General features: G+C 36.1%; 7 protein-coding genes and 1 pseudogene across 12 annotated transcripts in view; 4 read left to right on the plus strand and 4 right to left on the minus strand.

Moving 5' to 3' along the window:
• Positions 1-2,168: 2,168 nt before the first annotated feature.
• On the minus strand, positions 2,169-4,268 carry LOC121268282 (annotated as a pseudogene).
• Positions 4,269-14,840: 10,572 nt separating this feature from the next.
• Positions 14,841-18,578, plus strand: LOC121268258. 2 transcript variants are annotated; one of them, XM_041172441.1, is made up of 6 exons: positions 14,841-15,425; positions 16,444-16,555; positions 16,680-16,851; positions 16,933-17,120; positions 17,432-17,576; positions 17,873-18,092. In XM_041172441.1, exons 1-5 carry the CDS (start codon positions 14,956-14,958, stop codon positions 17,555-17,557), a joined length of 1,068 nt encoding a protein of 355 aa, XP_041028375.1. In that variant the 5' UTR covers positions 14,841-14,955; the 3' UTR covers positions 17,558-17,576; positions 17,873-18,092. The 2 variants fall into 2 exon arrangements, with proteins under 2 accessions (XP_041028375.1, XP_041028374.1); XM_041172440.1 differs by lacking the exon at positions 17,873-18,092 and adding an exon at positions 18,234-18,578 and having other exon boundaries at positions 14,843-15,425.
• Positions 18,579-19,190: 612 nt separating this feature from the next.
• On the minus strand, positions 19,191-21,165 carry LOC121268274. Its single transcript, XM_041172464.1, has 5 exons — positions 20,666-21,165; positions 20,451-20,562; positions 20,264-20,345; positions 19,477-19,528; positions 19,191-19,370 (listed from the first exon to the last, which is right to left on the minus strand). Exons 1-5 carry the CDS (start codon positions 21,056-21,058, stop codon positions 19,218-19,220), a joined length of 792 nt encoding a protein of 263 aa, XP_041028398.1. The 5' UTR covers positions 21,059-21,165; the 3' UTR covers positions 19,191-19,217.
• Positions 21,166-21,653: 488 nt separating this feature from the next.
• LOC121268278 (ER membrane protein complex subunit 3-like) lies at positions 21,654-27,077 on the plus strand. Its single transcript, XM_041172470.1, has 8 exons — positions 21,654-21,948; positions 22,047-22,140; positions 23,575-23,694; positions 23,857-23,905; positions 24,249-24,348; positions 24,456-24,517; positions 24,656-24,714; positions 26,637-27,077. The coding sequence occupies exons 1-8, from the start codon at positions 21,797-21,799 to the stop codon at positions 26,739-26,741; spliced, it is 741 nt and encodes a 246-aa protein (XP_041028404.1). The 5' UTR covers positions 21,654-21,796; the 3' UTR covers positions 26,742-27,077.
• Positions 27,078-32,295: 5,218 nt separating this feature from the next.
• On the plus strand, positions 32,296-33,965 carry LOC121268287 (major latex allergen Hev b 5-like). 2 transcript variants are annotated; one of them, XM_041172481.1, is made up of 2 exons: positions 32,296-32,455; positions 33,290-33,965. In XM_041172481.1, the coding sequence occupies exons 1-2, from the start codon at positions 32,441-32,443 to the stop codon at positions 33,743-33,745; spliced, it is 471 nt and encodes a 156-aa protein (XP_041028415.1). In that variant the 5' UTR covers positions 32,296-32,440; the 3' UTR covers positions 33,746-33,965. The 2 variants fall into 2 exon arrangements, with proteins under 2 accessions (XP_041028415.1, XP_041028414.1); XM_041172480.1 differs by having other exon boundaries at positions 32,330-32,455; positions 33,272-33,965.
• Positions 33,966-40,247: 6,282 nt separating this feature from the next.
• On the minus strand, positions 40,248-54,018 carry LOC121268230 (E3 ubiquitin-protein ligase UPL5-like). Of its 3 annotated transcripts, XM_041172399.1 has the most exons (4): positions 53,943-54,018; positions 51,950-53,682; positions 46,226-46,815; positions 40,248-40,903 (listed from the first exon to the last, which is right to left on the minus strand). In XM_041172399.1, exons 2-4 carry the CDS (start codon positions 53,616-53,618, stop codon positions 40,640-40,642), a joined length of 2,523 nt encoding a protein of 840 aa, XP_041028333.1. In that variant the 5' UTR covers positions 53,619-53,682; positions 53,943-54,018; the 3' UTR covers positions 40,248-40,639. The 3 variants fall into 3 exon arrangements, with proteins under 3 accessions (XP_041028333.1, XP_041028332.1, XP_041028334.1); XM_041172398.1 differs by having other exon boundaries at positions 51,950-54,009; XM_041172400.1 differs by lacking the exon at positions 40,248-40,903 and adding an exon at positions 46,040-46,222 and having other exon boundaries at positions 46,273-46,815; positions 51,950-54,007.
• A 9,287-nt stretch (positions 54,019-63,305) lies between these two features.
• Positions 63,306-65,670, minus strand: LOC121268259 (F-box protein CPR1-like). 2 transcript variants are annotated; one of them, XR_005941135.1, is made up of 4 exons: positions 64,272-65,670; positions 64,074-64,153; positions 63,899-63,972; positions 63,306-63,637 (listed from the first exon to the last, which is right to left on the minus strand). XR_005941135.1 is itself a non-coding variant. In XM_041172443.1 (3 exons), the coding sequence occupies exons 1-2, from the start codon at positions 65,411-65,413 to the stop codon at positions 63,933-63,935; spliced, it is 1,182 nt and encodes a 393-aa protein (XP_041028377.1). In that variant the 5' UTR covers positions 65,414-65,670; the 3' UTR covers positions 63,306-63,637; positions 63,899-63,932. The 2 variants fall into 2 exon arrangements, 1 of the variants encoding a protein (XP_041028377.1); XM_041172443.1 differs by lacking the exon at positions 64,074-64,153.
• Positions 65,671-67,907: 2,237 nt separating this feature from the next.
• Positions 67,908-70,673, plus strand: part of LOC121268266 (putative MO25-like protein At5g47540) — a 9,015-nt gene continuing 6,249 nt past the window's right edge. Inside the window, exons 1-2 of the mRNA XM_041172452.1 lie at positions 67,908-68,443; positions 69,855-70,016. Coding sequence (XP_041028386.1) covers positions 68,312-68,443; positions 69,855-70,016 — 294 coding nt within the window. The 5' untranslated portion in view covers positions 67,908-68,311. The remainder of the gene's footprint in view (positions 68,444-69,854; positions 70,017-70,673) is intronic.

Raw genomic sequence — 70,673 nt, forward strand, 5'->3', positions numbered from 1 at the left:
TCTTAGGACATGTTTGAACACTTGGAGTATCTCAATATTTTATGAATTGTAAAGAAATTGTTTGCATGAGGATATTTTATTCGATTTTGGAAAAATAGATAAAACAATTGAACGAAAATATTATAAAATTAACAAATTGTTTAAATATTATTTTTGTTTTAAGTTTGTAAAAATTGTATTAGTTTTATGTTTCGTTTTGAAATTTATAAAAGTTATATTGATTTTTGTGTTTGAATAATGATTAGGTAATGATTATATGAAAAAATTAAAAATTAAAGGGTATTTTGTGTTTGAGTGATGTTTGTGAATGAAATTATAATAAGTTCTAAGAATTTTGAAAATTTTTGTAGTGTCCAAAGATGTCCATAATGTAACATGTAAATTTAAGTGAAAATATGTGATTGAATAGAATTATAAAATTGTAAGGGAGGTTTTTCCCTATCCCATAGAATGTCATAGGCCAGCTATTGAGGGGAGACTCACTAAAAAATAAAGTTTGAGAGAATGAGAGAAGGAGAGAGGAGAAAAAGGGACTAAGGCAGGTGGTGTCAGGAGGCATGAGAAAACAATGTCAGCATAGGAAAAAAGGAGAAGTAACGTAAAGTAAGTTGTAAGGTGTCAGGAGAGAAAAATGAAGGAAGTGACTTAAAGCAAGTGGGGGGCAGACGATAAAAGGCAAGGGAAACCTACGGACTTTTGATCTGACCTCTGGGACTCTTGGATTTTTGAGATCTCCCACTCTCTTTTTGGGGCGATTTCGACTTCTTCGGACTTGGGGACTTCTTCTTCGTCTAGAGAGAATTGATTCTCTAGTAAATAGCTATACAACTTCCATTGTACAGTGAGAAATGAAATGATATGATAGACTGTAAACTAGCTTATTATAGTGGAATCTCCTCTCCCCAAACTTTCGTGGACGTAGGTCTAGTGCCGAATCACATAAAATCTGTGTTCATCTCTTTATTTTTTACATTTAAATATTGTTCATTACCATTGACGTAAGAACCGACGCCGTACAGCCGTACCGGACCACTTCCAATGACTGACACACAGCACCAATCGAGGCCCAACTCTGAAGACCCGAGTTGCCGAGACCTGGCCCAATAGCATGCAAAATACAACATCAACAATAATATCACATTGATTAATTCGTTTATAGCATGGATAAATAGTCCATGTTGAGAGGAATTAAATATGAGAAAATAGGATGGAAATTAGTATGATAAAATATAGTAATATGATAAGGTTGTCAAAATGAACAAACAACATGTTTAATAAAAAAAATATTTATAATTCAAAAAAAAAAATAAATAAATATTTTTTTTCCTTTTGATATGATAATCAAAGTTTGGATCGCAATTTTTTTTAACAAAATATCAATTCGCCTTTGAGTTTGTATTGGAATTTTGCTAGATTCTTCATTCTTAGATATATACCCACCAACAGAATTCCTATCATTTAAAACAATTACCATTCCAAAATGAAAAGTCACATGTGAGATGATGAAGGATGAGAAAACCAAAATAAGAGAAAGAAAACATGCAAAGAAGCTAAGAACGGAACAAGGCAACCCCATAATGATAAGAACAGGACATAGAAGAAGTTAATATGCTTCGGTGAACTTAAGTCACGAGAAGTGTTTAAGTTCATAAATTTTTTTTATAAAAATAAACTTATAAATTAACGTAGATTTGTATGATCTGATAGATCTAATTTACAATAAAATTAACTTCACAAAATGACGTAACACATCAAACAACATTAATTTGTAAGTTTATTTTTCGTGAAATTGTTTTATACTAAAAGCATTTATTTTCTACATTTGAACTTGAAAAGCCCCCTAAAGGTAATTGTTATTTAACAAGATGAAAGCACGTAAACAAAACTTAACATAAACCCAACTAGTGACGACTCCCCCAAGAATGCTGATAATAATGACAATTGGAGAGAGAGAGAGAGGCCCTCAAAAGCTCAACTTTGTTTAACAATAACCTACAAAAATAACATCAATTTCTTTCACTTTTATCCCCACAAAATCCTCTCTTCATTGTTTAGGTGTTGGTCTTATACAGATTCAAAAATATATTCGATATTGGAAATGAAACATGTCAACACAGACAGCAGATTTCAGCTTAAAAAAAAACACCTCTGAAGGAAGATTTATTAGCTTAAGCTGACTGCCAATCTTTCCAAATATCGAATGTGTAATTGATCTCCAAATAGCACTTATCATCATCAACAAACTGAAAATAGAGAAAAACAAATGGAGGAGGAGGATACGTAAGACAAGTCCAAATTGGAGCCATAACATTCAATTTTCCAACACTTGATGGCCCACAATTTTGAATTTCACGTGTATGATTTATAATGCACAGGAAACCTGACAACAAATTCGATGGATGTACAGGGTTAAGTTCATTTATGAATATGTAGGAGAGGCATTAACTTAGCCTAGCTTTATGTACTTGTCTCTTGCAGTAGAATTTCCTTCAAATTATTTGGCATAATGGAAGTAATTAAACCAAAGGCTAAGGCGACAGAGAAAATTGATTGAACCAACCTTACTTCTAGCTGAGTAGGACCCTCTTGCAAATAGATCGGACAATGTACTCTCTTCATGCATCTCATGTGTGCAAGGCTCTGCCTGAGGACTGAAGGTTCCAATCATCTCTTTTGTGCTGTCCACTGCTTACAAGATTCATGAGACAAAACAAAAATAAAGATGAATCCAAGGTCTGTAAAAGTACTAATTCTTTAGCAGAGAGTTCAAGTATTTGTGTGGTTGAAAGAAAGAATTACCCTTTATTCCAGTTTTTCACACAGTGTTGGTGTATCTGAGACCTGAAAGAATGTTATTGTTGACCTGGAAAGTGAACTTGAGGCTGTAACGGCTTCCTTCTTTCAAAGTGAACCACAAGCCATTGGATTTCCCACTCTCGGGAATTGGAAGAATGATATCAGGTCTACCAGGGACTTTATTGCAAGGTTAAGGATCTTCACTTCCGGCTCTAGAGTTTCTACATCATTCAAAGGATAAAACTTGGCCCTGTTTGGATTCAGAGATGATTTTATCTCATCTTATCTTATCATTACAACTTTTCTAAATTTTCACACAAAATATAACAAACAATTCAATTTTTTCAAATCCCAAACCATTTCTAAAATTATTTTATTCAACTCATCTAAAACTATCTCATCTCATCTCACTATCCAAACCAGCTGTCAAACACTGACAAACACTAATTTAATGATGAGATGAAAGTTTTAGATAGTGAGATGAGAATTTTTGGTTTTAGATGAAAGTTTAAAATATTATTTTTTAATATTATTATTGTTTTAGGATTTCAAAAAGTTGAATTGTTTATTATATTTTGTGTGAGAATTTGAAAAAGTTGTAATGATGAAATGAGAATTTTGTGTCTCATCCGAATTGCCAAAAATTAGACACTGAAGATGAGAGGCAAAAGCTTAAATGCACCTCATTATAAGACTTCACAGATTGGCCATCAAACAGTTGAGATTTAAAGCAAAAGCTAGGAAAATTTGGAAGCAAAATTGTTTCAAAATATATAATTATATTGCCATACAATTAATTCTGGAAAAATTAATCTATCTTTTATTATTTTCCACGCTTCGTTGCTGATCTCTACTTTCCTAGAGCGTATGATTAAGTTATAACTGCAAATTTCAAGCAAAAAAGAAAAAGAAAAAAAAATTGAACCTCACAACAATGAAAGATTCCAAGCTTATATATTTCCCCCATCCATTTTCTCTGCAACCAAACAAAGTTCACAAGTGACAAACAAATTTCGATAAAAAAAAAATGATTACCTCCAACAGAATTGAAGTCTACACTTCCAAAAAGTTGTTCCTTCCATCTCTTCAAGCTCTCATCATCCTGTATAACCACAAAACAAGGCTTACACGAGTTATAATCAATGCTCAAAATGAAAGATTACAAGATTCATGAAAAGCATAAACGCATGCATAAACAAAACCTTATCCTTCTCAAATTGTTCCTTCAGAGTGTATTGAGGACCTAATTCTATCTTCCTTCCTTCCTCATTTTCCTCATCCTCAGTCGCACAAATGGAAACCTCACTCATTTCCCATACCAGCCTTCCTGGTTCAGTACTAGCATTTTCTTCATCCCTGGCGGCTTTTGCTCTTGTCTTTGTTTTTGAAGCTTCGCTGTGTTCCTCACCCTCGTTGCTTTTCTCATCAAAACCCATTGCTTCTGGAACTTGAAACCAACTCAACGGCGAAATACATCAACATCTAGCCCATAAACAATGATAAAAGGAAGAACTGAATGGCGCATGGATCGGACTCACCAAATATAAGAGCAACTAAAAGCAAGCAAAAAAAAAAAAAAAAAAAAAAAAAGCTAAGAGGATAACCTCGAAAGGTAATATAGCAAATATAATCATGAAAACCCACAAAAGGATAACCGAAGACTCAGAGAGAGAGAGAGAGAGAGGGAGGGGTTCAAGCAGAGAAGGAAATGGTCATGTGGTGATTTAAAATTCTGAACCTTCCTAGAGAAAAAGAAAAATAAAAAGAAATGATAGAGAGAGAGGTGGTGTGATTGTGAGGATCACTCCTGCACGAGCTTCCACGGAAACGAGGGGCATGCTTTTTGCTGTTTTGTATTTTATAATTTTCAGAAAGAACATATTGTGCTGTGATTTGCGTCCACGACAGTTGGTTTATTTCACGATTAATTTTATAAAAATAAATTTATAAATAATATGATTTTACATGATACGTTAAATTTATTTTGTAATAAAAATAATTTTATAATTTAACGTGTCATATCAAATCACGTTAAATTATATATTCATTTTATAGAATCTCTTTATTATTTAAATATTTCTCTATTTCAAAATCATTACATTTGAGTCGGGGACACATTTTTGTGCTTTATATTCCTATTAAGTGATACGTGTATTATTGCTAACAGAATGATTAGTACAAATGGTTTTCCTAAGCATAAATGTATGTTTGCTAGTTCTAACTCATGACCTAATATGTCTACCAGATTGAAGAAATTTATGGATCTAATTTATCTCATAAAATCGGTTCAATAAAAGAAGATTGCTCATTCCTTATAAACATGCTCAAGACCTTATCCACATGTAATATGAGATTATTCCTCAACACACCCCCTCACGTGCAGGCCAATATTTTTTTTTTTTGGTCCTTGTCACGGAGTAAGTAGTATGGGCCCCCATTCATTCTATGGCAGACTCTGATACTATGAAGAAATTTATGGGCCTAATTCATCTCATAAAACCGGTTCTACAAGAGATGATTACTTATTCCTTATAAACATGTCCAAAACCTTGTCCACAGGCAATGTGAGATTATTTCTCAACATAAATAAACTCAATTATTCATTTTTAGAATCTATAATTTATTTACCAGCAGAACATTGTGCATATAGTTTCTTTAAATTCCTTTGGTGGAGGAAGGCTTGGCCTAAATGATTAAGTCTCAAGGGATCTTTAAGTTTGAGAGCTTTTACGTTTTAGTTTAGTTTTATTATTTTTAGTTATAACAATTAATGTGATACATTTTAAATAATTTCATAACTCAATTGTAAAGTCGTTTAAGATGTGACATATCAATTAATATAATTTCATGAACCGTTAACACTTTTGAAGGTTCATTTTTTTTTACGTACAAAAGGAATGTATACACGTCCGTGCGCGCACACATCTCCTCTGAAGAAGTTGTTGGGTGGTCTTGGGTCTTTCTCAACTTTAAAAGTTAGCTTAAGAGGTGAGACTTTTCTTCACACTTATAAACTGACCATCAACCCATTCTACAATTGATGTGAGACAACCCCAACAATCCCCCTACACATCGGGCCCTAGGTCGGAACAGTATAACCTGTTTCTTCTACGGACCGTTGGGTTTGAGACTATTAATAAACCTGGGCTCTGATACCAGTACTAGGTAGTCTTAGACCACTCTCAACCTCAAAAGCTAACTCAAGAGGTGAGGTTTTCCCTTATACTTATAAATTGACCACCAGTCTTTTCTACAACCGATGTTGGACAACCCTAACAAAAGTAAAATACTAGAGAAGTATTGTATGAAAGCAACCTTGATATCACTATCTTCATGCAGGACCATTCCAGTTTCTATTTCAATCTTACTGATGTGGTTAATTCGTCTCCTCTGGTTGGCACAACTATGGTAAACTTTGTGTTTCTGTTACCAAATTTGAGCCAATCAACTTTTGTTGTCTACTTCCATTTCATATCATCATTCTCAAATAATAAGTTTATTTCACATTATAGTGCTCTCAACTCAGTCCGAGATTCCTGAGAAACCTCATTCTGCAATGCCTCTATTTTTGCCTCTAATTGCTGAAGTTCTTTCCTTTCATTTGCAAATTTACCTTTACTCCAATCCTTTAAAGCTAATCAACAACTTGAGATCTTCCAAACTATTAGAATGTGGTTCCCCATTGTTCCAACTATTCATAATGACTCCTTTACAATTATCATCCAGATTCCAACCTGCCTCATATCTCTATAATTTCCTTCTATAGTGACTTTCAACCCCATTGACTGAAATGCAACTCAAAATGGGAGTGTGATCTGAAATTAAATTTGGGATAATCTGTGCAGGAGTGCTTCCAAATGAAGTAAGCCACTCATTATTAGCAAAAGTTCAATCCAATCTCTCCAATGTAAATGTGTCATCCATTTGGTTAATGCACAAGGTAAATTTATCCTTGATAGCCCATATCACACAAACCACTATATCCATCAAAGTAGTTTGAAAGTCTTTCATTTGTTTAACTGATCTACTAGCACTACCCTTTTTCTTAGAGGAAGTTAAAATTTCATTAAAATCACCTATTACAATCCAAGGAGAAGAAATCCCCCAGCTTAAATATTTGCTTAAGTCTCAAGTCTCCAATCTTTTGTTTGTGATTGGATGCCGTAAAAACCAGTGAAAACCAACAAGAGGAACTGCTCTATGGTTGAACTTGAACATGAATATGTCTTAGAGATAAATTAATGAGACTTATATCAAGATCATTATGCCAAAATAAAATCAACCCACCACAAGAACCCGCACTATCAATAGTTATTAAATTATTATAACTCAACTTCAACTTGAAAGGCTGTAGTTTTGGCCTGGTTTAGTTTCACAAATCTTTCAAATCATGTTATCTCATCTCATCTCAACATCCAAATATTATTCAAACACAAACATTTTTCAATTTCAAATTTTTAACTTTTTCATCTAATCATTACCTAATTATTACAACTTTTCAAATTTTCAAATAAAAAAAAATTCAATTCAAATCCCAAAATAAAAATTATATTCTACCCTTCTTTTAACTTTATAATTTTTTTCAACTTTTTCTGTCTCATTTTTCAAAACCTCATAAAAGCCTTAACTCAAATTATTTCATTACTATTTATACATTTCTCATCTCACCTCATTTGTATAACCAAACGAGGTTGTCTCCATTAAGAAAACAACTTTGTCTTATATTTCTTTATCATATGGCAAATGCCTTAAACTGTTCGAGTGTTGGCAAGCCCACGACAGTTTCAGCTTAAGAGATTTGACGCAAGAGAAGATTCACGATCACCTGGTTTTAGCACACATGATTTTTTTGAAATACCTTTAGGAGACACTGTCTCAGATGAAGACAAATAACATGGTTCTTATTCTTCCTTTTATACAGGCAACAAATATTAGCTTTCCGAAATAGAGGCATGGTGTGGGAGGAATCGAGTCCTACGCTTCCATTTCTTATGACTACCATGCTGGGGAGACACTTCACAATTATTGAAAACTGAGAATCATTAACTTTCACAACAACGTTATCAACAGGGGGAGTTTTGGCAGAGACATCATCAAAATGTTTCAAAGAATGGACAAACACAGACTTCCCAGTAGACTTTGAAACATCCTTGTTTGTCGCAGAAAGCCCAATTGAATAACCCTCCAACTTACAAGTAACTGTTTTTTAAAAAATACTCTTTTCTACAGAAGGAAGAGCTGTTACTGCATAGACAAACCACTCCACCAAATTTGCAATGCTAGTCTCATCAGGATCTCAAAATATGACTAGTTTTTCTGCCATCGGTGATTGAACTTGACTTGTAGCCCTCAACCATGTCCCATAATGAGCCTTAGAACCATAACCATGTAAGTTGTTGGTATTTGGAATTTTACATCCTTTAGGAGCATGTGTAACAACTCCACATCGAAAACACAATTGTGGAAGTCTTTCATATTGAAATGGAATCCATGTTGACCTTCTTTGTATGATCACTATTCTTCCACAGGATAAAGGTTCGGCAACATCCAGAAAAGTCTTGGCCTTTAAATATTTGCCCCATCCAATGCCAAAAGCATCAACATCAACCTGTTGTACAAGACTAATCATCAAGCCAATTTGTTCACCAACAGTGTTATTCATGCAACCTAAAGGCAGATTGTAAAATTGCATCCAAAAGGAGACCAAATCAAAGTCAACATCTTATGGAGAACTTAAGCCATCAAAATCCTTAAGATTGAATAAGAATCAATCAAAAAGCCATGGACAACCTTGCAATACTTTATTACTGTCAGTTTCCTCAGCAAATTCTATAAGAAAGATATTGGCACCAACGACAGTGAAGGAAAATTCTCCAAAAAACTTCCAAACTTTACTCATCATTGTCTGGATGATATTCTTATTCATAATCTTATCATAAAATAACTTTACAATCAAACAATGCACCTTTCTATATGGTATCCTCAATAGCCAAATCAATAATGATAAGGCCACTTCTTTCCTCATTTGTTAAGGACAAATTGTCATACAAACGAGACAAATCTTCATCCATCTTAATAGAAACTGTCGTCTTCTCAGATGGAATCCAGAAGAAGAAACTTACCTAAAACAAACAATAAACTCCCACCCCTCTGTTAGAAGAGAGAAAACTCTTTCTTTCTATGCTACAGCTTAGTTTTAAAATTTGAATCTTACAAATCAAATCTTACCATTTAAGTAATATAAATGGTATGTTATACACACTGACTTAAGAACATAATAACTTCATAAAAAATAATCACAATATTTATTTATTATATTAATGTGTACGTATATTCTACTACTTCCTATAGATTTATAAAATTGATATTGAGAAATGTAAGTTTTTCTACTTATAAGTTAGTGTGAAAAATATACTGTAAATAACTTATGTGATAAGATTTAATTTATAAGACATTTAAATTTTTATTATAAATCAAATCATATGTCAAAGTATAAAAAATGTATCATTTATATGAATTTATAAATATAATTTTTCAAGAGGGAAAGTGAGAGAGAATAAATGAGCATTTGATTTGGTAGGTAGGATTTGCGGAGGCGAATGGATGCAACAATGCAATACTTAGGATTGAACAAAAATCTAAAAGTCTAACTCCGAATATGACTCTAGTTCGGCTCTGACAAAACAGAGTCAGAGTTGGAGTTTTATTTTTCATCTCACAGTCAGAGTCAGAGGTGTCACTACTGAACTGACTTCGCTCCGATCTGACTCACTGACTTCGACTCCGATTGTGCCCTCCAACTCCTGCTCTGATATTGTACATATGTTATAAAAATATATATTTATCTATATATTAATCATATATACTAGTATAATTATATATTTATATAACTAGAATTTATATAGTTAAATATAATAATATACTTATATGAACTAATTATTTTAAAGTAATATACTTATATTATAATATAAATAGGTTAATAATAATTTAGTATATGTAAACATTATAATATTACTATAATGTAATACTAATGTATAATAACACTAGTTTAATAACATACGTTTGGATTTAGAGATGAGTTGAGATGGTTTTAGATGAGTTGAATAAAATATTGTTAGAATATTATTTTTTAATATTATTATTGTTTTGAGATTTGAAAAATGTTGAATTGTTTATTATATTTTGTGTGAGAATTTGAGAAAATTGTAATGATGAGATGAGATGAATTGAGGTGAGTTTCCAATCCAATCTGGGGCGTCTAGTATATACTTAAGTTAGAAATAAGTTAGACACTAGTATAATAACATGTAATACTATATAGTGTAATAACATTAACATATAATTAAACGCTATAGTAAAAGTCTATAATAGAAATAAGTTAGACACTAGTATAGAATAGTATAATCAATAATGAGTTAATAATATGTACTATAGTATAATAACATGTAATTGTTAATAATCAATACGATAGTACAAATATAAATACTAGCAATTCTATTTAAACACTACAGTACAAGTCCATTTATAATAATGTATAATAACACTAGTATAATAACATGTGATATTAAGTCTAGTATATAAGTAACTTAGAAAGAAATTAGATATTAATATAGAATAGTTACTAATATAATGAGTTAATAACATGTAAATTATGTAATACTTACGATAACATGTAATTGCTAATAATCAATATATTTAAACACTATAGTACAAGTCTATTTATAAATGCTAACAATCATATTTAAAAACTATACTACTATAGTACAAGTCTATTTATAATAATGTATGATAATACTATAGTACAAGTAATACTAATCTATAATAACACTAGTATATTAAATTCTATTTAAACGCTACAGTACAAGTCTATTTAAATAGTAATTTTTAATAATCAATACTAACAATTAAATTGAGTGGTGAAAAAAATTATAAATATCATAGCTAAAACAAAGATTAAGATCAATTTAGGGTTTGGGAAAAAAAGAAAAGGTGTAGAAGTCTAAAACCCTAGCAACCCAGCCCAAAAATCAAGTAAAAATGATATATTGTTTTGCCCACTAAGAATCCAACCTACCATTAGCCCCAGTAATACAGTGTCATTTTTAGTGGGTAAAACGATGTCGTTTTATGTTCTTAGGAGAGTTTGGATACAAAAAGCCTCTCATCTCATCTAATCATTACAAATTTTTAAATTTTCATACAAAATACAATAAACAATTCAACTTTTTAAAATCTTAAAAAAAATAGTAATAATATTTTATTCAACTTTTAAATTTCATCTCATCTCATCTCAACTCACTATTCAAATCTCCCCTAGGGTTTTAACAACCCTTCACCGACCTCATCTCATTTGTATACCCTAATCTTTTTCAGAAATTCTGTTGCCTTTGAGTCTTCTTCCATCACCTTCACTGATCGTCCCTCGTTGTCGTCCACCACTAGTCCTCGCCACCGGCTCCTTCTTCACCACTACTCATCGTCGCCCTCACACACCGATCTAAGTCTAGTCTAGGGCTTCTAAATTTCAAAACTCTAAGTCTAACCTTAAGTTCCTCACCCTCGTCGGTTACCATTGCCCCTCGCCATTCACCACCAATTCACAGTAAGAGCTTTTTGGTTGATTTTTTATTTTGAATTTTTGGTCGATTTGTGGTTGTTGGTTGATTTTGCTTTTGTTTTTGCTTCTAGATTTGAGATATGCTTGCATGAATCACCACGATCCAGAGTAAGTCCCTGTCCCTCGAATCTAACTTGGTCTGAGAATTTAGAAAGTCCTTGATTTGCTTCTTGCTCCAAATTGTGAATTCAGAAACTCCTTGTATCTTGCTATTGTTTTTCGGTATGAACCATAGTCTGTCATCTGCATACTTGCATGCATCTTTAGTATGTATTTGCATTGGTTTGGGTTTTTCCTGGACTTCAATATTTCCACATGTTCCAAAATTTATTATTACTCCTTTTATCTAAGCTGAAGAAACATTTTAAATAAATGAATTCTTGTTTTCTCTTTGCCAGCTTCTTGAAGTACAAAGCTAAGCTATTCTTGTGGAAAAGATCCAATTAGAACTTATTCTTTAAATCCAATGAAAATCTAAAGTGAAATTAGGTTTATGAAAAAATAGAAAAACCACAGTTGGGGTTGTTTATATATGATGCAAAAGTTGAGGCTGCTTTTAATAATTAACCTGGAAATGTGGGCTATTTTACTGATTTATGATCACTAAAACAACCCCAATTTGAGTTGATATTTATATTAACTCAAATTCATAGCATAAGTGTTTTTATCTGAGCATAATCTCAAATTGCAAATTCAATGTGTTTTTGTTTGTTGGACGTGGTTGGGAAGTAATTTATTTGTCTAAGGATGGGCTTGGGAAAAACGATCTAGGAGCTCCCGGATTTGATGATTGGGAGACCATAGTAAACATTGCGAAGTTTCTTTATGTATTTTATAATGTCACATTGGACATTTTTAGTACACTATATGTCACATCAAATTTATATTTCCAATAGCTTATTAATATTCATGTAAAATTGAACAGTTTTTGTGACATAATAATCAACGCTTGAGTTCAATGGCTTTTAGAATGAAAAGAAAGTATGATAAATATTTGGGTGATCTTTAAAAGATAAACAAGTTGTTCTTTATTGTTGCCATTCTTGATTTAGGGTACAAATTGATTATTCAAGCATATTGGTTCAAGTAAACATTGGGCGATGAGAGGGATGAGGAATTTGTTGCACTCCTCAAGAGGGATATGGAGTTTTTGTATGAACAATATGTTACATTTGGTAGTGGGTGCACAAGTGGGTCTAAGTCTAGTACGTTTCACACTCGTAATGAGGGTAGTACATCAATGGGGAGTAGCTGTACAATTGATCCTTTAGCTTTTTTGAGAAACTTCCATAAAGAGCGAAAATCAGCAACCTTGATGAACTGTAAGTTAGAACTAGAATAGTATTTGTTGGAGGATGTTGAGGCTCCTACGTAGAGTTTCGACATTTTAATTTGGTGGAGGGTTAACTCCACCAAATATATGGTTCTCGCTCTAATGGCAAGAAATATTTTGGCCATTCCAATAATCATTGTAGCATCTGAGTCAGCATTTAGTACAAGAAGTCGTGTTCTAGATCTGTTTTGGAGTTCTTTAGCTCCTAGAACTTTAGAGGCTCTTGTGTGTGCACAAAATCGATTGAAGTCTACTCCTATATGCTTTAGAGGTGCTACTTGCATGGTGCCGGGTGGGGTGTACCCTTCCTAGCACCTCGCCCTCGCCCATGCAGGGGGAAGGATTTGAGCTCCGCACCTCGCCTTGGTGATGGGGGCGGACACCTCATCCGCCCTGCCCCTCACCTACTCTAATACTACCAATGACCCATTGTGCCTAAAAATTATATTTTTGGACCCAAATTATCACATAATTTAAATTGATCGTAACTACAAACAAAATTTAAAAACTAATAATATATTTTTTTAATTCATTAGAGTTGTATTCACTTCATTATATTGCATTGGCCTCCTAGGCGAAGGCAATACAATGAAGTGAATACAAGCCTCCTATATATACAATTTGTAGAAATATATAAATATATATATAATGCGAGGTTGGGCCCAGCCCGCGCCCGCTAGGGGGCTAGATACGGGGCGGGTGGCCCCGCCACCTACATCTACATGCGGAGGAAGGGTTGAGTAGAGGTAGGGCAATTGGGTGTGAGGCCCCGCTGCCCACCCCTAATATACTTGAGTCAAAATTATTCTGATACAATTGATGATGCAGACAACTATAAGTTAAACTCAGGTAATATATTTAGAGATTTTTTTTTTTTTTTAGTTTTTGTTATAAATCTTGATTTTGTCATTTTTTTATACTAATGTTTTATATTTTAACATCTTAATGTAGAATTGACCACTAGCATAACTAGTTTACTACATGAAGATGATTGAGGCTTAAGGTGCATTTGCTCAATTTTGTAACTTGTTATTTGCTTGATTTTGTTTCCTCTAGTTTTATTAATTTTTGTGAACCTATCTTACTTCTTCACTAATCTTGTCCTATTTTCTTCCGGCATAACTTGGAATGACACTCAGAGTTTGGTTAATTTCTTTGGCACAAGATATTTGTTTTATTGTTGTTGTTTTTCTTTTGTTGTTGGAATGAGAACTTGTTATTGTTGTAGATGATGGGTGATGAGTGGTTGGATAATTTGGAAGGATAGATGATGGATGATAGATGACAGATGATTGATGTTGTTGACTTTCTTTAGTTTTATTTGTTGTTGGAATGAGACAATAACATATGATTTTAATTTGTATATATTGTTGGCAGTTGTAGTTGGGAACAAGTAACAATATTGATGGCTTGTAAATTTTTTGTTTTTGTTTTTTTACTTTTGGCTTCAATTGCTTGTAAGTTGTAGTAAATCATTTGTGATTAGTGATTAGTTGTAGATTTAGTTATGCTTTTTTAATTTGCAGTGAATGATTTATTTTTGTAATTTTGGTTATGTTTTTCTACAAAGTCAGAGCGGAGGATAGACAACTGAGTTGGAGTTGTTGTTGGAGGTAGGCGTTCACACTCCTGACTTGGTCAGTGCTGATTCCTATACCCCTGTCAACCGTTGGATGAAGTGACTCTCATTATCCCAGATTACTCCAACGGCAGTCTACAGTTCGCTGAGCAAACCCCCACTAGTCCTAAATTTTATCCGACGATTCAAAAAGTCAAGGCTACCAAAACCTAATCACATTGACCAATACGCCCAGGACACGTCTTCGAGATTTTCATTTTCCTTTAAAAAAAGTGCACAGATCCACTTGGCAGTCTGGTAAATTTGATAACATCCCTTTATCTTTACTCTTTATTTTTCTTCAGGAAAAAAAAAAAAAAAAGAAAAGAAAAGGTGACCTCTGCACCGTCACGCTTCCCAATTACATCTCTGGGCTAACCTTTTTCGCACTGCGATGTTAGCAGGCTACGAACCGAAGGGATTATCTCGTCATTGCGCATCTGACGGGTATTCTAGTCTTTTCATGATTATAAAATGAGAGAGATTAGACAGAGACAGAGAGAGACAGAGACGAAGAGAGAGAAAGAAAGAGAGCAGAGAGACGATAGCCGTTTGAGTTCGTTTTTTCAGTTAGTATATGAAGGTGAAACCATGGCGTCCGACCAAGAAATAGCGAGAGGCGTGGAGTCTGTGCTCAGTCAAGCGGACCCTACCGTTGCCACCACTTATAATAGCGTCGTTCAGCAGTTGGAGGCAAAGCTAGGGCTAGACCTATCCCACAAGGCAGGCTTCATCCGGGACCAGATCAACCTCCTCCTCCGCGCCCACGCTCAGCCACCGCCCCATCCACAGACCCACCACTACCACCCTCAACAGAAAGACCATTTTGCTCTCCGAAACCACCCTCAATTCCCATCCACCCACCCCCAACAATTCCCTCCCCATTTTGCCCTCCAGCCCCACCCTCACCACCTCCCCGACGAGCTCTCCTTCCGGCAGCCCCAAAACCCGCCGCCGCAGCCCCAGCCCCTGCATCTGGTTGCACAGGTCCAGCAGCAGCCGTCGGTGACCAAGCCTGAGGCTTACGCTCCGAATGCCACCCCTGAGACCCCGAAGCAAAGGTTCTAAATTTTTTTTTTTTCTTTGGGAGTACGTTTAGGGTTTTTTCGGGTGTTTTTGTTCAATTTCAGGGTTGGGTTTGCTGGAGTTGCAAAGTTAGGGTTTTTCTATTGCGGCTAAGTTTGGTTGGTTTATCTTTACAATAAGTATGTCTGTTTTGACTAATCTAGCATCCATTAGTTGCATATTTTCACTATGTGCTAGCTAATTTCAATATTTTGAGTTTGGTACGTATTTATGGGTATTTAATGAATTTGTCACCTTTTATAGGGATTAGGTTCCATTTATTGACATTCTTTTTTCTTTTGAGTTCAGTCTTTAATTGGTTTGGAAGAGAGTTATGAGTACGGTCTGATAATAAGATTGGTATTTATACTCTCCCATATAGTGAGAGAGTTTTTATTTTTATTTCTTGGCTATTGAAATGCGTTTCAGGCTGTGTTATCTTCTGTCTTTGAATATAAAAGAGTAATTCATGTAGTCAATGTGTCGGCATATCCTAGGAATACGTTTCTAGTCTGTTTGGCTAGCGACTAAAATTCTTGCTGGAAAATGGAGGCCTTGACGGGTTCTTACAGTTAGTGCATGGCTTGCTTCTACTTTGATCTACTAAAAGTTTTATTAAAGAGATTTTCCCCTTTCCATTTCACTCGTTTAAAATGTGATCATGCTTATGTGTTTTGAGTGAAATTACTTGTGAATAGATTTTCGTGATAATATTTTGGTTGGGGTTGTTCCATTTTTTGTGTCTTTATTATGGAAATTCTGAACTTTTATGTGATTACATTTCTGTGATCTAGTTGTAGCATTTTTCTTCTTTTTCTTTTTTAATCTTAGGAGTGCCATTTATTTTGCATGGTGATAACTAGTGGTGTGCTTCTCGACATTGCCTTTTCATGCATTCTAATTTTGTTTCACCCTTGTATCTGCACGAGCAAGCACTTTCTGGCATGTTCCTAATAGGAAGTATAACTCTGATGGATGACTTGATGTATTTGTGTGTATTGTGTTTTGTTTCAGCACTCCGGTGGGAGCCAAAAGAAGAGGTGGTCCTGGGGGTTTAAACAAAGTGTGTGGTGTCTCAACTGAACTTCAGGCAATTGTTGGTCAGCCAACAATGCCAAGGACTGAGGTTGTTATTTCAACATGTTTTCCAATCTTATTGGGCTCTTTTATAATTTACATTACAGAAGTGTTAAGGTTTATGAAGTAATTGTGATATGGATACTGAAGAAACTCTGGTTTGCTTTGTTCAGATTGTGAAGCAGCTGTGGGCCTACATAAGGAAAAACAACCTTCAAGATCCAAGTAACAAAAGAAAGATTATCTGTGATGATGCCCTGCGTTTGGTATTTGAGACGGACTGTACTGACATGTTCAAGATGAATAAGCTGCTAGCCAAACATATTATTGCACTTGAACCTTCAAGTATGTAATGAGGCATAGAACACATTATCTGTCTTATAATGGTTTTCATTTAGTCAATGTTCCCCCACTTGATGTCTGCAGAGGAGTCAGGTCAAGCTAAACGATTGAAGGTAGATAATGAGTCTACAACTGAAAGTAGTGAACCGGGTTCATCTGCTGTCATTATATCTGAAGCACTTGCCAAGTTTTTGGGCTCTGAAGGAAGGGAGATGCTCCAATCTGAGGCTTTAAGGCGTGTTTGGGAGTACATTAAAGTTAACAGTTTGGAGGTAGGTATCCTGGTGCACGAGTTTGCTCCCCTCTCTCTTGCTCTCTTTCAAATCTAAATTGGCAGCTTTATCTAGGCTCATCTATACATACTAGGATTCTATTTGGTTCCTTTTCATTAACATCATCTTCTCATGCAGCTGGCCTTCTCCGCTATTTAAAGTGATTTCTTTTTCTTTTCTTTTGTTTTTTTTTTTTTTTTGGGGGGGGGGGGGGGGGGGGGGGGGGGGGGGGGGGGGGGGGGGGGGGGGCGGGGGTGTGGAGTTTATCATTTACCAATTAAATCTTTGTGGCTTTACTTGTATGATTTTAGGATCCGTTAAATTCAATGGTGATATTATGTGATGCAAACCTTCGGGAGCTCCTTGGATGTGAAAGCATTTCTGCATTGGGGATACAGGAGATGTTGGCACGCCATCATTTATTCAAACGGTCATGATGCCTGCAAGTGTTCACTGGTATTAACTCATGCAATGTTAATGCCGTCCCATTTTGCCTTTCGCATTTAATTGATCTATCTGCAGAGTTTCTGCAAATCTCGTGCTTTTACATGCGTATGTATAGCATTCGGTGTGAACTTCACACTTCATGTTGGATTTCTTGTTTACAGTATTTTTCCTTTTATCTTTTGGGTAGCATTTTGATGGTCCATGGAGTTCAGAGTTCGGGTTATGGTTGGCATTTCTATCTTTTATATCATTATGCCTAACAACCTTAAATATCTTAACCCACGCTTTTTCTGTTTTTGGCATAGAAAGGAGCTTGATTTGCTGTTGTGATTCATTGGCTGTTTCTGCCAACCAATATATATCTTGCAACAGTTAACCAACAAATATATTGTATACTACTGTCTAGGGGTTGACTCAAGTGGTAAAGGCCTTGGGTTTGGGGGTATGCTCCCCCCCAGGTCTAAGGTTCAAATTCCCTTAGGTGCAAACAATTTCTAGGGGCCATAGGACTGAGGGATTTTTCCCTTGAATTACCTAAAGTGCACTTGCGAGAAACTCATTGCCAAGGACCTGTGCACCCCCCGGGATTAGTCGGGACGTTGTATATTGTATACTATCTGTTTTGTGCTAAAAAACTGATGTAATGGTTTTACTATACTCTTGCAGATGCTTTGATTTGTGGCTCTCATATGATGGTAGAACAGATGGTGGAGACTCGTTCTCTTTTCCTTTTTTTTTTTTTTTTTTAATGGGTGCCATGACATGGTTAGATGACATGTTATATTACTCGGTGATAACTCAGAATATGTACCCACGGGCCAATGGCAAAGGAGTATCTTGTAGTTATGCCTTTGACCTGGATTTAATTTTTCTGTTTTTTTCTTTCCATTCGATGCTAACCTCTGAACTGACCGACGGAGACTGGTTAGAATGCTAAATTCTCTGTACATCCTTATGGATCACTGTGTGTATCTTCTTAGATGGCAGAAATGATTATTGCACTTGACTATCTATAACTGGTCCTATCTTGTTAAGTCCCTTTTTAACTGCAGTTCCTACTTATTTGAGTGGTCAACTAACTAGAAGTATATCCATCAAGGCAAATGGTCTATGGTCATGAGTTGATGCAAGTCAAATTTAGAGTTCAATACACCTTTTTATCCCAAATTATGAGTGTTTATACGTTGCCCTCAAACTATCAAAAGTGACATACTTTACACTCGACTATTGCCAATCGTCAATGAAATGCTTTATTTTCAAGCAGATGTTTAGAGCATACCTAATAAAGTGCTTACATGATATAATTTAATAAAAAATATAAATTTAAAATTTTGAATCTTACAAATTAAATTTTATCATTTAAATGATGTGGATGTTGTGCTCTATACACGGGCTTATGAATAACATAACTCTTTATCAAATAACACTCTTTTTAAAAATCCGACTATAAAAATGTGTCATGTTGAGTTTGCAATGTATCCCTTTGACAATTTAGGATGGAAAATATATATTACCCAGTAATTTGAAGATGAAAAGTGTATTTAACTAAAGTTATTTAGCCACCGAGGTTATACTATTTCTGCCACGAAGGAAATTGCATTTTCTGTGGGGACCAAATGGTACAAAAATCACATCACTATGGTCCATACCTTAAGATGAATGCCAAGTGAATTTAAATAAGAACAGAGAGACACCAATGAGGAACAGAGTGAGTAAAACATATACAACTCTTTCGGCTTTGCTCTTGGACCCCTTGGAAGTATCCATCTTGTCCATCATATTCATGACATATGCCATCAATTTCTTCAAAAGGAAAAAAATATATATATATATATATTAACATTTAGAAAAAGAAAAAGGGGAAAAAAAAGAGAAACAAGGAAAAGGAAAGGACCAATGAGTCTCATACCAGTCTAAAAGGTTCAATATGAAGCAGCGGCTCCATGAACATCTCTACGTTTCTGGATCGTAGAAAAATGAATCATTCGCATAAAATGCCAAAAACAAAGGGCAATTGTTTATGATAATGTTCACGTACGCGTGCAAATCAATTCTCTGTCTGATTTTTGAAACATAATTGCTCATTAGTTAATTTTTTTTGATAAGTAGTGATTTTACATAGTATCAAAATAGAAGTCCTTAGTGTGAGTCCTGGCTCTATACTCTAGCCCAAATAATTAAATATTTCACGTGTTGGATCCACTTATTGAGAGAGAGTCTAGCCCACACGTGAGAGGAAGTGTTAAAAATATAATAGAAATAATTAAATCTATATATTCTCATAAGCTTAAACTTTTAAGATAAATAACAATTTCACATAAGCCTAACAGGGTAATCATATTTCAAATAAGATCTCTATGAGATCCAATAGGCGACTTCGTTTGGTTACACAAATGAGATGAGATAAAAGTTGAAAATTAAATAAAATATTATAAAGATATAATTTTTTAATATTATTTTTATTTTGAGATTTGAAAAAATTGAATTGTTTAATATATATTGTGTGAGAGTTTGAAAAAATTGTAATGATTATATGAGATGAGATCATCTACCAAATCAAACCAGGCATTAATCGTGGTTTCTGTTCTTCATCAAGGACAAATTAGGGTCATAAAACCGTTGTCATCGTCCATATCTTCTAAACAAAAAAGATTAAAAGGAATATAAATAAAACTGAGGCAGAATATCTGTTCAACCTTATGTACACCTTCCCCTGGTACACTTGCAATATATGGAAGCTGAAACCCTTCCCTAGAGGCACGTGTACTTTGTTCCATTCTGTACATAAACACCACCACACAGAAGAAATTTGATAGAATCTGTCAAAGAACTCTCTGAAGATAGACAGTATCATGGCTATATAGAAGAAGATGGACAGCATACCTAATCTCCATGAGACACCAACACTCAGTCCATCATGGAATGTTGGTTTCACAACAAGTTCAACATGATTTCCCAAGCTTTTAATCAGATTGGAGAAAAAATACACCACTTGCTGCAAGAAAGAAATGCCATAATAATGCAATTTTTTTATTTTTTATTTATCATGCACATAAAAACAAAAAGACAAAAAGACTGATCAAGTAGTTCTTAATTACCATTTTCCCTTGAAATTGTTGGAAAAATGAGAAAAAATTGCAGACGCATCTGCATTCATCTCCAATAACATCAGATAATTCAAGGATGTTTTTGTTCTTGATTGCATCGTAAAGCTTGAGGACTGTCTCCATAGCTCTATGGTCTTCCTCTCCTGATCCTGCGTTTTTACTTTTAGCATCAAATGGCACTAGTACTGCTGCTAAACGCCTGTTCCTGGAAGAGATGCTGCTATAAACCAAAGGTTGGTACGAAGTTGGAGACTGAAAATTACAAAGAACATAACCCTTCTCTTGTGATTTTCCAGTATTGCTTGTTGCTAGAGAGCTATATGGAAGGGAAGAAGAGATTAGCCTACTGCTGTATTGGGGGGTGGGGAAAGAGACCAAAGCCATTTCTACGTTAAGAAATAATGGAAATGATTCGGAAAGTCATTCAAAATCTCACAGAAATACCTAAAGAAGAAAAGTCAGGAACATATGTAACCAAAAAAGAATCAAGAAGCTGGACTATGCATCAACGCAAGCTAGGTATCTTTCTTGAAACTTTTGAAAAATCAATTGCATGTGACTCTACTTGGAGACAGAAAATTTTGATAAGTGATAGATTTATTTTATAATTAAATAAATTTTATAATGTAACGTATTATATCAAGTCATATCAATTAATTATTATTAAATTTTATCTTAAAAATAAAAAGAAAATATTTTATTTTTATTTAAAAAAGTTTATTTTCAAATCGGTGTGTAAAATATATATAGTAAAGTGCTTACAGACATGATTTGATTTGTGAGATAAATTTTAAAAATAATTCTATGTTTATAGTGTTTCCATCATAAGACTATATAATTACTTAAGTTCTAGGAGATAATCTCATTAATTTAAAACTTCTACGGCGACGAGTTCCGACTTAGCAGCCTCATTCTCCATGCTTTTCTTATAAAGTTAAGAAAACTTGCACGACGGAATTTCGTCGCCATAACTGAAAAAATAAGAGCACTGTATGAAGACAGTGACACCCGTAATCAGTCGTCACGATGTCATAGAGGTTCATCGAAGCATAGAAGGGACGAGGGAGAGTGATCAGAATCAGAAAACACGGCCTTCATCTCTATAGTCTGCGAGGTCCATCAATGGCGGAAGATCTGGTGCTAGACACGGCGATCAGAGACTGGGTGCTGATCCCACTTTCGGTGGTGATGGTCCTCATCGGCGTACTCCGTCACTTCGTTGCCAAGCTCATGCGCTCTAACCAAGTCCCCGATGCCAAAATCGTCAAAGAAGGGTATGTCTAAAACCCCAATCTGTACACACGTATATGAATGTGTAGCTCTCTTATTACACGAAAATTTGAGTTTTTGTGGTGGTGGTCAACTTTTTCAGGCAAGTAGTCGTTAGGGCTCGGAATTTACGTGCCAGCGCTAACTTTATTCCTCCCAAGTCGTTTCGTGCTCGCAGACTCTATTTTAGCAATGAGGTATATTGTTTAAACATACATATGTGTGTCTGAATTGTAATATTATTGTATTTCGGTAATTAGCTTACAACTATTCGAAAATTAGATTAGAGAATGATTTGAAGACTATATGATTGCAGTAATGGAATGTTTGAGCAATCTCCTTTAAAATTTTATTCCTTGAGTGCTACAAAAATTATAAAATGGTCTTTATTAACTTTTAGAGCTTCGAGAATCTAGTGCTAACCTCAAAGTAAGACTTGAAAAGATCCTAATGCTGACGGAAGTCCAATTTAAGTGCAAGTTTTGGGTTCTTAATGAACGAATATTATTGTAACGACCTAATGGAAGGCCCAAAGCACATGACCTATACTCTAAAAAAACTAGTCAATGATATAACTGGAGCCCCATTAGAACCTTATAAAAAGTAAGAACTTCTCATTCCCAAGCAATGTGGGATCCTATACACCAGTTACCCTTATCTTTATCATTTGGGCATCACAATCTATCCACCTTAAATTCCTGACGTTCTTGTCGGGCTAGTCCATCGTAGGTGGCACGGTTCAAGTCCCACATTTCTGATTGGGATAGACCCACATTTCTGATTGGGATAGACTTTGATACAATTTATAACGCTCCAATGGAAGACCCAAATCACATGGTCTATATTCTAAAATGACTAGTCAATGATACAATTGAAGCCCCATCGAAATCTTATAAAGAGCAAGAACTTCTCATTCTCATGCAATGTGGGATCTTATACTCTACCTACTTTTATCCTTATTATATGTGATATCACAATTATCCTCATAGTCAAAGACAAATGATTATCCTAGTTTTAGAGTCGAATTCTAATATAAATTTCTATGGGGTTAAATTGAATTCTTGCTGCGGCTTCTTCATAAACTACCTATTCATAAAAGTATAGATTACTATGTACCAATAGAACCAATGATTATTCATGATTCCATAATTGAATCGATTACATATTGGTTACAACAACCTACTAGAAAAATGTTTTGATAAAAAATTGTTTAAAAACCAAACTTCTTTTTAATCCCTAGGGTTGGCTCAAGTGGTAAAGGCCTTGGGCTTGGAGGTATGCTCCCCCAGGTCTAAGGTTCAAATCCCTTTGGGTTTAAACAATCTCTAGGGGCCATCAGACTAGGGAATTTTTCCCTTGAATTACCCGAGGTGCACTTGCAGGAAATTCCTTGCCGAGAGCTTGTGCACCCCCAAGATTAGTCAGGACGCTGTTCCCGGACACCCGGTGCTAATCAATAAAAAAAACAAACTTCTTTTTATGTGTTACAGCTGTAATAATCAGGCTATTATGTGTATTTTTTTTTATCCTGTCTCTAAAAGGAATGCATTTGCTTAGAATAGATTGTCGTCTACATTTGCTTCCAGTCTAGACTCCGATATTTTAGTTATATGTATGTTTCAATGTGGCAGGAAAATGGGCTATTGTATGTTCCTAAGGGCCAGGCTCAAAATGCCCAGGCACAAATGTTCTCTGATCCAAATATGGCTATGGATATGATGAAGAAAAACCTTTCAATGATTATTCCCCAGGTATAGCAAGTTGCATGGTTTGTCTTCTATTTTGGCAAGACATTGTGAATGCATCTTTTTGTTACAGTAACTTGGTGATTGCTTGAATTTCATACTGTTTAGTTGGTGGTGTAATTTCTTGACTTAGATAATCAATCACATTAATGTTTTCTTGTTGGCCAGACTCTCACTTTTGCATGGGTCAACTTTTTCTTCTCGGGATTTGTCGCAGGTTTGTTGCGATACCACTATGTTAATTCCCTATGCATGGGTTGTGGTTTCAATCTTGAAAAATTATGGAATAATCACTTCAGTTCTCTTCTGTTGCATGTCATCGCTTCATTTTTTTTGTTTACCTAAAAAATGTTAGCTTTTTAAATTATTTCCTTCAGTATTTCATTTTGTCAATAGTGATTTCAGCGTCCTTCACCATTTTGAATCTTCAGTGTCTCTCAGAATTTAGGCAGTTCTTGTCAGTCTTAAACTCACTGTTTGATTGATCCCTTTCTCTTTGTTAATGTCCATATATTGATGTTACCATGCAATGGTTATCTAAATTCCTCTCTTTCCTGCAGCTAAAATACCATTTCCATTGACTCAGAGGTTTAGGTCAATGTTACAGAATGGAATTGACTTGAGTACCGTGGATGTTAGCTATGTCAGTAGCCGCTCATGGTACGAGTCAAACCTTGTGATTCTTTTAGTTGAATAAATTTTTTTAATTTCTTTCTACCTTGTGTAGTTGACTGTTGCATCTAATAATTCAAAACAAATTCTTTCAGGTATTTCCTCAATTTGTTTGGACTAAGAGGTTTATTTAGTCTCATTCTGGGAGAAGAAAATGGTTAGTATTAAGCAGCTCAGGAAATAAAAATAAAAATAAAAAAGACCCTGAAGCCCTGGAGCTGTCATTCAGAGTTTCTCTGATGCTGAGATTTTTTATGCCCCCTTTGAATTTATCATATGGTGTTTTCTGATGCAGCCACAGATGACACACAGCGTATGATGCAAATGGGTGGGTTTGGCTTTGATCCAACAAAGGTACAGTTTTAAGGTTTTTGATATTGCCCTTATTAATGCATTCGCATTGGGTCTGATAAAATGAATTGCTGTGAAAAATTTAGATAGAATTCCCCGAAATTACGCACATCCAGTTAGCCATTCCCAATCCAAATTACCAATGACCTACAGTGCCTCTCCAAATTGGTGATACGCTGTAGCAAAGCTAAATAATATTGCCCAATTCTCTCTCTCTGGTACATGAGCACGTATACACAAGCGGGATGGGTTTTTTGGCTTTGCCTGGCAGCCTGGGGTATCAGCATTCCTTAACACTATGGGTTGAGCTCCAAAGAGGGATGGCGGCATGTGGGAGTGGCGATGGGATGAAAACGAGTGGTGAACTTCAAGGTTTCATTGATGACTCCTTGATTTTTTGGTGTGTTGGTTGTTTAGGCTGATCCCTTGTGGGTTGAGGTGGATTTTCTAGGTTGACGTAGATTTTGTTGGTGATTTTGGGGATGTTGAGACTTTCTGTGTGGAATTTCAACCAGACAGGATTGAGTTCTTCGACCAGAATGGGGTGGGATGGTTTGGGGGAGGGGGAGTTTTTGTGCTGTTCGTGCACGAGAGAAGAAAGTGAGATTAATTATTGGACAAAATGAATATAAAATTATTGGACAGATAATTTAAATAGAGTAGAGAAAAACTTCAGATTTACTCATATATTTTATTTTTGAATAGTGTATGGGTAAAATAGAAAAAAGGGGGTTTTCTGGTTAAAATTCGGTTGGAGGGTGCATGAGCTTATGCCAATGCTCTTAGGCTTAAGAAGTTTTTACTCATCAAGTTGCCATATATCTTCCTACAACTTTCTCCATTCCTTTTTAGTCATATGAAGAATAGCACTGCAGTACTTGTAATATTTACTAAAATTTTGAGCATAAAAATAATACCATCGCCAGATTTAATAAAAGAATGTCTGTTTTTGGAAGTATTTCGTTGGAAATCAACCTCCAAATTCTACCGTTTTCATTTCTTTCTTTTTTTTTTTTTAGACAAAGCAATACTAATAATAATAAAAATAATAAGCGAGCGAAAGATACTCTTTTTATTGTTTAGAATCATGGCTTGTTAAATTTTTGGCTACTCTGGTAGTTCTTGAATTGACACCCTACTTTGTTAGTTTTTGTGGGAAATGCCAGCTATTTTGAGCACCTCAAGTGTACAGAACAACCCGCTCCTGTACACCCTCCCACCTCCTTTCTATTGCTCGTGTGCACATATTACCTGACCTCCTCCAACTCCACGTCTCTCTATCTCTCTGTGATATAAATATATCAGCATGCATTGTCAGCTTAGGTGGGACTGTGGTTGCACTTTTGTGTAAGAGCTACTGGTCTTGGCCAGTGAACTAGGACCGCTGATTATGCATCTAAAAATATCTGCAATAGTTGCCCTGTTGCCCTCGTAAATGTTTATTGTCAACATGTATTCATAGATTGTGAGTGACCAACAAAAAATTAAAAAAAAATTAAATACAAAAAGAGTAGTAGATAGGTAGTAGTAAAGTAGTAACTCTATCATTATTCTTGCTCTTATATACGTATATCTGGTACTGTACCCTTAGTGGAACAAATTCTGCCAGATGGGACATTTGATATAGGGTGGCTCTACAGGCAGAGTTGGGAGCTCTTACTGGGGGTACCCGCTAGTGTATTTTTTATGTGTTTTTTTTTTTTTTTTTTTTTACTTTTTTCACATGTATTTTTTTTTTTTACTTTTAAATATTTTTTAAAAAAAGAAAAAATTTATAACATTATTAAAAAATACTTTTATAATTATTAAGTAAAAATAAATAAAAAAATCCCAAGCCCCAGCCGGAGCTCCAGGAAGTGTAGCATTTTCCTTTAATATATGTGGACTTTCGAAAAATTGATTGCCTCGGTGACTTTCTTTTTCAGAGTTTGGGGGCTGAGAAAGACAGTCTCGACATAGTTCAGCATGACTGGGCCCTACCAAAATTTGAGCAACGTGCTGAAGCGGTTTTGAGAAAGGCTCTCAGATGAGGAATGGCGTCCGCTGATTCGCAGCTTAACGAGGTTGTACACAGCACAGTTTTTTCCCCCCCATGTTGTAACCAACATCTTGAGTACCATGGGGGCCATGGCTCCACAGCTCTTTCCCCCTTGTTTTCAGTTATAAGGTGTACTCCTTCAAAGGATATTATTAGGTAGCGCCTCCCAAAACTCTCACAACAGCATGATAAATCATCCCCAAGGGTTTATCTTAATTCTAACACTTCATTTCTATTTAACATTCCAAAGCTTCCTTTGGAAAACTATTCTATGGATTCGTTTTATTTGCATCTGAATAAGAAAAAACATAGTCTTCACGGTCTCCAATCCGCATTCGGGTTTACGCACCTGACCGTAGTGTTTTCATGTGGTGCTTTCAATTTCCTGCATGAGTTCCTTCATGAGAAATATGGGTAGTTTATTGTATTCCAAATAGCTCAAGCCTTACTAAATAAGTCGGCCATAAATAACTTGTCTGCAAACAGAGGGTGGGTGTAGATGAGATGATCAAACTCTATAGTCTGGTGTTCAACAAAACGATTTTGTCACAAAAACCGTAAAATTGAAGGAGGTGGGCAATGATTACAACAATATAATAGTGTTGATGATTTAGTAAATTTCGCAGCAATTTCGACTCAAACGAGCTCTTCCAAAGTGGTGGATATTTTGAGCTCTTTTGATTGATAATTGAAATATTCAGTGGAAGGTCCAGTCCATGAGCAACGCCTTTTACAATGGCAGGCAGGAACTTGCTAGTTCAATTGACAAGACAAATTAAGCAACATATCAATAAAGTTTATAAACTATTAAACGGTAAGGGTACTGTGATATTCCATATAATAAAGATAAAGATAGATAGTGAATGAAATCTCATATTGCTTGAAAATGAGAAGTTTTTGCTCTTTATATAGTTCTAATGTTGTTTTAATTGTATAATTGACTAATCTTTTTGAAATATAGTTAATGTGATTTGGACTTTTTATTGAGACGTTACAGATACTGCACGAGTAAGAGAGGAGAAAAAAGAGATTGCAAAAAATGACAAAAGTTTTTTTCTACCTCATCTTTTGTAAGAAATTTGATTCAATATATTTAAGTGTAAATTCATAATATTTGAGTTGACAATGTATTCTGAGATTGCAACAGCGCCACAATTTACTTTATTCGTTTTTAATTATTTATTTATTATAAATTTTAAGAACGTAGACTTTAATACCAAATAAATCAACCACGAAACCTTAATGCTTAGTCTTCTTGATGTTGAAAAAAGAAAAGAGGGAAATCTACGAGTCATTGAGTGGAGAAAAGTAATGTTTGCCAAACCAGTCGCAATTAAGAAGAACAGAAATACATGTTGGCATAAAAGCTCAGATGCAGCCATTGGAGTGGGACCAATTACAGTACACTGTGGTGAATCAAAGCAAGCATGGCAGAAAATTATTAACAATTTTGCTACGTACAATCGCCCCTGCGAAACTTTGTGTAACCGGATGACGTAGTTATGACAATTTATGTTTTTAAAGAAAAAGAAAATCGAGAAGACATCAGACTAGAAGAAGGATTGAGATCTTTTTCCTTAGACTTGCACGTATCTTTTGCGGACTTGACAAATTTTATTGTTAGCTGATCAATCTCTTTCTCTAATTTCTTCAGATCATCCTTGGGAGCATGTGAATATAATTACTTAACTGTATCCACTGCTTTCTGGTAAGCCCTTCTTGTACTTTGCCTGGCATCTTCACAAGACTTGGTAATTACCTTACGTACAGCCTGTACATGCTCTTTCATCAATGGTAGAATAATGGCAACAAAAAGCATTAAGGTTCTTGTTGTGGGAGGTATTGGGTATTTTGGAATCCTCCTCCGAGGATCGTGACAGCAAGTTTAGCCCGAGGCTACAAAACCTTTTTCTTCAACGACCATAGTTGGGTCTTGACGCCGACAATGGAGTAAGAATTGAAGAACAACTAAACAATTTTATTGAGTTTTATGAGGTACACAAAAACAGAATTTCTAGTACTCTGTAAAACTCTCTCAATTTTTTTTCTTCACTATCTGAGATCTATCTCTCTATATCTTTTGATGCATATACTCCTAGTCTATTTATAGGCAAAGCTTAAAAGTAAAAAATACAGCTGTAGTTTTCAAATCAATTTGAATTCTTCTTTTGACCTTTGACGTCTATGGACTATGGCGGTTCCCAGCTTGCTCCATGGCTAAGTATAAAAGCTGGAACATTGTGGATAATTCTGGAATCAATGATTAATTTCCATCAGGGTGTTCGTGGGTGTTCGCAGAAACCACGAAGATTGACTGTGGAGAAGACGAAGAATGGGCTATGGCAGGCTGCGGCTTCGTGGGGCGATGACTTCGTGGAGAAGACGATGAGGCTTCAGATAAGTGAATTACTTTTTTTGTGGGAAATCAAACTAATGGAGGAAGAGTAGAAATGTCAAAAAAAAAAATTATCAAAAGAAGCGTCCGGTTACGCTGGGTTCCCAGCTCGGTTGTAAGTATAGTTTTTCAATTATTAATCCCCTGGAAGGCCAGCATGATCCTACGTGTATACACGTGGGGAGACATCAACATTTGAAACATTAAAACAAAAAATCATGGGACCGAGAATTATAGCAGTAATTAGTATTGACTATGCATGGACTAGTGGGTCCTACATAGGCATAAAATATTTGTAGGCCCACTTCGATGACCTCATCGAATTAAAATTTTCATTTTTCGATGACTCATATACACGTGGCGTTCTACCACTCGATGACCGTTGCTGAGGTCCATAATCTAGTGGGACCCCACTCCACCGTCCAACTTTCCACCAACTTTACAGTTTGAGTTGGCATGGCAAAGAAATGCAATGAGCCCACCTTGTGAGCCTATCGGTAAAAATAATTTTTTACAAGTTTTTTTTATTAATTTTAAAGTATTATTGTTGAGGATTTTTTTATATTAATTAGGAAAAATATATAATTTAATTTTTTTCATAATTATTATCAGCTATGAAATTAATGGTTTAGTGATATATATATATATATATATTTTAATAATCTTTCGTTTCATATGCCTGAATCATTCGGAAAAAATAGTCATCATTAAATTATATAAAATTGAGTAGTATGTCCATCTCACTTACATGACTTACTGTGAACTATTAGTTTATAATTTTTTTATATTATAAAGTAGATTTCATATATCATATTAAATATAAACTTTTTTTTTATATAGAATCTTTATGTAAATCTAAAAGAAAATTCAAAGATTTATTATAAAGTTATTTTTTTATCCAAGAAAATATTTTTGAAAATTCATATCCACTTTTCTATCTAATTAACACCAGAAAATCTTATATCACACTTTTTTATTTATTAATTTTATCATTTTATCTTAAGATTTAAATATATGTATTTAAATTAAAAGATAAAAATAATAAATCGATTAAAGTAAGGATTCCATTATATCATTATTTCGAAAATAATATTAAATGAATCATAGGAGTGACTGTGATCCAGCACGGCAAATCCGACGGATGTACATAGGTTCGGAGTCACGAGGAATACGAACTGGAAAGCATCCACAGGTGGGCCCTCCTCCCTACGGCGTTCCGACTTTTATAAAAGGGGCGGTTCCCAACGCTAGCAGCAATGGGGGCAGCTTCAGGATCAAGGACGGAGAAGCAGGCCACGTCATCATATATTCTATTTTGGGCGGGGCCAACTGGACAGTAATGATCGCAGTGGGCGGTAAAGGGTCCCACATCGGGCACCGCCCTAGGGCAGCTTGTTGGCTTTTTTTGGGTTCATCTCCATTACATTACATTACATCCATGATGGAATGTGATTGGTTTCTAAGAAAAAATAGTGGTGATTTGCTATTTCGACAGTGAAAGAAAACCTTAAAAACGGTGAACAATCAATTGAAACACCCCCCAAAAATAAAGGCAAACTCCTAAAGTAAAAGTTGCTCCTGTTTTGTTTTTTTCCCAAAAATCAATGTTTAATGGTCTGCTTGAATAAGGATTAATTTGGGTAGTGAATAATACATTATTATTATTATTTATTATTATTTAATATTTTATCATTATTTTTTATTACTATTTACAAAATTTTGAGATTACCTCATTTTTCAAATACAACCTAAATCTTAAATCGCTCTTTTGGATATTTTAGATTTTGATTGGTACATTTTTATTCATTCAATATAGAGCTTGAATTATGTCCACACACATATTTTTATTTTTTTCATTTTTTTTATTCTTTCTAAACTAATTGATTTCTTCTACTTTTCATTTACACACCACACATTTGGTAAGAGAAAAAAAATAAAAAAATTATGTGTGGTGTGTGGTGTAAGAATGATGAGTAGAATTTTTCATATATATATAATGTTGAGAAATTTTACTCATCATCCACACACCACACACCACACATAATTTTTTATTTTTTCCGTAGCAAGTATGTGGCATATGGATAATGAGTAAAAGAACTCAATTAATTTAATATGAATAAAATAAAAATAAAAATAAATATAGTGTGTAGAATGATGAGTAACAAAACTCTTATAATATTTCATATTTGGACCTACATGCTGCTTTTATGCCTTGCCTGAGTCATGCTTTCTTGGCATGCAATTGCAGTAGAAACTTTGGCAAATAAAATTTGTAGCATATTCAGTATTTAAATAACAAATATATATATATATATATATAAACACTATCATCACGGGTACAGTACTTACTTCATGAGGGCTATTGATGTTGTTTTGGCCCTAAAGCAGATTGTAATATTGCACTGCATGCCTACCCTATTGTTCACATTTCTATTCTATATGCAAGTTTATTCGTGTTTTATCAAAATCACATCCCGTCACACCCGTTATATATTACACTTTTAAGTGATTATTATTTAAGTTATTGACATGTAAAATTATTTCAAATGTATGATATCAGTATAAATATTAAGCTTCAAAATGGAAAGTATTATTGCTAAAAAAATGAATCGTAACACATGAAATATGATACTGATATCACATGATATGATATTGATATCACATATGGTCTCCACCATTTGGCATTCACAATTAATGGTACTTTTTTAAAGGTATAAATAATACATATGGCCTTGTTTGTTTTTACATATCAGATGAGATCAGATGAAAATTGAATAAAATATTATTAGAATATATTTTTTCATATTATTTTTATTTTAGAATTTGAAAAAGTTGAATTGTTTATTTTATTTTATGTGAAAATTTAATAAAATTATAATGATTAAATAAAATAAAATTAATTGAGAAGAGTTATGAATACAAACAAGACGTTATCTTAACTTTTATATTCTTTTTATTTTGGGAAAATATATACATTGAATTCTTTAGGGAAAAAAAAAAAAAGAAAGAAGAAAGAAAACATTCACAGCTAGGCTTACGAATTATAATGTGCTTTAGTCTGTGTCAGTACTGAAGTGAGTCGTCTCGTTGCAAAGATTCTTCTGGCGCTGATCACACTCCTGATTTCGCCCCTTTCCATCTCTTTTGTTATTTTTACACAGCACTCACGCCTCTATATATAGCTCTCTCACTCGGATCAGCTCCTCACCTCAGCTGCAACTACTGATCATATTTCTCGCTTCTTCCTCTTTCCATTTTCTGTTCCAACTTCTTTTATACTTCTCTTTGTATATCAAATGGCCACTGTTGAGGTATATATTCAACTACTATTTTCACTTTTGCTTATATATATATATATATATATATATATATATTTATATATATATCGTCTGCTTTTCGTAGAATCCATTTGCATACAGTTTCAGAGTTTCTGATAGATCATTCCATGATTCCATCTTTGACAGTGTTTGAAGTATTTGCAGTAGGGTTCTTGTTTTAGACCAATGGTAGATTTCCTGCATGTCTGATCAACCTGATCAGCATATATGATCAGAGAAAATATGTCAAATATTTTGGTATTTAGCGCACACACTCTAGCTTCCTCGCAAATGACGGATCATCCATCTTCGGCTACCCTTTTCTTCATTTGCCTGCAGAAGAAAAAAAGATTTTTTTTTTTTTGTTACAACAGATCGTAATGAACATGTGCTAGCTATAGCACTAACTCCATCTGATCAGAGTTATTGTAACGCTTTGTATCAAACTAAATCTAGCTCTTTTGATAGATCAGTTCCATCAACCTTGATAAAAGAGTATTGATCTGATGAATCCAAGGCTTTTCTTTTACTGTTTTTAACCTCATTGGATTGCTATACAACGGAGGATCGATATGGAGAACTTTTGTTGTAATGTCATGTATTACATTTTTCTTGGCTACTTTGTCATTGCCTTTTTTTTTTCAATGTATTATTAGTCCCAAAACTTCTGTTTACGAGAAAAGCCTTGGATTCAGAGGCTTCTACGAATCCTCTGAAACATGTTGAGTTTTACATGTTTGATATTCAAAGCGTGAAGTCGTTTTAAAGTTGTTCAAGAACTTTTGCATTGGTTCATCTCTGTCATTTAAGGTAAATCGGGTATTGCAGGTAGCATCGGCTCCAACAACATTGCCAGAGAATGAAAAAACTGAGGTGACCACAACTAAGGAGACAACACCAGAAGAGCCAGTGGCAGCACCTGCTGCCCCAGAACCAGTTACTGAGGATACAAAAGAAGCAACACCTGAAGCCCCAGCAGCAGAGCAACCCGCCGCTGCTGAATCTGAAGCTCCAGCTGAAGTTGAGACCAAGGAAGTGGTAGAGGAAGCCAAGGAGACTGAGGCAGAGAAGCCTGCAGCAGAGAAGACAGAGGAAGAGACTCGAGAAGTGGCAATAGAGCCTGTTTCTGAGGAGGTGAACAAGGTAGAGACCAAAGTAGAGGCTGCAGAAGCGGCTGAGGACCCAGCAGCCCCGGCTGAGGCAGAGAAAACAGTGGAGGAAGAGAAGCCAGCTGAAACGGCAGAGGAAACTAGCACTGAAGTTCCAGTTGAGAGGATTGAGTAATAGTTCAATAAAAGAGGTGATCCAAACTAGGGTCTTAGTTTGGATCCTCTTAGATTGCATTTCTCAAAGTTGGCATGCTATTATTTAGTTCTATTTTCTTTTATTTCTACTTTAATTATGGTTGTGATTGAGGTAAGGCTCTGGATGGGTGGTTTTGATATGGTGTGATGAGATGTCATCTCTAGCCTTGAATAATGAAATTTACTGTTTTTGTATTAAACATAAGAGATTTTTGGTTTCCCATCTCTGCTACAATTATCCTTGATCCTCATGGGGGATTCAAACTGTGCCTCAAAGCTGCCAAGGGGGCAGATCAAGATGTTATATGAGGCCATTTGTTGCAGATATTGTGAACGTAACCAAAACCTCCATATACAGCAATGAGATGTGAAATGGCACATAGATCATGGCTCGCTCAAGGATTCCTGTAAAATCAGGAGCTTTCAGATAATTTAGACTTGCCACGAGCAAAGCTCTATAATTCTATTACATCTCTCTCTCTCTCTCTCACACACACACACACAAGTAGATAAATGATTTACAAGGAAAAGATGAGAGTTTAGGCATGAAAGAGAACTTGGCTGATTACGTCGAGCATTGGAAATCCCACTTTCGTGGTAATCCCTTTTATGGACACCCCAGAGCCCAACTTGGCCTGATAAAAGATTCAAAGGAAACTGACCTTCCATGATCCCATCTATATTATGTGCAGAAAGAGTTGAGGGTATCAAATTATCAATTTCCTTTAAAGTCTTTCGTTCGTCTTCAAGGGGCATTTCCACTATGCGTGTAAAAATCCATACCGGGATGGTGTTTTTTTCCCTGTGCTGTAACAGAATGTTAACGATGATATTTCACTGGTCTTAGGTTTTGAATATGTAATTGTTAAATATATAAATTAAATAATAAAATTTACCTCTTCCAATCAGCTCAACTTTTTAGAATAAGTGATGATTTTATATAGTATCAGAGCATAGATCTTGAGTTTAAATCCTGACTCTATATTTTATCTAATTTAATTAAATATTTGTTGAGCTACTAATTGAGGAAGAGTCTATCCACACGTGAGGATAATTATTAAGATATAAATTAAATAATAAAATTTATTTTTGTAATTTAAATTTTTTTATACAAGTGATGATTTCACGTAAACTTAAAAATTGAGAAAGAGAGAGGAAGAAAGAGATGATTTTTTTTTTTTTTTTCACAACATTTAGCCGATTATGATGGCGAAAGAAGTTTGTTGAGTCGACTAAAAGGTTAAAAAGAATCAACTCCTTCGAGTAATTTGTTGAGTCGACTAAACGAGTAATGATGGCGACAACATGGTCATCGTATTAAGCCATTTGGCAGCCGCAAGGCTCGTCTCACTCTTTTTCTGCCAACTGAAGCTGTGCATGCCAGGTCATACCTGGTAAAAGATTGAGACTCTAGTGTTAATGTCTAATATCGTATAATAGATCGAACGGGGGAAATAATCATTATTGACTCGCGGTGGTGATTCGAATTTTGATATGATATTTTTCATATTTATCTATAAAATAATAATAAATAAGTAAATAAAAATAAATAAAAAGAGACACATAGATTTATGTGGTTTAGTATAAAAATTTACGTACATAGATTGTTTAAGGAAAAAATTCACTATAATTGGTGATTTTACAATCTTTCATGACCTCACATATCGCTCAATAAAATGGAAAAATTTAGTCTAGGCATAGAGAAGTCGTCCCCAGCCTGTGGAGAGTCCCTTCCTTATATAGAGGTTTATTTCCTTGGAGTGATTGAATCCAACTTGTCTTGTGAAGCCTTTTCCTTTTTGGAGTATATGTCTAGAACTGAACCGAATCAGACTGGTTATACTCCTACTCGACCGCGTAACTCTAGAGATGCGAGTGTAGTGGGAGGATGCCTCGACTGACTGCGTAACTCTGGCGATGCGAGTGTAGTGGGAATATGCCTCGATCGCGTAACTCTAGTGATGAGAGTGTAGCGAGAAGATGCTTGGACCACGTAACTTTGGCGATGTGAGTGTAGCGGGAGGATGCCTCGACCTTTTAACTCTTTGTGGTGGGAGACAAAGCGCTACTGCACTCTGTGGCGGGAGCTAGAGCTCGATCGTATCAAAATAAAAACCAACAGGTTAGATTAAATAATCCAAATAACAAGTTTGAGATTTGCAAACCTAAGCTATCTTACTTGAGTGTGGTGAAAGCTGGTGACACATGGGCGATGCCCGTTGGCGGCTAGGTTTTGGCAACAAAAGAGACACAAGATGCCCGCGATACCGAACAGTCTATTCTTATGGGATCTGGTGCATTAATGCTGGTATGATAACGAATTAATATGTCCGAGCGGTGCTTGAGAAAGGCATTGCAATTGGTATTTTGCACCATGCAGGTTATCTCTAGCGAAGTATATTCTTGGGGCATACTGCCACTAGGTTTTTGATGGAACCTTGAGGAGTTTTGCAGGATAAAATCTTCCAAAAATCAAATTTGTTAGTAAAAATAAAATAGCAAGTTTGAGAAAGACGAACTAGAGCCATTTAGCCAGTGCTCTTGATCCCTCGTTGACTAAGATTGTTTGAGTTTTTTTTTTTTTTTTTTTTTTTGAAATGGAATTCCTGGTTGATATGCGATTAAGGTGCACTGTTCATCAACGCTTCTATCTTCGCATTTCTAGTTGTTGGCTCGATGCCCACCATGCTCCATCAAATAATAAATCTCGCATCAGAACTCTTTCTCGCCAAGGTTGGTTACTCGCCACCTTTGCTCGCCATGTAACTAGTGATCTATCGGTGTACGTGTCTGCATGTGTGTTGTTGCTCGCCACCTTTGCTCTCCATTTGCGTGGTCTCGCCATCTTTGCTCGCTAGGTCGGTTGCTCGCCTTGGAGTTGCTGCTTGAGGTTGTCTCCGTGGGTGATGAAGCATCCATAATATACAAGGTCAGTGAGGGTGGCGATGAAGCATCCAGGATGTACAAAATTTCCACGATGTTAGTGAAAAGCTTCTCCAGTAGGTAAAGAGTCCGTGTTGATGGCAAGGGACGTCATCATGGTTAGCAACCACCGTGCTAGGCAGGAAACTCCGGTGGGTCACGTAGTGGCTGTCGGCGACTTCACCGGCCCAATGTTGTTGTTGGAGGTGCAGAATCTTGAATACCTCCAACAGTGGCACCTAGGTCCTCTGGCGACGAGAAACTGGCCAGCAACTCCTCCGTGGCCTAGGATCTTCTTTGTTGGTGAGGTAAGTGGTGGCTTTAGGTGGTCTTGTTGGCGCACGAACACCTCGCTTATGGGCCTTCGACAACGTGCATGGTGCGATTGAGCTCTATGGCTCCTTATGGAGTGTCACAACGAGCAGAGCTACAATGGCTAGGATCACTGTGCTGGTGATAGAAAAATCCGGTGGGCATGGTCGTGGCCAATGGTGGTCTTTCAAGATGCCCAGCAACGCGCATCGATCCTCTACATGCAGCGTTGTGGCCGATGTGATTGGCTTCTGTGGTCAACAAACTACCCCGCCAGAGACGACAGTTATGGTGGTTGCTGATGGTGCCCCTACCAACTCACAGACACCTGTGGGTGGGCCTTTGGCAGCTTGTTGCTCTTTGCCCACACTTTGCACAGCGTGCACAGTACTTTGATCCGATGAGTTGTTGGCGAGAGCCTTCGTCGTGTAGGTTTTGCACGATGAAGGAAGTAGGTGCACACTGTGCACCCCCTCCTTACGTACACAGTGCATGGCACATGCACAATGCGTCTGTTTCTTGTGTTCTTCCTCTCTCTCTATATATATATATATATTAAATCATTCATTGTAGTATTAGAGTGTAAACAACAAGAAAAATAGCAAAGTTGAGGAGATATTATCTTGCTTTTCGGTATGAAAGATTAGTCAATCCCACATATGATGCCAATTTTTAATACCTAAATTTGCATAATAGACCGGAACAAAGGAAAGAATTATCTCCATCCCACAATGGTGATTGAGGCTTCGATTCGATACGATACTCTTCACGTTCATTCATAAAATAATAATAAATAAGCAAATAGAAATAAATAAATAAAGATATAGAGATTTACGTAGTTCGGCATAAAAGCCTACATCCACAGGTTGTTTGGGTGTAAAATCCATTATGATTGGTAATTTTACAATCTCTCATAACCTCACATATCGCTCAATATAATGGAGGAATTTAGTCTAGGCGTAAAGAAGTCGTCCCTAGCTTGTGGAGAGTCTCTTCATTATATAGATGTCTATTTCCTTGTAGTGATTTAGGACCGGGCACCGACAATGTCGAAATCGGAGTGCCTTACCTCCGACTCCGACTTTGTCAAAGGTTGAATCTGACCTCCGACTCCAATTCACATAGCCTCCGATCCGACTCCAACTTGTCAGAGCGGAGTCGGATTTGGGACTTTTTATTGGATTTTTTTTCTTAGCCCATTTAAAATTTCAATTCAACAATCTTGGGCCCTCACTAATCAGATTTGGGCTTTCAGATTTCAGGTTTTTTTAAAAAAAATATTTTTTCAATTTCAATTTTATTAAAACATAACCAAAATTGAAAAAATAAATCATTGTACAAATTATTATTATTGTACATTAATATTATATTTTATTATATGTTAATGTTTATACATTAGTATTACATGTTATTATAAATTTATATATTAGTGTTTATACATAATACATTAGTATTTTATGTTATTATACATTTGTTATTATATAATTAGTATTACATGTTATTATACAATATTGTTTATACATTAGTTGTTATTATACATTAGTGTTACATGGTAGTAATAGTTAATAGTATGGTGTTTATATATACTAAACTATTATTAGTGAATTTAGTCTATTTATATTATAATATAAGCATATTATTTTATATAATTTGCTCATACTAGTATATTATTAAATTTAATTAACTATATAAGTTATAGATATATATAATATATATGATTAATATATAAAAAATACATATATTTTTATAAAATATGTACAATATTGGAGTTGGAGCCGGAGTCGATACATCGCCACCTTTGACTTCGACTTTTTTGGTTAAAAAACTCCGACTCAGGCTTATCGGAGTCGGTGCGGAGTCAAATTTTCGCTCAGCCCTTGAATGATTGAGTCCAACTTGTCTTGTGAAGCATTTTTCTTTTTGGAATCTGAGTTAACTTCTTTTGATTTATCTCTTCCTTGACTTATATTTTCCATACCTTATCTTTTGGCTTTATCTATTTCCTTATTATTAGTGATAGGTTTTCAATGGATTGGACTCAGACAATTTAGTCCCTAATACTAGTAGTAAGATCGAGCAGTGTCATTACATGCTTTAAAAAATGAGTTTTGGTACATATAGTCACTTTTGCATATTCCATATATATTCCACTAATGTGATTGATTAAAACAGTTATTTTATATTTAAAAAAAATGACACAATCAATTACATTAGTAGAGTATGCGAAAAAGTACGTAAAAGTGACTACACATAAAGTTTTTGTTAAAAAACAAAGTATGTGAAAATATACATGCAATTCTTTGGATAATTAATTATCAGAATGAAACTAACGTATAGATAATAAAGCATAGAATCATTTAAATTTAAGAGGAAAATCTGAAGAGTTTAGTGAGACATCATGACTTCTGTGGGATATCCATTTTCACTTGAAATAAATAGTATGCTTTTAATGTAAAATATAAAATATGTTAATTATTGAGTTTCTAAACTGACAAGTGAAATAATTAAAATAATGAATATTATAACTTTGGTGAAATGAAGAGCTTGCTATTAAATCTTTTTTCAGATACGGCGCATTTGCTTTGCCCTTTACTAGGTCAGGTCTCTGGCATCTGAAAGTACTGAAATTGAAGTCAATTCTGACCAAGAAAAAAAACAAAGGAAAGTGAAAACAATGGCACGATGCATGAGTCTCATTTTGAATGAACATAATAGAAGTGCAGTGAATGCCAAGTTCTATATTAGTTCCTTTTTAAATAAAATTGAACTTATAATGATTCTATCGTTTTGAGTTGAAATGAGATGAAAATTAAATAAAATATTATTATAATATTATTTTTTATAATAATACTTTTAAATTTGAAAAAATTAAATTATTCATTATATTTTATGTAAAAATTTAAAAAAATTATAATTATATGATGAGATGAGATGAGATGAGACATTTTCACTATTCAAACAGAACCTAAGAAAAACTTCAGAAACCTTTTTTTCAAATGATTACATGTATTGCTTTAATTTTGGAGTTGCCGAATCCTCTAAATGTTGCTCAAATTCCACCCAAAATAGAAATGAAATGGATCCTATGATATCTACTGAGAATATTGTAAGATAAGAGTCTACTTCATTCATGTGTCTGTCTTTCCTCTTTCTTCGAGATTCTCACTGTCGAATAAGAATTTGAAGAAATCTTGATTTGCAGAAAAGAGAGCAATTAATAGTTATGGATGTAAACAACAATGCCGTGATAACCCAAATATTCTCTAAATAAAACAAAGTCTTGGAAAGAATTCACACACTAACAAGAAGCTGAAGACTATCAGAGGAAATTGACTAAGCATGTCATTGCAGAACCTCGGTGCTTAAACGTCATGATAAAGCCAAAATATCTAACACTAGGCAAGAAGTTCATGATGGAAGTGGAGATTTTTTTTTTTCCCCTGCCTCCAGCTTTATTCATACTATAACTATACAGACAGTCGAGAAAAAAGCAATGACACTGGAAAGGGCCCAAAATAAGAGGATTAAAGCAGCTTCTTCCATAGTCTAAATGACGAACACGATATTCCTATAATCTGTACAAGCTGAGTATGTGCAATCAAAACCCTTCGCAACTCCAAATGCAAAGACGTAACTAATATCACCAAGTACCAAAGCTGCAGCCTACATGTTCTTGGGTGATGACGTGTAGGCGATCTTGCATGATGGCCATGGATGGATATGGTGGGAAACACAGCCGGTAAAAGCATGTGTGGGATGAAGGCAGGCGTTCGTGAGGCTCTGTGGACTTGTAGATGTAAAGCCGAGAAGCCAACCCACGGAAACCTTCCACTGGTAAATACTTCACTGAGGTCCAAAAAAAGAGAAGAACCTTTCTCTGCTCTGCCGACATTGCGCCAACGATCTGCAAATTCCTTAAACATGAGAAAATTCAACATAACAAACTGGCAATAAAAAAATGCTAATGCCTTGTCATCAGTAGGTTAATTGCTTAATTTTTTAATGGTGGAGCATGTAAGTTAGGCTGTCGGTGATTATATGTCTGAGTGGAACTAGACAGCAAAAAAGAGTAAAAGATCAAACAACTGTCTACGCAAATTCAAAGTATGCTTATAGGTATTCAAATCAGAGTGGAAGATAATGCCATTAATTCAAGGCGTATTGGGTGCCTTGTAAATTAGCAATAAAAAACTCTTGATGCACTTTGATTTTTATCTATGGCCATAATTTTTTTTTATTGGCACCGGGTGTCCGAGAACAGCGTCCCGACTAATCTCGACAGTGCACAGGCCCTCGGTAAGGAGTTATCTATGGCCATAATTTAATATGGTATTCTAAGCATCCAAAAGATTGCATTAATTCTATAGCACTTATGTCTGTTTAAGTTCGGTTGTCACATATACCCTGACTGAAGGCCTTAGGCTTGGTGGTATGCTCCCTCCAAGGTCTAAGATTTGAATCCTCTTGGGTGTAAACAATCTCTAGGGGCCATCGGTCTTGGAGATTTCCCCCTTGAATTACCCAATGTGCATTTACGGGAAACTCCTTACCGAGAACTTGTGCATCCCCGAAATTAGTCGAGACGCTGTTCTCGGACATCCGATGCCAAAAAACCTAATTATACACCACGTGAAAGCCTTTATTTGACTGCTTGCGTCAATTCGCAAAATATTAGCATAATGAAAAGGACTTGTCTCACACAAACATACAAAAGAAGCCAGCTTCGTCAATTCCCAACACATTCCCATGTCTGTCCTAAGTCGATTCCTTATAACTTTCCCCTTGACCTTTTTTTTTATTTATATATATAAGAAGAATTTATTAATCCACATAATTAGGCAAAGACCCAGTACACAAGAGGTATAGAAGAGAGAAACCTATTTACAAGCTAAGTAACTTTCCTCTTGACTTGTTAATGTGTATGTTGGTCAAATATGTCATTAGCAACTTAAAGTAATTCTCGACCCCATGAATCATGTCATACTTCTATCACATAAATAAAGTATGATCTATATAAGAACGTTGTATTTAAATTAATTTCAAAAGTAATTATCAACCTCAACAGAGGCGCTCTCTCTTGGAGGAGCTACAGTGTCTAGAGGGCGAGGAGGCAAGAACTCTCTCTGAATCTGAGAGAACTCGTAGGAGTCATGTAGTCACAAAACTCGAAAGAGATGGAGGAGATCTCTTGGAGACAAAAATCAAGGGCACTATGGCTCAAGGAGGGAAACAAGTGCATGAAGTTATTCCATTGGGTGGCTAATTCACATAGGAGGAACAACACTATTGAGATGATGATGGTAGACAGAGAAGTTTCCTCGGATAAGTTAGTCATCAAGAACCACATTGTACAATAGTACGAGCACCTCCTCTCCGAACAATACACATGGAGACTGAGGCTGCGTTTGGATGTTGAACTAAGTTGAGTTGAGTTGGGATGATAAAATATTGTTAGAATATTATTTTTTAATATTATTATTATTTTGGAATTTGAAAAAGTTGAATTGTTTATTATATTTTGTGTTGGGATTTGAAAAAGTTGTAATGATGAGTTGAGATTAGTTTACTTACCAAATGAAGCCTGAAAGTGGATGGATCAGCTTTTGCATCATTAGACCAACAAATCCCCGGGTGGCTAGTGACAAGGTTCTAGGCCCTAATGGTTTTACCATGGGTTTTTTCCAAGTTTGTCGGGAAGTGATCAAGGGTGACCTTATGAGGGTATTTTAAGAATTTCAAGCTAATGACAGGTTTGAAAAAAAATATCTAAATGCTGCTTTTTTAGCCCTAATTCGCAAAAACATAGGGTTTGTGGATGTTAGAGACTATCACCCCACCAACAATCATAGGCAATTGGCTGAGCCTAAACAAGACAAGAAGCAATGGCTTGTGAATGGAGTTTACAAGATACTTTCTAAAGTTTTAGCGAATAGATTGAGTACGGTGATGGAGAAGTTAATTTTGAAGCCTCAAAATGCATTTGTCAAAGGTAGACAAATTCTAGATTCAATATTAATTGCAAATGAAGTCTTGAACGGGCGAATCAAATCTAGAGAACCTGGGTTACTTGGCAAATTAGAGATTAAAAAAGCTTATGATCACGTCAACTGGAATTTCCTATTTTATCTACTTGCAAGAAGTGGCTTTGGGGAGAAATGGTATGCTTGGGTAGCATCTTTCTATAGTTCGCTTTTCTATCTTGTTGAATGGTTCAACATTGGGTTTCTTCTACTCCTCCCGTGGTTTGAGACAGGGGGACACATTCTCTACTTTTCATAACTGTCATGGAAACTCTTAGTAGGACGATTTTGGGCCTTGTGGAAGGTGGCTTTCTATATAGCTTCTCGGTGGGGAATAGTGTGATTATGGCTCTATTGATATTTCTCATTTGCTTTTTGCTAATGATACTCTCATCTTCTGTGGAGGAAATCTTGGGCATATACAATCTTCGAGGGCTCTCCTTTGTTTTGAAATTGTCTCGGATTTGAGAGTTAATCTCTCAAAGTCTGAATTGGTGCCAGTGGGGGTTGTCCTCGATGAGGTGAATCTAGCCTCTCTCTTGGGATGCAAGGTATCTTCTTTACCCAATAAGTATCTTGGCTTATCGTTGGGTGATTCCTTCAAATTTGAGAGGATCTGGAATGTTGTGGTTGAAAATGTGGGGCAAATATTGGCTTCTTGGAAGAGGTTGTACTTGTCTAAAAGGGGTAGGCTCGCTTTGATTAAATGTACCCTTTCTAACCTATCCACCTATTTTTTGTCCTTGTTCCCACTCCCCACAAAGGTTGCCAACCGTATTAAGAAGCTACAATGAGAAAAGTTGCAAATTTCATCTAGTAAATTGGTCAAGTGTTTGTACACCAATTTCTGGGAGTGGATTGGGGATCTGTAACTTGATGAAGTTCAACCAAGTTCTTTTGGGTAAATAGTTGTGGCGGTACCAACACGAAATGGGAGCCCTATGGAAGCACTTCATACATTTGAAGTTTGGGGATGATGGTGCTCGAATAATGTTCGCGGTGTATATGGCGTGGGTCTGTGGAAAAACATTAGAAAGGGCTGGGAGATCTTCCTCAGACATGCACGTATTGTGGTGGGTGACGGTTCTCACGTCAAAGTTTGGTACGACAAATGGTGTGGTGAACAAAGCCTCCAAGACACATTCCCTATCATTTTTGAGCTTGTACGAGCGAAGGATGCAGCGATAGCTGATCTCTTGGTCTTCACTAGTAGCTTCCCTCAATGGAATGTAGACTTCATTGGGGTAGCTCAAGATTGGGAGATCACCGACTTCTTTGATTTACTGTATTCTGTAAGAATGACTAAGGGTACCATAGAAAAGATGAACCAGAGCCCCTCAAAGAAAGGTAGATTGACCGTCAGAACATTCCACCAGTTCTAACGAGCCTGGATATGACCACCTTTCAATGGAAGAATATATGGTAGACGAAAGCCCCTCTAAAAGCAGTTTTTTCTTTTTTTACCACAGAAAATCTGAAGAAGCGTCAGGTAATGGTGTTGGACTGGTATTGCATGTGTAAGAAGAACGGGATGATTTTTTACATTGCGAGGTGGCCAAGACCATACGGGATGATTTTTTTGCAGACTTGGATTATCATGGGCCATGCCTTCTAGGCTGGTGGATTTCCTAACAAGTTGGAGAGGACTCCAAGGTAACCACAAGTGGCAGCAATTTGGAGAATGACTCCTATATGTATGTGTTGGTGCATTTGGTGGGAGAGAAATAATAGAAGCTTCAATGATAGTTAGAGAACAATGGATGAGCTTAAAACCTTGTTGTTCTTTTATTTTTTATAAGTAAAACCTTGTTCTTATAAGCGAGGGGTCATTGATTTTAATGGACTAAATGTCCACAATTTTCTACTTTTTGTTGTAAAACCTAGTTAGGTACTTCTCATGTATACATCCTTTGTACTTGGGCGATGCCTTCTCTTATGAATAAAACTCCTTGATTACCTATCAAAAAAATTCTCAACCTCATGAGTTAGATTATGGCCTACTTCTATCACAATGACCTCAAGAGAACAGTCCTCCCAATCAACAAGAAGACCTAAAGCTTACAAAACAACATCTCCACTAGAAATGTCTATCTACAGAAAGATCATTGTTATTCCTGGAATAAGAGCAGAACTATTTCACTATTATCTCTTTTCCAGTGGAAAACTTGCTAGATGGTCTACACCAAAAACTCATGGTGCGCCACAGCAAGATTTCCTAAGAAATAGCACATGCATCTTTGAGTTTTTTACTCCACGATAGGATCACATTCTTTTAAGTACTCGATGATTATCATCTTCAACAATTTAGTAAATATTGCTAAGCCATAATTGCCCATAACCATTGAGAACTTGACTGAATCCATTATGCCCAGTACTTTTTTTTTTATAAGTAATAATTTATTCAAGAAATAGGCATAAGCCCAAGTACACAGGACATATACAAAGGTAACACCTACAACTTCCACAAACGAAAAGAAACTACATGCCAGAAAACACCTAGACTTTAATCCCTATATTTACCCTCACCAAACTCTAACTCCATTTTGTTTTTAATCGAGACTCTAACCCCATTTTTAAAAACCATGCAAAGTATTGATGATATTCACATACATTTATCTTCCAACTGTCATTATGCAGCATTGTAAGTATAAGCATGTTTACACGAGAAAACTCTTTTCTCCTTTCTTCTATTACCAAAAACAAACACACCCTACCTTGGGTAAGCCATTTGAATAGTCAGAAGGTATTAGAGGCATTCAAAGGTGCCCAGCATACAAAAAATAATTTTTTTAAAATTAAGCAAATAATGGAGCAACCAGCCCCCTTCAACATCTCTTATAATGTGTTCTACGCTTTGAAAGCTAGATAAAAAAAATAACATCAATTAAAATTATGGGGAGAATTTTCTATAAGTAACATTATAGTGAGAATTAGCGAAGAGGGAAAAGGATGAGCTAAATAGAACTTTGGAAAAAAAGATATCTAGAAAGGCACAAGAAGGCATGTAGCATACCCAAAAATGAAGACTTCACCCACAAGGCAACCCATATTATAAGACATAGGAAGCGATCTTAAATTTGCCAACAGGAAAATAAACAGAAAATAAGATGATAAAAAAAGGAAATAACAGAAAATATGGAACAACAAGAGAAGATACTAATCAGAGCTAGAGAGAATAATAAAAGTAAAATCCTGCAAGCACTTACCTTCCAGAACCAGAATATCTGAGGATCAGTTTCTTTGTAGCCATTGTACTCAGTATGTGCCTTCCAATCATTCACGCAGATGGTAGTTTCGCTTCCATAAAGCATCGAATCGAGATCTTCAAGCTCTAAACTTTGGAAAAAGAACTTCTGGAGCCTGGAGTTGCAAAGAATATGACCAAAACCTTGAGCAAAATGTGATACCTGTTCTGAGATAGATGTCACAAACTGATGGTCTATGAGAAGTTTAACATATTGCTCCCTGTTCTTGCTATTCACAACAATGCTTTTCCCACCAGGGTAAAGCTCGACGACTTTCCTGGTTCCTAACTCCTCAACTTCTCTAACAAACGTTAATCCTAAAGCATCTGAATCAATAAAATCGGAATCCATCTCCAGAATCTGCTTGCAGCTACTATACAAGCATGGATCTGCATCCCTTATATCTTCGAGAGAAATGTCCCTTCCAGCCAATTGTAAGAAAAATACACGATCAAAGACAACGCCTACTTGCACTTTATGCATCAAAGCTAAAGCAATTACCCGGCCAGAGAAGTTGAAATATTCAAGGTGCAAGGGATCCACCTTAGATGCTGCATGCAGAAGAAAATGAATAAATTGATCATGATTGTCTTTGAAAAAATATTTTTTTCTCCATAGAACATTTACTATACAGAACATAATTCAGAATGCGGAGGCAGGGAAACTCTGCATGATGATACAGCTCCCAAATGAATGAGGGAAACCCAAAACAGGCTCCAGGCAGCTTCTCTGAAATTGGACTAATATTACAACCTAACACCAAACAATTGTTCCAGAAATAATTCTTTTGTAGCTTGAGGAAAGGAGGAAATACCACCTCATTCCTGGAAAATGATTCAGTACTTGGGTTGTTCCAGGCATCTAGGTTATCCACGCCATTGTGATTTTGAAATTGCACGAGAAGTTTCGGTGCTTATGTTGAGAAGGAACTGCTCAAGGTAATTATGAGAACCTTACATTCTACATAGGTTTTCAATTTTTTTTAGGCACCACAATCCAACTTGGTCTGGCCCCCGGTCTTCCCTTTTATAACTAGGCATATATATTAGGTTGGTTTCATGTCACCTATTGTTTATAGATATGTGCATCGAAATATATCTTCTAGTTTTATATAGGACTTTTGATGCATCAGATTTGTATATTACTTCTGATGAATCAGATTTTGTCTTGATTACGTCTCGTCTAGCCCAAGTTCACATTAACCGTATTCCAGAACCAGAATATGCCATCGCCACTACAGACTGAGAACCACTCTTGTCAGTTCTCACAATCATAGCACCAGCTCTGTATTATACAAGGAAAGAAGATTTCCACAAGGATCACTTTTCTACGATCTCTACCCTCCACATAATTCTAATCATGCATAGACCTCAATAAATGAAAAATCTAGACCATAGGGCTCAACAGATCACAAACACACTCAAGTGTAGTGGCTGCAGTACCAGTCATATTCCAACTTCTACGTTATGTCAAACATATATTAACGGAAATAAAGTCATAATGCTCCTAAAATATTGTATAACACTTGAAAAACTATTCTGTTCCTAGTAGGTACCAGTGAGCTAGATGAAGACAGATATTGTGTGCGACTACATTCAGATAAGCCACGCTACAAACTCACAGTTGCATGTACAAATGTTAATTTTGGAAGTCAAACTCTCAAGTTTACATCCATATCATATTTCAAGAACTTTCATCTTTAACAGTTAACAACGCTACAAATTCACAGTTGCGTGTACAAATGTTAATTTTGGGAGTTACTGATTGCAGAAGAACAGATTAATATAACCACAGAAAAACACTCCTCTATTTCAGGAGTTCAACTTACCACAACACACTCCTCGCCTACAGGATTTTCAGAATCAAGATAGTTGGATATGTAATCTATTTGAATTGTGAATCTTACGATATATAGGTTATAAAGTAGTATAGCTGTTATTTTCACTCTATTTAAAGTCTTTGTATTACACACAACTCCATATATAGAAAATTCAAAGTTTAGCCTTTTGTACATGGTATCACAGAGCCAAACAAAGACCAAAGTCTGATCCCAAATGGCCTCCTCCTTCTCACCCACTTCTAATACAGCAGCTGCCCCGCCCACCCTTCCGTCCCTCTCAAATTTGCCACTGTCTATCAGTGTCAAACTAAATAATTCCAACTATCCCGTTTGAAAGCTCAAGCCCTACCCTACTTCCGTGGCCAAGCTTTTCGCTATCTCGATGGCAATGTAAAGCCCCCTCCCACAGAAATCGATGCCCCTCATCCCACCTCAGGTGCTATTGTTAAAATTCCAAACCCTCAATATGACCAGTGGCTTCGTCAGGATCCTTTAATACTTGCCACCATCAATGCATCTCTTACTGAGGATGTTCTCACTCAAGTCATGACATATACCACTTCTCGTGATGTATGGCTTGTTCTTGAAAGAAATTTCTCCTCTCTTTCCCGTGCCAAAGCTATTCAAATTCGCACTCAACTTTTCAGCGTTGCATGCTCGTCTTCAGCCGCAAGCTCTCTAGTGTTCAAGTCTCTGCCAATGTTTGGCATCAGCGCCTAGGCCATGCTTCATTTCCTGTTATTAATAAGGCACTTTCCTTTCCTGTTAAGAATCATGCATGTTCTGTTTGTTCTGAATGTCAGCTGGCCAAGAGCCACCCTTTACCCTTCAAAAGTTTGAATATTTCGGTTTTGAAACCATTGGAATTATTATATTCAGATGTTTGGGGGCCATCTTCCATTTTATCCACTACTGGTGCACATTATTACATCAATTTTTTAGATGATTCCACCAAATTCTTATGGCTCTTCCCATTAAAACTTAAATCTGATGCGTTACAAGTTTTTATAAAATTTCAAGCTGCAGTTGAACGTCAATTTAACACAAAAATTAAGGCCCTCCAAACCGACTGGGGTGGTGAATACTGCAACCTGAATCAATATCTACAAACTCAAGGTATTACTCACCGTATAACTTGTCCTTGTACGCATCAACAAGCCAGAGCCATTGAAAGGCACCACCGCCAAATTGTCGAGGTCAGCCTTGCCTTACTCACTCAATCTACCAAAAGTTTTTGGGAAGATGCCTTCTTGAGCGCTGTTTACATAATAAATCGTTTACCATCTCCTGTTTTACAGCATATATCACCTCATGAAATGGTCAATCATTCCAAACCTGATTTTAATTTTTTCCGTGTTTGGATGCGCTTGTTGGCCCCATTTACGCCCATATAATAAACATAAAATGGATTTTCGATCCAAAAATTGCCTTTTTATCGGGTATTGTGTTGTTCGTCGAGGTTATAAGTGTTTAGATGTCTCCACTGGCAAGGTTTTTGTCTCTCGTCATAGTCTTCGATGAGTCTCTCTTTCCCTATAAAACACCACAGTTTGATGTTCCTCCTAGTCATGCTTGTTATTCTTCCTGCTAATCTCAAATTGTCACCTGCTAGTTCCACTCCTTCAACAGTTTCTGATTTTCAAATTGCAGCACCACCTCCGCAGGATATGCTCACACCGACCAAGTCTTTAGACTGATCATGCTCTTGCTTCGGAACCTCCTGTCAGGGATATCACTTTGAATCCGCATGAACATAATCCAGCACCTCCCCTTCCACCCTCTACCTCGACTGCAACCTCAGAATATCCACTCAATGACTACCCGCAACAAAAACAATATCCATAGGTCTAAATTACCCTCAGACTCACACATCAGATATCCTCTTCCCAAAGCTCTCATGGACACAGTCACAAATACTGATCATGAACCAACGTGTTATTCGGAAGAAGTCAAACATCACGGTTGGCGAGAAGCTATGAACAAGGAGTTCGATGCCTTAATGACCGATGGTACCTGGACTTTGGTTTCTTCTCCTCCTCATGCTAATATTGTCGATTGTAAATGGGTGTATAGGATTAAAAGAAAGGCTGATGGAAATGTTGAACATTTCAAAGCCCGTCTGGTAGCTAAGGGCTTTCATCAACAAGATGGTGTTGATTTTGCCAAAACCTTCAATCCTGTAGTGAAGCCTACAACGGTCCACTTGGTATTATCACTTACTGTCTCTCGTGGTTGGCATCTTCGTCAAATAGATGTCAAAAATGCTTTTCTGCATGAGGATGTTTATATGGCACAACCACCGAGGTTTCTTCATCCTCAATACCCGCAACATGTGTGTAAACTTCAAAAGTCTTTATATGGATGGACTTCGTGAAGCACCAAGGGTGTGGTTCTCTCACTTAACTAACAAACAACAGGCTATTGGATTTAAAGGGAGTCAGGCATATCATTCTCTTTATGTTTATCAGCACGGTTCTATTCACATTTATTTTTTAATATATGTCGACGACATTATATTAGCTGGTGTTGATCTTGATTCAATTAACCGAGTGATAAGTTTGTTGCAGAATGAGTTTGCAGTCAAAGACGTTGGTGAACTTAGCTTCTTCCTTGGCATAGAAGCTAACAAAAGTGACAAGGGCCTCTATTTGTCTCAGCGCCGTTATATACTTGTGTTACACCTAAGTCTACGTCCCAGCCATTGTCAAAATCTGATGGTGCCTCATTTTATGATCCACATCTGTACAGATGTATTGTTAGTGGGCTGCAATATCTTTCTTTTACTTGGCCTGAGCTTATGTTTGCCATACATAAAGTTAGCAAATATATGCACGATCCCAAAGAGCCTCATTGGGCAGCAGTCAAACGAATTTTGTGGTACTTGAAGAATACTATCTCCCATGCTCTACTGATCCAACCTGATAAAAATCTTCAACTTCAGACATTCAGTGATGCAGATTGTGCATCGGATTGTGATGATAGGCGCTCAATTGACGCTTATTGTGTCTATTTGAGCAAAAATTTGATTTCCTGGAGCTGCAAACAGCGACTGTTGCTCGCAGCAGCACTGAAGCAGAATACAAGTCTCTTGCAAATGCAGCTGCTGAAATTCAGTGGATCAAATCAGTGCTCTCAGATCTTCATGTCTCAGTTGTGCACCTTCCAATCCTTTGGTGTGACAACATCGGAGCAACTTATCTCACGAGTAATCCGCTATTCCATGCACGTACAAAACATATTGAAATAGACTTTCATTATGTTCATGATCAAGTTCTATGTGGTCAGCTCCATGTCTGCCTTCTCTCCACCAAGGATCAAGATGCTGATGCTCTCACCAAGTCGCTGCCTTCTCTTCGGTTTCAGCTTCTGCGTGATAATCTAAGGGTCCATTCCTTACCCCTTCGATTGAGGGGGCGTGTAGAAGAACAGATTAATATGACCACAGAAAAAAACTCCTCTATTTCAGGAGTTCAACTTACCACAACACACTCCTCGCCTACAGGATTTTCAGAATCAAGATAGTTGGATATGTAATCTATTTGAATTTTGAATCTTTCGATATATAGGCTATAAAGTAGGATAGCTGTTATTTTCATACTCTATTTAAAGTCCTTGTATTACACAACTATATAGAAAATTCAAAGTTTAGCCTTTTCTACATTGATCAAGAAAAAAAAATTGGGAGGCAAACTCTCGAGTCTACATCCATATTGCAGTTGCATGTACAAATGCAAGTTTGGAAGTCAAACTCTCAAGTTTACATCCATATCATATTTCAACAGGTATAAAACAAATAACGCAACAAGTGTTTTCTAAGTTGAATATAAAAACCAATTGGAACTTACTTGGATTAGGAAAGAACCTTCTGCGATCATTTGGGCACGGCACGAAAAGAGCATTTTCTGGGTTGAATATAGCTTGGCATACTAAGAAAAACCACTCCCGCACTACACCTGGACCCGTGGCTTCCTCATTTTTGAATTCCATAAAGAGACCAGCATGTAGAGCCTCAGGTTCTGCCTTTGCTATATACTCGAATGATTCTGCCAGCAACTGAGACCTGTCAATAAGCATCTCATGCAGTTCCTCATAATCTTCTTTTACCTCTGGAAACATCATCATCGCCAAATGCCTCCTAGATTCAAAATCAGTCACATCCTTTTGCTCAAGAAGCCACTGATGATCATCGGTACGCTTAGCATATTTAATAATTAGCGTGCACAGTGAAGACTTTCTAAGTTTCAAAACCATCCAAAAATCTTCTTCGGCACCCAGATAAAGTTTGGAAACGCTATTCAGCTCCTTCAATATGGCAAGATACTGAGACCAACCAGAATAAATACTTTCACCTTCCCCCTTGTGTTTAACAGCCAAGCACTCCTCCATTTTGTGGAGGCACTCTCCCATTCTCTTCAACAAATCAATAAATAACAGATGAAGAAACTCAATCTCTTCCCCATACAATGGATGCTTGTATCCTTTCCCATCCAAAGTCACAGGAATGGGACCCTGAAAACCGACTTGTTCAGTGATCTCAGTCCGCAGGAGGAGCAAGAATGCCGCTAGATCCCGAACATCACCCGAAAGCGGCCCCACACTTGTCGGCGATTCCATACTCGAAACTAAATCCTTGGACAGCCTATTCCCCAACTCGCTAACAAATGGGAAAATCTCTTGCATCACAATTACTTTCTTAGAGTTCTCCAACGACCCAGTCGATTCCAACAATGACCCAAGTGTACTCCGACACGAGAGATACAAAGGGTCCTCAAGCGCAGCTCTTCTAAGCAACTTACAAAACTCGAGAACTATAGGTGCACAATAATTATGATAGGGCTTAGGTAACGAGTTACGGCTTGAATTCAAGAAATGCTTTATTGAACTATCCGCACAATCTTTGTTACCTTTGATCGGCGACATATAAAGCATAACCAATGCGGCCGGGGCCGAACACGACAAGAATATCTGCAGATGCCCGGGGACGCGCTCTTCGTCCTTTGGAGTTTCCGTCAAGAATTCCGTCATCCTCAGTTTAATATGGTTCGACGCCGAAGCGATCGTCTCGCCTCGGCAAAGCCTGCACACCACCGAAACGATGTCGTCAACCACTTGCCACGCGTGAGGGTGCCCGGTGCTACGCATACGGCCCACCAATTCAAGTCCGGCGTCGTTTTGGATGGAGCACTCGGCGAGCGTGCGCTCCCACTGGAGCTGCTTCCCCCGATATATCAGTCTTTGCTCGTGAACCGGAATTCCGGTCACCAGTTGGATTCGGTCGTGAACCGATCTCACGGTGTCGCGAGGGCAAAATTGGAATACCATGGTTTTTCCCTCAGGGATCATCTTTATGAAGAACTGCAGCCGGGACTCGGAACGAGTCGACTCGGCTCGAGTCGAACAAGAATATGAGGTCGATCGGTCATCGGGAACCCTAGGATTAAACTGTGCGGCGGTGATGGAGCGGGGTTGGGCGTCCGATGAAGAGTGGACGGCGTTGGGTTCGTCTTTCCTCATTCTAACTGAAACTAACTCGGCGAAAGCAGCGTCGTTTTCATCCTGGTCCTCGTCGTCGTCGTCGAAGGTCGGGCCACCATAATCGTCCAATTTGCGCTTCGAGGAGAGTCTGGGGTGATCAACTGTGGTGAGGATCGCGTTGGTGGCGGTGCCGACGGTGGTGGGACCACCTAGCTGGGGAACGCAATCGACGGTGGGGGTTTGCACGAGAGACATCTACAGATGGAGCCCCGCCGCCAGTGGAGGAACAATCAACGTTAAGGTGGGGCGGAGAGCATGGAATCGGAAATCGGCAAAACCTAGAGAAGAGAACGATGAAATTGATCGAAATTGTGGTATGGGCTATTGTTCCACAGCAGTCATCAACAACGACTGTCATCTTACGCTATTGCATTTATATATATATATATATAGTGTGTTTGTATTTATTCACATTTAATTTATATTTTCATAAATTATAAACAAATATAGAAGCTTTGGCTGAATGAATGCAGTGAGAGTTGGTTGGGTGTGGGCGAAAAACATGAGACTTTCATGCAACTATTCACCATTTTGACGGCTCTGATCTCTCCGCGGAGTTGGTGTTGTGTGCGATTATAGAGCTATATATTCGTGGGCCGCGATCCAGTTCCTTAATTCGGCGCAGAACAAAATAACGCACGACAAGTACGAGAATGATATTAAAATAAAAACAAAAAACATATACTAATTCATACCTAATTTCAGAATATAGAAATGTAATATTTTATTTTATAATAAGATGTTACGCAAATTGAATTTATATTTTTATCAATTTTTTTTTTGCATAATATATTATAATTTGGTGACAGTACTACGTTATTCATATTTTCATTGTACTTGGCAGAGAGACATAATTTTAATCTAATTGTATTCAATGATTTTATCATAATCTAATATATGAGTAATATTACATATAGTTGTAGAGTGTATAATTATTTTGAAAAATAGTGAGATTTACTATTAAAAAATTATTATTTTTTTATATAGGTCCCTTATTTACTTAATTTTTTTTAAAGAAATTGCACGGCACTTACATACTCTACGACTAAAAATATCATATTTCTCTTTAAGGAAACCATACATTCGTAATTTCACGAGACAACAAAATTGTAATAAAACAGAGAGTTATTCTATTATTAAATTAGTTTATGAAGCATACTATTTACATTATTTAATAAGATTTAAATTTTAAATTTTTTTTTAAATCAAATTATGTCACGTAAGTATTTTATTAGATGTTATTTACATCGACTTATAAATAAAATTTTTCATTACTAAATAAGTCATTTATCAGTATTATTCTCTATAATCATCTTTATATCTGAGTGTAGGAATCAGAAAAAACTTAATTTAAGAATATAAGATTGGGATTTTGTTCTTGCAAACTTTTATAGGGCTTTTCCACACGATAACTCCGGTTACTAGCCATGCAAAATATTTTCAGGGTATTCTGATTTTTTTAATATCGATATTTGATTTCTCATTAAATGATGATTTGCAGAAAAAGAATGTCACCGCATCAATATTTATTTATTTTAAATTATATGAAATATGATAAATATTTAGTTAGTATGAATACAATTAAATAAAAAAAGACTAAACCAATATTCTACTATTGTCTCAATCTATTAAGGTGACAGTATTAAATAATTAGATTATTATATTTTATAATAAGAATTAATGTAACGGCCATTAAATACCATCCGATCAGCAGCAACATCAATTATAATAATGAAAATTCAGTAAATTTAGACTTTATTTGATAAGTAAATTTATCTCAACTTATTATTATAATTTTTTTAAATTTTAATATAAAATATAATAAATAATTTAATTTTTTTAAAATTTAAAATAATAATAATATTAAAAAATAATATTTTATTTTCTCAACTCAACTCAACATCAACTCAACATCAGGTCAGCTCAACTAAAGTCCAGGAATTCGGCACCACGCGGATTCATATTGCTTGCAGAATTTTGGGGTGAGATAGGAAATGGGACATTGTCTTTCCCCTTTGTGGATGAGATGACATCAAATCATCAATACAAAGTTGTGCCCTTATTTTCTTTTTCTTTTTTTTTCGATTAACATTAGATACAATATTAAAATATATAAATTTAATACATTATTTTTAAAAAAATATAAAATCCACAAAAAGAGAAACTAATTTTTTTTTTCATTCGAATCTCAAATTTAGTAACTTTTTGAAAAAAAAATGCGTGAGACTTACCCGCTTTAAAACATACAAATATTATTTTTCTTTTTTTTTCAGCATTATTTTCCTAACTAATTGTGTAATCTTGTAAATCACGTCAGCCTAATGGGTTCTAAAAAATGGGAAAACTACACTTTATCTCATCAGCTGACAGCTACCATTTTTTTTTTTTATAATGTTTTAACATGGCTATCAAACCATCAAACTTGTCATTTTATCACTTTTTATAAATCTTGTTCTATCCTTAAAAATCTAATTGTTAAGATCGTGTATTGTCACCTATTAGATGTTTGATCTTAACAGAAAGATAAATCAGAAAACCAATATTAGGAGTAAAGTGCTAAGTTTGGTAGTTTGAATAGGTATATGCAATTTATTTGGTAAGAAATCATACCCTTTTGATGAAATTAAAAATTCATCTTGTTCCTTTTTAAGGATAATACAAAAGAGAATAAGGGCTTGTTTGGGTAAGGAGATATTTTTAGATATTCTCAAAACTTCTCATAAATTCCTTTTCAACTATCACTCAAATACAAAATACTTTTCAATTTCAAATTTTCAACTTTTTAATATAATCATTATCTAATCATTGTTCAAACATAAAACTCAATACAAAATTTTCAAACTTCAAAACAAAACATAAAAAAAATACAATTTTTTCAAATTTAAAAACAAAAATTATATTCAAACAATTTTTTAATTTTATAAAATTTTTATTCAATTTTTTTTTTCTCTTTTCCAAAACTCAATAAAACACTTTAGTTGATGGAATGCATCCATGTAATCATTAGAGGCAGGGCATTTGACGTAGTTGTGTGCTAGAAACAGGCACTTCGAAGAATTTTACGAGCTATCCAAGAGGCGACTGCACAAGTATGGAGCTAATGTGACTGTCCTTCAACACATGAGTACATGTTCCAGTTAGAAACGAGTGAAGGGTTCTAGTTAACGATAATGGAATCTTTTTTTCACAAAAGAGCCCAAGATCCCAAACAAGATTTTATGGGGCTCTAATCATCAGGACTGATGTAACCTGGAGCTAGATACAGCCTAGTTTTCCACAATGAAAACAGAAATCATCCAGCTTTTCATATGTAAAGGATACACAAACATCATGTTTACCTTGCCGCGGAAGGAAAAGCCCATGGTTCGAGCGGATTATGTGGATTGATTTCCACTAAAGCACGTATAAAATTAAGACCAACATCAGCGACAGTTCAATCAAAGCTGCAAGAGAGGAGATTTTCTTTGGTGCAGATCAAAAGTATTGAAGCAATTCATTTAAATGAACCCGCTCTAAGGTCTCGTTCGTTTTCACAAATAGAGATGAGAAGAATTGCGATGAAAGTTAAAAGTTAAATAAAATATTATTAGAATATATTTTTTTAATATTATTTTTATTTTAGAATTTGAAAAAGTTAAATTATTTATTTTATTTTGTGTGAAAATTTAGAAAAGTTATAATGATTAAATGAGATGAATTGTAAAAACAAATTAGGCCCAAGTCTGTATTTTTTTTAGTATGTAAAAAACTTATTAATATCAAAAGGCTTAGCAAATAAGATGTATACAAGAGGGTGCAGAAAATAGATATAAGGAGATCATGCATGCACATTAAGCCCATCTAGAAAAATAATCCTAACAAAACCAAGAGGGAGAAATTAAAAACCTATCAAATCTAGACCAATCCCAAAGACATGCCTACCCAATCTCTCACTTGGGAATGGTGGAACCACCACCAATATACCAAGGCCTGTCCCACCAATCCAGGTTTTGCACATAAACCCAAATTTTTACAAGTCATTGTAAATTTCCCAACACACTTATCAATACTTGTAAACTCTGAATGATCTTACTTGAATTGGATTTTAGTCCTCGAACATTCCAAATTAGAATCTTGGGCTTCAAATTACAACTGGCTCTGCACTCCCTCTAGTCCTCCCTCCTCGACTTGGACTACCTTCTTTAGCATCATAGTTGATTGTCCAAATAAGACGCTTTAGCTTCTTGGTCTTCTTAGATCTTGATTTTGTTCCAAGCAAGTGAATTGCCTCAATTGCAATGAGAATTGCCGTGAATTGGTCCTCAAATCCTCCACATGTAATCCAATGATGAACCAACTATATTGTTGATCAGTGGAAGAGATATCAGGGGTACAACATCTTCCATAGACTCAACTCCAAACTGTAGACTAGGCCCTAAATATTCCTCCTCGCAAGGCATCAATGACAACCCCATTACTTCCTCCACACCATCTTCTGCATACAAATTCAACATCTCCTCCACTGCACCACTATTGACATCACCACCTCATCCAAAGCTTTGTGTCGACCCACAAGGTGCCTGAAGAGGTACCGAGAAACTGGTTCCCTTCGTCATGGGTGGTGGAGCCATGATCACCATTTGAAATTCTAAGTTGGGGAAAACCCATAAATTCTCCCAACTCTCGGCAATACCTCAAGTTAACTCACCTGCCCCAAGCCTTAGTGTTACACTATTTTCCTTCAATGCCAGCGTGAGTGACATTGTTTCGTGATTCGTCGTAGAGAACATTGACTTGGAGTGTAGCACACATTGGCTAACTTTTCTATGTCACCCATGGTGGAGGGCAGTTCGTTTCCACCGAATCTACGCCGATACCCGATTCTCCTTTTGACTCGATTCTACTTTTGACCAGCCACACTATCCTAGGTCTGTATATCAAAACTGTGCCAAACCCAACTGTGAGGGGATTTTTCCCTCGGTCCATGGAATTTCCTAGGCCCAACTCATTCGAAGGGGACTTACTAGAAGACAAAATATGAGAGAATGAGAGGGGACAAGAAAAGACTAAGGAGTGAGGGTGTCAGGAGAAAAAAAAAAATTGGTGATTTGACATAAAGCAAGGGAAAGCAATGTGTAAGGCGTCATAATAGAAAAGTAGAGAAGTGACTTAAAGCAAATAGGAGGCAGGAGATAAAAGGAAAGGGGAACTTACGGATGTGGGACTTTTTGGACGGTTTGAGAGGTTTCTGGAGTTTTTCTGCTTGGTTTGGGTAGTGAGAATACCTGAGAAGTGTTGAGAATATTTGTGAATAATAGTGAAAAAGTAATGAAAAAATAATAATAAAATATTGAATGGTAGTCAAAAGTAGGTAAAAAGTAATAATAAAGTAAATAATAGTAGTGATAGTACCTGAGATACTTTCACTTGCCAGAACTATTTAGTTTGGGTAGTGAGAATACCTGAGAAGTGTTGAGAATATTTGTGAATAATAGTGAAAAAGTAATGAAATAATAATGATAAAATATTGAATAGCAGTAAAAAGTAGGTGAAAAGTAATAATAAAGTAAATAATAGTAGTGAGAGTACCTGAGATACTTTCACTTGCCAAACAAGTGGCTTGTTTTGGATAGTGAGAATACCTGAGAAATGTTAAGAATGTTTGTGAATAGTAGTGAAAAAGTAATGAAAAAATAATAATAAAATATTAAATAGTAGTAAAAAGTAGGTGAAAAATAATGAATAGTAGAAAAATATGTGAAAAGTAAGAATAAAGTAAAGAATAGTAGTGAAAGTACTTGAGATACTCTCACTTGCCAAACACACCAGCCCTCGTTTGGATTCACAACCCATCTCAACTCATCTCACTACTATTTACTACTATTCATCAACTTTAACTCACAAATCTCACTACTATTCACAACTCATCTCACTACTATTCACAACTCATCTCAACTCATATTCGAATCCAAACGAGGCTATTCGACTTCTTCTTCAACCTTTGGTGAGAGAACATCTTCTCCAGCAAGCAGAACTCCATTGTATAGTACGAAATGAGAGGGTATAAGAGACTGTAAACAAGCATATTATAGTGGAGACTCCCCTCCCCAAATCCCTGTGGACATATGCTTAGTGCCGAACCACGTAAATCTGTGTCTATCTGTCTTATTTTCTCTGCATTTAAATATTGTTCATGGCCATGGATGTACGCACCGATACTATACAGCCGCACCGAACCACTGTCGGGAGCTCCACACAGCACCGATCGAGGCCTAGCTCTGAAGACCCTAGTTGCTGGAACTTGGCCCAAAGGCGTGCGAAACACAAAGTTAACAGTGACGCCGTCTGTGGGATCGTTATAGATTTTGTGTGTACTTCGTATGCTCGCAACGACCCATTCTAGGCGACTCGGAAGTCAAGAACGAGATTTTTCTTCGTGTACGCCATTGAGATTTTTCTTTGGCACCAGAAGCAAAAGGAAGACGATTTTTCAGCGCACTAAATAATCTCCGAATGAGCAAATGGAAATCTTTCAGATAAGTACTTTTGACTCTCTAACCTTTTATTTTTATGGGTATTTTGCAAGGAATGGCACCTGGTTGGTTTTGCCTGGGCACAAAGCCAAATATCCCTGCTACTTAGAATTGTAAAATACTCAGTTTTGAGCATACTGCACCGTAAGTGCACAATGCACCGTGGAGGTGGTCGTGCATGGCATGAACAATGCCATGCACGTACCACCCGCCGATGGCATCCAATCGGACCAATGGTAGTTTTGGAGAGCGGAACTGGAAGAAACCATCTGGCCTACCAGCGTCGTATGTCCTCACCGGAGTGAACGCCGACCATTCTCAATTGGTGGTAGCCTCTTTCGCCCGATACGCAGCCACATGAACACAGCTAGCTCATGGCGGTATCCTCCCCCTCAGCCCACCACTCAGCGGCCTAGCATCAAGGCATCCTTCTCCTTGGCCACGGCCACTAAACTCCTCGGCCTTAACTCTTCGCCCATGGCCACAACTCCTCAGCCACAAACTCCCCACAGGCATGGACACATCGGCAGCCCCTCCACAGCCCTTGAAGCTTCACTCCTCAATCGTGCACGATGGCACGTCGGCCCATCACTCCTCGATTACTCTTCCTCCGCCAACAACTCCACGATTCAAGCCCCTCAGACAACACCTTCCTCAATCACCTCCAGCTGCACAACTCATTCCTCGGCCATGCACGTCGGGTAGAGCTCCTCAACCTGCGCACACGACTCTCACCTCAACCCAGCGTTTTTCGAAAGTTCAGCCAGCACACTTGGCCAACTCCTCGGCCTTGTGTTTGTCGACCAATGCATGTGATCTCTTTCTCACCTACCAGCAACTTGGTCATGCACATCGGGTAGAGCCTCCCAACTAAGGACATCACAGTCATGCATGGTCATTCGTGGCAAGAGATAAAAGGCAAGAGGAACCTACAGATGTGAGACTTTTTGGGTGGTTTGAGAGGCTTCTGGGGTTTTTCTTGTTCAGCTTCTTCTTCAACCTTTGGAGAAAGAACATATTTTATAGCAAGTAGATCTCTATTGTACAGTGAGAATAAGAGGCTATGAGAGACTGTAAACAAGCATATTATAGTGGAGACTCTCCTCCCCAAACCTCTATAGACGTAGGCCTAATGCTGAACCATGTAAATCTGTGTTTATCTCTCTTTATTTTCTCTGCATTTAAATAATGTTCATAGTCATGGATGTACGCACCAACATCGTACAACCGCATCAGACCACTGCCTAGTCTTCACACAACACCGATCGAGGCCCAACTCTGAAGACCCGAGTTGCTAAAATTTGGTTCAAAGGCATGTGAAATCCGACGTTAACACCAGCTTTCTTTTTCCTTTATCCAATTTTATAGGATTTGGTCAGTCACTTATCATGCCTAGCCCACTCTTTCGTTTAAATGACTTGTGATTCGACTCCCCCTTATTGGGCCTTACAACCCCATTACCACCTCTTATCACGCCCGACCCATCAAGTTTCACTGATAAGCTTCGTTCAACTCAGTAGGCTGGTTTTGCATCTCTTTCAATGTCCTGTGAATCTCTCTTTCAGCCATACTACCATTGGGAAAACCAAAAACATCCCTTGTTGCATAAGAAACAATTCTTAAGCTTTCAGAGGAGTCAGACCCCGTCTGACTTGGGTTTTGTCCATGCATGATCTGCAAAGGCTTCAGACAATTTTGGCAATTTCCCTTCTTGCCCCTATTATCAAACTGAGTCACCAACACATGACTGTATTCAGAGCTTCTTCATATGATTGCCTCACCACCATGGTTGCGCTTGGGTCTTTTTGCTTCAACTCCAAATTGTTGTTCTCAAGAGCATATGTGTTCTTTTGGCTTTTTCCCAATGACCCATCTCCACGAATGCCAAAAAAAAAAGATCAGCAAATATGCATAACTCGACAACAAATTTCTCCCAACTTAGGCCTTAATACTCATTCGGAATGACTGGAACACCCCACCGACCTCCTCCACCATATTCGGTTATAGTTAAAAATCTACCATGTACACTGGAGCATTGTTGAGCCACGAATCCTCTGTTTCCTTCGCACATGTGTTTTATGAATTCTGATTGTCTCTTTGCTAGAAACATTGCTTCCATTGTAGCCACTAGTCACCCTATACTGCTACGACCTAGAACTTCAAACCTCCAAACCCTTATGCTCTTCTCCACAATTTTTATTGAGGACCTCCATGCCTCTGGTGAAACTCAAAAGCCTTCGATTCCACACAAAAGCCCATAATAGTCGGTGATCTAAAGTAAGGAAAAAAAATAGAATGAAACAGAGAACTATTTACGACAATCATCACCAAAAATAGCCATGTGCACTCATTCCATGAGAGAGAGAGAGAGAGAGAGATTCCTCAATCAACCTAAGTCTATATGTAACGTTATTCGTTTTCTTAAGGGGTTGCATCAGGAGACTAGCTTCCTTCCTTTTGCCACGTCTACCATAGCCAGCGACCCATGATAGTTCCACACATTTTGTGAAAAGCCCTCTAATTAGAGCAACACTCTCATCACATCAGAGACCCATTTACCAACCAGAAGGCAGCAGAAAGTCCGAGGCAGGCAAGGCAGGGAAAATGAGTGGCAAGAAAAGGGACGCCCATTCATTCGCACAGTAAAGCTTTGTTGTACGGTCACTGGGAAGATTTAGGTCGGATACAGGGTGGGCATGCTGGGAGAAAAGAAAATGACATGCAAATGGAAAGGTGGGGAAGATAGCGGACATAATAATTTTATTCTATAATTGAAAAATGGAAAAAAAATGGAAGATTCTCCTGTCATCCCATATAATATAATGTTAAAAAAAAATAATAATATGGACATAATAATTTTATTCTTATGGACATAATAATAAAAAAAATTGGGGTGAAGAAATTCGCAGAGAAACTCTTTTTTTAATCTTGATAAATATGGACATAATAATTTTATTCTATAATTGAAAAATGGAAAAAAAAATGGAAGATTCTCGTGTCATCCCATATAATATAATGCTAAAAAAAATAATAATAGAACTTAAGCTATTGAAGTAAAATAATAATTAAAAATTCAAAAAACAAAACTATTCATCTTGATCTCGAGTGATATGGGAAAAGCTTTGACCATGAATTGGTGAAGAAGTCAAAAAAATCCAAGAACCCACTATTTTGATTTATGCACCAAAAGATCGAAAATATATTCTTGTTAAGGTCTGCTGATCAACGAGAATGGAATCTCAACAACACAGAACGGTGTACATAGTCATTTGGCATACAAACTTCAAAAAACACAGAAACTACAAGGCTCACAACAACACAGTTATCTCTATACTCACTAAAGTATAAGAACAGGTTATGTATCAGGGAGAAAAAACTGAACAAGTATACTCATTTAAGCATATAGGAATATGACACCTTTCATAGTAGTAATTGTTTCCTTCCATCTTCTCAGATGCACAAGTATATCTATTTGATTTCACTTTCCTGCATATAAAGAATAAAGGAGCAAAAATAAGCACGAAGTAGAAGAATAGAGATCCTCTCCAATTGCCTCTTCGAACTGGTTAGTCTAGAAGAAGGCAAGTGCCCCTGATTCGATGTGGTAATATTTTTAAAGGTAAAAGATAATAATTTGATTAATCAGACCATTCCTTGTAATTAAAATGAGCGACGAAACTATTTAAGACCAAATAAGCTACTCAAGCAAGCCTTAAAACTAGACGACAGGCTATTTCAATAAATCACCTATTTTCCACGCTTCCTTCATTTTTCTGTTTGCTTATAACACCAATTTGAAGCCCTTTGACAGGAAATCGTCCCTGAGAAGAACAAGGGCCAATTCTTCAGGCAATAAGTCACATTGAAAGTAAATGCCACAAAATTGCATCAATTGCTATAGAGATAGGAAAACGAAACTGACCTAGCCATTAAAGTGTGAACAAAATTACACATATCTCTACCCTGAGTGGGACCATAACCAAAATCATCCAAGCATGTCATCTAATGAATAATTACTGCGTCTAATAACCATAATAACGCAAAGAGAAACACATTGACCAGCATAAAGAAACAACGAGAGTTGCAGGAACCCAAAAGACAAAAATCTCTTGTAATTTACCTTTTCTTGCTCTTGATCTTCTCTGCTCCTAAATTCTGCTGCTTCTCATTGTCTTCTCTATTCACCTCAGCCGGGACAAGACTTCCGACACAAATATGAGCCTCAAACGGAGCAGGCAGACCGCCAAGATTCACGTTCTTGATCTTTTTCTTTCTCAAATCGTACCACACAAGCCTCTCATGGTTCTGTTCCAACAGAACCTCCTCACCACTCTTTGAATAGGCCAAGGGTCTCAAATACGTGAAAGTCCCACCAAAAAATATTACTTCTTGTTCGACCGTAAACAGCTTGGCCCAAGACTCCTTAACCCCATACTCCTTCATCACCCAAACATCAACGCGAATATCATGGTAATTCGCAACCATACAAAAGCACCCACCCAACACTCCTACGTCTATTTGAAACTTCTCCACCGCACATTCCGGCATCGGCACCTCCCGAAAACTCTCAACCGTAAGATCAAACGCGACAATCAGATCAGAATCGTCAAATTTGAACTTCCTGTTCACCACCCAATGCAAACAACCACTAGCAAGTGTCCCGTTTTTCTTCGTGTAACAGAGAACATAAGGCATGTCTTTGGAGTCTCTCAACTCATTCTCTCTCAGACTATAGACCTTAACCTTCGAGACAAACCCATCGTTTTTTAAATTAATAAACTGCGAAATCCTCACCAGCTTGTGATCGTCATGAACCGAGTCGTACCCGAACCCGTAAACCCGCGCGCCCAGATAGCTCGACCCGCAGTTGTTGTTTGGCTCGGCTGGTAAAAAGGGCAAGACCTTGTGCTGTCTGATGGCTGGGTTCCAAAAAGCGATATCTTCGGCCACGTTAGCGATACAGAGCAACCCGTTGCAGGAGCCCAGAACTTGAATTCGATGGCTGTAGCACATCAAAGGGTGAACGAGCTCGACAGGGTCGTTCAAGAGGTTGAGCTCAACGGAGTAGAGCTCGGAGTCCTTTTGGAGAATGAGGGCGAGGTTGGAGCCGGTTCCTATGGAATTCTTGAGGTGGAGATCGACAAAGAGCGGACTATCAAAGAGATGGCGCCATGACTTGGAGACGGAGCGGAACTGAAGGAGTGGTTTGACTGGTAGCTGGCAGAGTATGCATATGAGTAGATCTTTCGGGAGGCTCGCCATGGCTGGGTTGATCGGAGGGCAACAAGTGTTAAGGGTTAGGTTAGGATAATGAGATTGGGTACTTGAAATTAGCAATTAGGAGTAGGACTGAGCAGTCAGTCAGTGGCTCCAAGTCCAGGAAGTCGTTGAAGATAAACGACACGTGGACGAGGGTGTGAAGTTATTGGATTGGAACTGCCCGCGACGACTACAAAACGTGGCCGTTAGGGACAGGAGGTCGAGAACTGTACAAACAGCAAAACTAACAAAAAAAAAAAAAAAAAAGCAGCCGACGAAATTGGAAAATAACAAAAAGTTAAAAAAGTAACTTTACCGACTGACGGAAGGGAAAGACGAAGTGAAAAGGAATGGAGAAAAGAAACGACGGGCTGAGTTTTGGGAACTGAGAAAGAGGGATAGGGACGGGACATGGGTTGAAAACGAGATTCTCAATAATTTTTTTAAATTTTAATATAAAATATAATAAATAATTTAATTTTTTTAAATTTTAAAACAATAACATTTTAAAATAATATTCTAATAATATTTTATCATCTCAACTCAATTCAACTCAATTCAATTCAATATCTAAACACAATCTAGATTTCGTTTAGAAACTAAACTCATCTCAACTTGTTTAAATCTCAATACAAAATATAATAAATAATTTAATTTTTTAAAATTTTAAAATAATAATAATATTAAAAAATAATATTCTAACAATATTTTATCATTTTAACTCAATTCAATTCAATTCAATTTAACGTATAAACGCAACCTAACAAAAAAAATAACTGAAGTGGCACGGCACCACGACAGTTTATGGGATCCTTGTGAGATCTAGCATGACTCTTCTTATATATTGCTATTAGGCTTCGCTGTAATCCTAATACGATGCGAAGATGATTGATAAAATAATAAAGAAAAAGAAAATCCATGAGTGCAAACAAAAGAGAACGCCTCTAAAACAAGATGGATAAAGCATTAACATACATAAAAAATAGAGGTAGATCCCGAGTATTTAATTAGGTCACCAAGCTGCAAAGTAAACCATTTTCTTAGCATAAAAAACTATAGGCAGCATCTGATTTCAATACTTTGAATTAAGTAATGATATATACAATACTTTTTACAATATTTTTTATAATACATGATGTAAAATGAGAGTATTTTTATAAAATAGTATTACATTTATATATTATTTTACAATAATACTCATCATTTTAAAACATAATTGTGAAATATATTGTAAAAATTATTGTGTGTTTATCATTTTTTATTATCCCTCTTTTTTTAATTTAAGCTAATACGAATGAGAACAGAATAATGCAGGAAGTAAATGATCCCAATATTTGATACGCTGCTATAATCAAGGAAGAAAAATAATCATATTTATAATATTTCTTTAAAAGAATAAACGAAAAATACTTTTTATCCTTAAATTATTGTTTTTTCTTTTATAATAAATAGCTAAATGTTACTATTCCTCAATTATATTGCTTATTTTGATGTAAAAAAGAACTGATAAATACACATCATTTATTACAATATATCATACAATCATATTTTAAAATGAAGAGTAGTTTAATAAAATATGTTATAAAAATAATATCAATTTATAAAAATATCTGTATTTTAAAATATATATTATAAAATGTATTGCGTAAATATTATTATTAAAAAAAACTTATTTTGTTATATTGATGTGACACTTTGATGTTACATCAATAAAATACGAATAGTTTAAACATTTCAATATGTTTTATTTATAAATTATTATTTTTTCTTTCAAAAAAATGTGATTTGTCAAAGAATGGTAGTTTTGAAATGTTGATGTTAGGTCAACAAAATATAAATAGTTTAAACATTTCAATATGTTTTATTTATAAATTATTATTTTTTCTTTCAAAAATAATGTGATTTGTCAAACAACGGTAGTTTAAACATTTCAAAATATATATTCAGAAAATAGGAACGCTCATTGTGGAAAAAAAAATGATATCTGTGAGACAATGTGAAAGTTATATTAATATAGATTTAGGACTCTTTTAACAGTAAAATTAGATGAGATGATATTATAAAAAATAAAATTGAAATCAGATTGATTTTGTAAAATTAGAATCGATTCTACATTTAACCGAACACATGAGTCCGGTCCGAGTCACCGATTTTCCGGTTTTTTTTTAACCCTGCCCAAGGTCTCATTTGAAAGTAAAACATCTTTCAATTTTAAGAAAAATATTTATACTTGTTATTTGTCTAATTCATACAAAACCTAAAATTTATAGCAATATTTATAACAATTAAAATAAAAACTATTTTAAAAAATTATATTCAAATATATTTTAATTTTATCTGTTTATTTTTAAAAATGTTGATGCAAAACATATTTTTAAAAAATCCTATTCAGATTTTATTATTTATTCTAACAAACTCGACAAACAATACATCTAAAATACATTTTCAAAAATTTTAAACTTTCCCTTTAAACTAGCAAAGGGGATAGCGATTAGCGAGTGAGGATCATCTAAGATTGATCGAGTTGGGTGAACTACTTTTGAATTTTTTTTTACTGAGTTTTTAAATTCTGAATTATTATTGAGAATGATCTGCTATATTATAAATGATAATTTTCTTTAAAAAAAAAATTGTAGGAAAGATTGACCTGTCAATCTTCCATTGGGGACCATGGATGCACTCAAATAAAATCCTCTCTATCTCTGTTAGACGGTTACCATCATCCTCGTGAACAGAAGTCCGGTGACAGAGAGAGAACGGAAACCCCTTAAGTGGGACAGATAAATATAGAGAGACAAAATAGGGAACTGTGTGTCGAATCCGTCGTCGGCGGCGCCGAAGGGGCTCCCTCAGCAGCAGAAGCAGCTAGAGAAGCCGGTGCTTCCTTCGGAGACCGCTAATATGAAGGGCCTCTTCAAGTCTAAGCCTCGCACCCCTCCCGATGTCGTCCGCCAGACCCGCGATCTCCTCCTCTACGCCCAGCGCAGTAGTAGCGGCAGCTCCGATACCCGCGAGAGCAAGCGCGAGGAGAAGGTTCGTGTTTTGCTTCCCTTTCTGTCTCTTTTCCTCTCCATTCGGATCATTCGCTATCGAATTAGTCCGCTTTGATCCGCAGCGGATCGGGATGATTCTGAGATTTTTTTTTATTGTTTTTTCTGTTAAAGTTTTAGTTTTAGTTTTAGTTTTTCTTTTTTTTTTTTAAAGAAAGTTAGGGGGATTTGGTTTTATGATAGAAACGAAAAAGTGATCTCAATCAAGGTAAATAGTGGCATCTATCTCAGTTACTATAGTGGCTTATAAATTCTGGTTATAGAGGAAAGAGTATGTAAAATTGAATCTCACATGGAGGATGTGAAGATCAATTTAAAGACCTAATCACTGCGATTGAGACAAGCCACGCGCTTGAAACCAAATCAAATTTCAAGAAAAGCAGAGAGCTACAACGTCTTTCTTAGACAATCAACTACGATGCTAAAGGTGGTAGCTCAACTAGAGGGAAGTCTAAAGGGAGGGCATTGTGAAGCCGGGGAATCAAGGGGTTGGGGTTGGGTGTTCAGGTAGAGTTTTAATTCTAGGGGAAACAAGGGGTTGGGTCCAGGTCTGGTGTATTTTGGGTTGTCTTTCCACGGGCTTTTTGGGTCATTTTGGGCAATATATTTTCTTGTATACATTTACTTTACTTGATTTCTCCTTTTGATATATATAATTTTTTACTTCTAAAAAAAAAATTGAATACCTGAATTTCGTTCTGCGCTTGCACATTTTATCGGAGAAAGTCAATTTAATCCTTTGAATCATAATTTTTATCTTTAGCAGATGTTTCTCTTATCTTCGTTTGCTTTTTTTTTTTGTTTTTTTGTTTTTGATCTTTCGCCAATATGCTTAAAACAAGAATCGGTTAAGTATAGGTAAATTTCACATCAATTTGAGCTTTAAGTGCTTTTCGTGCTTTTCTTGATCACTTATGATAATTTTTTTCATGTTTTATGTAACTCTCGAAGAGCCAATGCTTATATTGTTGTTCTATGGAATGAAAAACCCAGTAGCATATATAGATTAAAAATCTAATGAGTGATCCTTACCTTCTAATTTGTTTATGCCCTTCTTCATACCCCGACCTGGGTTGAAGGTCTTTTGCAAAGCAAGTACCCTGCCATTAATACCCTATCAGAGAACTTATCAAAAATATTCGTGCGTGCAGAATTTTTTACAGCAATTTTTAATGTATATATAGGTTATTTTATGATTGAAGTGGCGAACTGTGTGATTTATATGAGAAATATTTTTATTATCTAAATTTAGTGGGATAGTGAAACTAGGAATATTTTTGTCTCTATATATTTGTTGTGCTAGGGTTTTGGAATTTTTCGACGTTTATATCTATTTGTTAGTTTTCTCAGTTGTGTAAGTTTACCTTGCTTTTCAACTTTGCATTTCTTAGCAGATGTCGGAGTTGTGTAAAAACTTAAGGGAGCTAAAGTCAATTCTTTATGGAGATAGTGAATCTGAGCCAGTTGCAGAAGCTTGTGCACAATTGACCCAGGAGTTTTTTAAAGAGAACACACTGCGGCTTCTGATTTTATGTCTTCCGAAATTGAATTTGGAGGTAAGTATGACTGGCTCTTGGACTGAGATATGATCAACTAGGATTGTCACCCTTAATTTGAGAGTTTTACTGCATTTTCATGCTCGTCCACCCCCCAAGGACCAAACACACTTGCTTTTTAGCCTCTAAATATTTGTAAAAATGCTCATTGTCCTATAAACATTAAAACTTCTCAAGTTTCCTTAAAATTTCAAAAGATTGTTATTCTCTAAAACTCAAAAGTTTGGTTCTAAAATAAAAATATATATTACACATTTTTAATAACTTAAAATTTGGCCAAAAGAAAAAGGCTTTGGATGTTTTTTTTTTTGGAATAAAACTTAATCTTTGTTTGGTTTTATTTTTTGTAGTTGATATTTTCACCATACTACAAGACTACAACTTCCCTAATTTAAAAAATAAATGTGAATTAGATCATTGATTTTATGAGGGTTGGACTTCCTATAAATGTAAAAATATAGGAAGTTTATATTGTTTTTTTATAAGTAGTAAGTTTATATTGTAAAGTAAGAAGTTTATATTATTATATTGGTTCAGTGCGGACTGTGTGAATCGAGTCACCTAGACCAAGACCATATCAGTATAATTGTGTTTGTAAGAAATTGGGACAGGCGACCAACTGGCTCCGGTGAATAACGAGCCAGTTCTGCCGGTTTT

This window comes from Juglans microcarpa x Juglans regia, chromosome 5S (genome assembly GCF_004785595.1).
Source record: "Juglans microcarpa x Juglans regia isolate MS1-56 chromosome 5S, Jm3101_v1.0, whole genome shotgun sequence".
In the NCBI taxonomy this organism is placed as follows: domain Eukaryota; kingdom Viridiplantae; phylum Streptophyta; class Magnoliopsida; order Fagales; family Juglandaceae; genus Juglans; species Juglans microcarpa x Juglans regia.

What these genes read in the sequence shown, in the direction of transcription:
- LOC121268258 (XM_041172441.1), top strand. Translation starts at nt 14,956, where the DNA reads ATGGCGTCCGACCAAGAAATAGCGAGAGGCGTGGAGTCTGTGCTCAGT. An exon ending in CAACAATGCCAAGGACTGAG is followed by an intron (nt 16,556 to 16,679) that starts GTTGTTATTTCA and finishes TGCTTTGTTCAG; the next exon opens with ATTGTGAAGCAGCTGTGGGC. An exon ending in TTAAAGTTAACAGTTTGGAG is followed by an intron (nt 17,121 to 17,431) that starts GTAGGTATCCTG and finishes GTATGATTTTAG; the next exon opens with GATCCGTTAAATTCAATGGT.
- LOC121268274 (XM_041172464.1), bottom strand. Translation starts at nt 21,058, where the DNA reads ATGGCTTTGGTCTCTTTCCCCACCCCCCAATACAGCAGTAGGCTAATC. An exon ending in TGGTGTCTCATGGAGATTAG is followed by an intron (nt 20,346 to 20,450) that starts GTATGCTGTCCA and finishes GTTTATGTACAG; the next exon opens with AATGGAACAAAGTACACGTG. An exon ending in ATATTGAACCTTTTAGACTG is followed by an intron (nt 19,371 to 19,476) that starts GTATGAGACTCA and finishes TTCCTTTTGAAG; the next exon opens with AAATTGATGGCATATGTCAT.
- LOC121268278 (XM_041172470.1), top strand. Translation starts at nt 21,797, where the DNA reads ATGGCGGAAGATCTGGTGCTAGACACGGCGATCAGAGACTGGGTGCTG. An exon ending in GACTCTATTTTAGCAATGAG is followed by an intron (nt 22,141 to 23,574) that starts GTATATTGTTTA and finishes TCAATGTGGCAG; the next exon opens with GAAAATGGGCTATTGTATGT. An exon ending in TATGTCAGTAGCCGCTCATG is followed by an intron (nt 24,349 to 24,455) that starts GTACGAGTCAAA and finishes AAATTCTTTCAG; the next exon opens with GTATTTCCTCAATTTGTTTG.
- LOC121268230 (XM_041172398.1), bottom strand. Translation starts at nt 53,834, where the DNA reads ATGTCTCTCGTGCAAACCCCCACCGTCGATTGCGTTCCCCAGCTAGGT. An exon ending in AAGGTTCTTTCCTAATCCAA is followed by an intron (nt 46,816 to 51,949) that starts GTAAGTTCCAAT and finishes TTCTGCATGCAG; the next exon opens with CATCTAAGGTGGATCCCTTG. An exon ending in AGATATTCTGGTTCTGGAAG is followed by an intron (nt 40,904 to 46,225) that starts GTAAGTGCTTGC and finishes AGGAATTTGCAG; the next exon opens with ATCGTTGGCGCAATGTCGGC.
- LOC121268259 (XM_041172443.1), bottom strand. Translation starts at nt 65,413, where the DNA reads ATGGCGAGCCTCCCGAAAGATCTACTCATATGCATACTCTGCCAGCTA. An exon ending in AAGATCAAGAGCAAGAAAAG is followed by an intron (nt 63,973 to 64,271) that starts GTAAATTACAAG and finishes TGTTCTTCTCAG; the next exon opens with GGACGATTTCCTGTCAAAGG.